Genomic DNA, 55,685 nt, shown 5'->3' with positions numbered 1-55,685 from the left:
CAGGAGTGCAAGGAGTTAAATGTAAACCTCAGCAAAGCAAAAGTTAATACAAAAAAAAATTAGTATTGGTTTGAGTGTTTCCATCTTTTCCCCATTGTCTTCATCATGTCATGCTTCCCCCAGCCTCAACCATGAGCTTTTTGGGTTCCCCTCCCTATGATACAAACGTTTATATCATGGCAGCTCCTTCTGCCTTTCAGCACAGTCCCTCCTGCCCTGGGGCCCCTCCCACAGAGGATCTGCCCTTCCACAACTCACATCAACTTTAGGGAGGCTCCTAAAACTGCCAAAAGTCACGCTGTGAGTCCCTGGCCTGGCCGGTGTCACCAATGAGAGGCTCGTTACACCAGCAAAGGCAAAAGACAGAGTACCCTGACTTTAAACTGCCACCTCCTTTCTTTTTTTCCTACTTAAAATACCTAGAGAGCTAAAACACAATAACAAAACCTTATTTGATTGCCCTTGGGCTAAATACAATCCATTTGTGAACCAGGAATGTCAACTGCCCTGTTCAGAATAGAACAGCCCTTTTCCTTTCTTAAAGCAAAGCGAAGAGCTGTTAGGTTACGAGCAGTCTTATTGCAGATAATCATTTTTCGGGCCTGTCACCATAACACTTCTTGTGAACAAGCTGCTTTTTTTCAGCTGCCTGGCTACTTACCCTTTGTAAAACCTGTTCCTAGCGTCCATGGCTCTGTCCCCCACCCTCACTGGGTGCTGCTGGGTCCTTTTTCCGGGGCTCCAGGTGCTTCGCTCATACGCTCCGCAGCAGAGCAAAAACCCCGTACCAAATGGAGGAAAAAGAAGGAAGAAGGAAAAAATGGAGGGGGGGAAGCGCCCTCTGTGGTTTGTGAAGCAGCCTGGCAAATTCTTACTTAGCACTTGTTGACTAACAGAAACTCATTTTTCACGCTCTATGCCCAAATGCATGGCCACGAGAGGCTCAGAGCGGCCAGTCCCGGCCTGCAGCAAACAGCTGCCTCGGCCACAGCCAGCAGCAGCCTGGGCCAAGCTGCTGCTCCCACTTGTGCCCAGTTTTGAAGCCTATTAGATGAGTCAAAGAAAAATAAATAAATACATGGAAAGTGGAAAAATATCAGAAAAACACAGAAGTGCTTCAACTGGCTCCTACTTTTCCAAAACACAGTTAATTCTGAGTAGGGCAAAGCCTGGGCAACACCTACCAAAGAACCCAAAACACAGACAGGGAAAACCAGTACTTGCCAGAGCAGGTAGAGCCACTGGCCATCCACCCATCTTGCAGATGTAAATAAATAGAACATTGTGTACATATACACACCCACATACCTGTGCATATAGTAAAAGAACAATCAGCCAGATTGAGGCCATGTCTGCTCTGAAATGGACATATTCATTTAATTCATTACATTTTTATTCTTAATTTGTTTCCCCTCCTCCCCTGAAATTGCCACCAAACCCCTTGTACCACTCACTTCCAGAGTCAACTAAAAGAAAAGCCACACACCCAAAACCCCACCCCTAAAAAACCCCTATGATGGTTTCAAGAGTTTTTTTAATAAACTGCTACTGCTCTACTTAAAGAGCACGTGCCCCCAGCACAACGTGAGGAGCACCAGGGTTGGTTCCAGCCAAGACGATCGTGCAGAAAGTGTTTCAATAGGATCAGGAAAGGTCAGAAGAGGATGAGTTGGAAACCCCAGAGCTCTTGCTGGCACAGGTAAATCACACCCATGGCTGGGGGAAAGAGAGGCCTCTCATGGACAAAGCGATGTGTCTCGCACAGAACACACGAGGGTGGAAGAGCTACGCAGCAGTGGTGTATATGAACACAGCGGGGTGTATATGAACCCTGGTGATGTATATGAACACAGCGGTGATGTATATGGACACAGCACAACCCTAACAAGCCTTTACGTGGAGAGGCAGCCACAATATTAGACCCAAGAAATGATACCAAGCCAAAGGGACTCACCCATCCAGCGCTGTCCCGCCAGACTCAGATGCTCACGCACGTCACAGCAGCTACAGTGACACCTGACAATATGCTGGATGCTCACCAGCTCACAGATGTCCTGCTTCTGAAGTCCACGTCGAGTTTCTTACCGGTGTCTCTGGGACGGCCATGCTCAAACAGTGCTTCAAACAGCCCCGACGTGCCGCCTGTACAGCCAGACCTGAGGAGGAAGCAAGAGGGGTTCTCAGAGAGGAATGACCCAGGCTGTGTGTTGTGGCCCATGACAGACCTGCTCTCCATACTCACCATGTCGCATGGACACCTGCTCCGGCTTGGACAGCAGAAGGAACACAGCTGGCAGCTGCAGGACAGGCACATCTATATGGCTGGTGAGCCCATGGCAGGGTGACAAACCCTTGAGCTGGCCTGAAAACCCCTTGAGCTGGCCCTTCCCAGGCAGGGCAGCTCCCACCCAATGAAGAATACGCACAGCTGCTCATCTTGCACCAGGTTCTATGTATTATCAGACCGGCTGACAGGTAATAACATGTTTTCTTTAGCAGAAAGCACAACATTGTTCAGTAATTCTTAAAAACAAACAAAAATTTAAAAAAAAACAAACCCAAACCCAACCCAGCCACACTATTCCCAGCTGCAGAGCTCTGCCAGCAGGGGAGTCTCCAGATGGCGATTCCGGGAGGGCATCCTCCCGCTGCCGTGGCAGCCCACCAGCTGAGCTCCGTGCCAGCTAAGCCCAAGCAGTGTAGTCCCTGATCACCTGGCCTCTGAGAAACATTAAAAAAAAAATTAAAAATAAACACCATACTCTGCTGACATGTTAGCCAACAGCAAGTACATCAGAACTCATCCCAAAAAAAAAAATATCCCAAAACCCAAGTTTGCTCCTCACATGAAAAAACATCAAGACAAGTTGCCTTTCCGTCCTGCAACGTGCAATTCTATCAAGGCTGTCAAGAACAGTACAGTTGACAACTCTACCATTTCTGTAGGTTGTTTTGTTTTTATAAAGATAGTACAAGCAGTTCATAATCAAACTTCTAAAATGTAAAGTTCCTAGAAGTCCTACACTTGGTTTTATGGCCTAATTAAACAGGCCTGCAAACAGGTTGCCAGGCTTTGCTTCCCTGAAGGAATAACTTGAGGCAGGGGGTGAAGCAAGAGACGAGACAGATGACCTCCGCCTGTGCTGCCTTCAGGCAGAGGAGAGACACATCAAACCAGCATCCCCCACTTTCTCTGCTAGCTTCCGAGATTTTAGACATGCCGAGACATTAGTTCTGGCTTGAGAGGCCTGTCTGGACGGGATCTAGCAAGTTTTGAAATTTGCGGAGGGAAAACCAGCAATAGTTTTCTACGGAAGTGTGATGCGGGAGAAGACAGCACAGAGGAGCGCTGCTCCAGTGCACTCAACGTTCTTGGAAACCACCTTGATTCTGACAGGGATCCCTTTGAAAAACAAAACCAAATAACTCAAGCGCTCGCCTGCAGCTTCTCTCAGTGAAGAGGGTTATAAAAGCCTACCAAGAGTAACAGTTACACAGCAGCCCAGTTACAGCTATCCAGAAAGGTATTAACACTTGTACACCTCTATATATTAATCTTTATAAATACAGTATTCTACACAAGGAACTGTAGAAAGACGTCATTCAAGGTTGGTTTTTTACAAAAGCTCGGGAGGGCTTTTGTTCAGATCTCTGCCTTTTCTCTGCCAGTCTGGAACACTTGTTCTTTTTCCTCCTCCATCTCCCACCCAGTTCTAAGCGGCTCGTTTAGTTGTCAGGTCCAACCACCGTGCTTTGCCATTGAAGCAGTGGGAAGGAGACCACATGAAGAGCTGCTCTACAACTTTCAAGGGTAAAAAGCCAAAGTGTGAGGCAGGTTCAGCTGTCAACAGAGTCGCAGGGGGAGCGGGCAGTCATAGCTCGTCCCTGGAGGACGGCGCGTTGAGAGATGACTGGGAAGGCAGGGCATCCTTGTTCTGGGCGTCGCTGTGGATCTTGCCCTGCTGTCGGGATTTCCAGGAGTGCGTTCTGTCCCAGTCCGTTGACACGGTCTCGTTGTCCCAGATTGTGGAGGTCTCTGTGTCGCTGAGGTAGCCTGGCTGCCCTGTGTAGTGGGTGGGGTAAACAAGCAGGGGTTCTGCTGAAAAGGCTTTCAAGTCTCTGGACTCGTAGTACTCCATGTACTTCGCTCTAAAGAGGAGAGAAAACACATCAGTAACAGACTGAACATTCATCAGTGCCACTGCTTGTAACTGTGAGATACGAGCCAATCCACTGAGCAAAGAGGTCCCACGGAGCAGAGGTAGTTGCTGGGGTGGAGTCTGACTCTCCAGAGGCAGAACCACGTGCCTTACAACCACACACAACCTGTACAACCAAAGCCTCCGTTACCAGAGACGGCCAAGGGTCTCAGAACCAGCCCTGCACCAGGTGGGGACAATAACCCCTCTGCAGCACGTCCGTCACCTCCTTTGACCAGTGCCAGGAGCTCTGCTACAGACAACCAAAAAGCACGAGGAGTAGCCCTGTCCCCCACCAATTGGGCTATAGAAGTGAGGAGACACACCAACGTCACGTGGCTTAAGATCTTTCAGCGAGACCCAGCTCATGTCAACCCAAGCAGCGAAGGCATCCTACTTACACAGGGTGCTTGTTGTACATGACTGGCAGAAATTCGTCTACAGGCAGCATCTTGCTGAAAGGCTCAGCTCCGATGAGTTTTCGAGCCCCTTGCAAAGAGATTGCATACCCCAGGGTCCAGTAGGAGTAATCGGCTTCCACCAGGTTCATGACATTGGGAACTGCTTTCTCAGGCTCCTGCACCTGCATCCTTTTCCGGCCAATGTAGCTTAAAGGGTGAAAAGACCATAAAAGTCAGAACCAAAGTGAATCTGCAGCAATTAGGGCCACAAGACTGTTCATGTCAACCAGGGAAGGGCAAAGGGTCAATCCAAGAAATAATCCCTGACCAGGCTCACAGTTTCTTTCCTGCACCACTCCCCAACATCCATGTCTTAACCCAGTGGGTGGTACGGATGTGAAAGACTTCATAAGGGAGCTAAGATGACATGATCCAAGCCTCAGGACTGAGCTGTGCCAGTTCCTCAGTCACAGCAGCATCTCCAGACACCGTTGAGATCAACCAACACTGCCCACAAAGGGCAGTAATGGTACCCAGTGGGCATTCCAGCATCAGCCTGCCCCAGAGGTCAGATCTGTCCTGATGGGAAGAGCCACCAAGAAGTCTATGCCACCTTCCCCTGCACGCCAGCATTAATGGGCACCTCTATCATGACACAGCAGGAGCTGCTGACCTCCTCTGTGTTCCCAGGAGTTCCCAGATGGCTGAGGGCCAGTTACTTACATAAGCTCCCAGTCTAGCTGGGCTTGTTCAACGTCATCCATCAGCTTCATGAGCTTCCTTTTAAACTGGTGTTCAAAGCGCACATCATCCTCAATAACAAGCGTCTTCTCCAGTTCTCTGTTCAGCACCTGAAACAAGAGGGTTCAGAAGTGATCACAGCGGCACACATGGGCCACACTCTGCACCCTGAAATTGCTGGGGTCATGCTGACCTGGCACTGCCTTCTAGGCCATGCTGGTAGGGGGGCTGGAGAACCACTCCCAGATTCACAGCTCAGCTGGGAGAGACTGCAAGAGCCAGTGAGACGATCTAGCTTAAGAACATTCAGCAAGACCCAGCTCATGTCAATCCAAGCAACGACAGCGTCCTACTTACACGGGGTGCTTGTACGTGACTGGCAGAAATTGCCGAGCATCTGCAACCTAGAAAAACCCTCCATCTGATGCTGCAAGAACCCACAAGTTACCATCTAGCACGACCACAGCAACCACCTCCTCAGAGGAACGTGCAGCAGCCTTTGATGCCAAAGCTGCTGTTCAGAAAAACCTCTTTGTTGGAAGAAAGTGTTCCTGAAGTCTGGGAGGGATGATCTAGCGTATCCAAAGTCTGGCACTGACGATTTAAAGAACACGCATGCAAAGGCATCCTGCATGTAGGTTCCCATGTCACCATCTGACTGTTGGTGCCATTGCCCAGTCTTCTTTTAGTACCAAGTCTTTCTCCCTGCCTGCACCACACCTTACTTGAAATAATCCCTCCTGTTGACGTTGGGCTGTGTAACTCCAGCATCTCTGACCAGCACAGCCCAGATCCTCTCAAGAGTCACTCTCCCGGTGACCAGGGACAGGTGGAAGCTACAGCTTTTACCACCCAAACAAGATCTCTTAGCTCAGGTAGCAGAGGTCCCTACTGTTAAGAATATTTACGATACGCCAACTGAAAAAAAAAGCCAATCAGCAGAGTCACTTGAACTTGCTTCAGTCCAGATGCAGAACAAGGGGAAAAAACATGAGGTTTTTTTAACACCATTTGTTCTTCTAAACCTTCTTGCCTTTCTCTTAAGCAAACTTGCTCCAAGCGGGCTATTGGATGCTTTGCAGAAACAGTCATGAAAATATTCTGATAAAAATCACCCAGAGCTGCTGGCAAAGGGAAAACAGAGACAAAAAAGCTGAACACAGCATTCAAGAAAACCCCTGTGCACGATCCCTTCCAAACCAAGGCAAACAGTTCCATCCTGCACTTCCAGAAACCTGCGCTGTATTTGCTGCTCTGCCCTACGACTGGCTGTGTGCCTTCCCATTGTGCCTGCCCGCGGCACCTTCCTGCAGGAACCTGGTGGCACCCACCACCTCCTTACCTCCTTCCAGATGTAGTAATGACTAAGGAAGCAGCCGATCTCTCCCCTGGTTAGTGGCCTGGAGGAATATGGGTCCCGGTAACCCGGGAGCATATCGATGCTGAGAGCTTTGAGCTGACTCGTGTTCAGTGCTCTGAGAAAGAGATAAAAATCTATCACCATTTAAAAAAAAAAAAAAAAAGTAAATTCAAGTCAGACACAGACACGACATGGGAAATGCTGCTGATGTTCAGAGAAAAGCTGTGTCTCGAGAAATTCTGCACTTGTTTTCGCTCAAAAACCCAGAGAAAAACTAACTACTTGATTTACATTTCAAAATCAAGCTGACAAACTCTGTCAGTGACTTCTTGTGGGACCATCAACTTGTCAGGTGCTTGGCTTAGATTATTTTTCTAAGAGGTCTTGATGGGTACCCAGGTCTCAAAGACCACTAGATGGCCTCTCCCTCAGGCCTTTTTGCAACTCCCAGACTAAACTTTCTGCCGTGATTTCTCATTATAGAAACATCTTAACACACCTTAGAGTAAGCTTGGGGAGGGCTGCGTCAGGGTTAACACAAGCACAACAGCTTTTGTAGCACTAGGATGGACAGCCTTCCCAGGAGGTAATTGCTTTCAAACACTCACTGCCGACCTTTTAGCTGCGTGCAAGTGTTACAGTTCACAGAATCAGTATGATTTTAACCTAATTTTCATCTTAGTCTGAACCACACTGTCCTGGTTCTCTCCTGGAGACTGATAAATTGCAAAAGAAGAAAAACAGAGCAAAGCTGCCCCAAACAGACTGCTGGGTAAGTAGAAATGATACTGACGTCTCCCCCCAGCATCCCCTTCCCCACCAGAAGGGAGGTCAGGGCGTCCAAGGAGATGGTGTTACGTGCAACCCCCTCTGTGCAAACCTCAGCAACCCCAGCCGACACTCACTTTCCATCCACAGCCTCCACGATCTTGACTGCAATCTCCTGCTCATAGAGAGTCCGCAGCATCCGATCCCGCCTGTCTTTCCGACGCTTCAGGTTGATCATGAAAATCTGGGCAGAAGAGAAAGACATCAGCCTCCCGGCGTGGGAGTGAGGAGTAAAAGGGAGTCCTGATCCACCCTTCTCCAGCAGCCCCATTGGGAAAGCAAATCTTATGAAAATACAGGGTGTGTTTTCATTCCAGGTGGCTTAGAATTTGTCAAAAAGTTGGAGTCGGTTTTGAGTTGAAAGCTGAGGCTTGTTCTCGAACAACTGCTTGTTATGGATGTTCACAGGGGAAACTTGATCTTTGAGGTTGAATGAAGGTGACAGGAGACCAGTTACAGCTAAGTCTATAATTTCCAAAGATACAGGATGTTTTGATTTATACTAAACACAGAGCAACACAGCCATCTCCAGCCTCAGTCCTGGGGGAACACTGACCCACCTGCTTCTGCGCAATGCTGCCACTGCCTATATTTAGGACGATCAGTCGGGCCACCACCCAAGTAGAAGGACACAGCAAAGAGACGATTTTTGTAATTACTTCAGGCACTGAAAATCCACCGCTTCCCCTGCCAGAGCAGAGGAAGGCCAGAACCAAGACCGGTAGCAGAGATGTCTGGGCAGGGCTCCGTCCAAGCCTTGAGGAGACAGGCTCTGGTGGAGGGTGGAGGACTGAAGCCCTCACTTTGCAGGTAAACTGCAGAGGCTTAGGGAGATTTTTCAGTCCCAGGTAGACAAGTACAAGTGCAGCCTTGTAGCCTGTGGAGCAAAACCTCATCCCAGTAAGAAGCGGATCAAATTCCAAGTCAGTACAAATGCAAAAATAATAAATTGGATAAATAAAGCACAGCCACAAAGAACAACATGGAAAAAACCTTCACCAGCTGTGTCCCAAACACAGAGGCTCAAACACACATAGCCAAATCGGGTTCAGGCTTTAGAAGTCACATAAACAGATGTAGCAGAATACACCGATAAAACAAAGGCTCCCCTGATCACCACGACTCCCTTGGTCACGGTGCCACTGCCACCCTGGCAGCCGCATACGCAGGGGCTGCTGGCTGTGAATAACACAGATACGGGTTAGTTAAAGCACAGCGGATCCATCTCCAGCCTCCTCCCCTCCATGCCGGCTCTCTCCTCCACGTAAGGCAGAGTCAGGAGAGGAATTTCTGCAGGGTCCTGGGGCCACTACCAGTGTCAGCAACCCCCTTTAGGTCACTTTAACTTAAGGCCACAGTAGAAAAACGCGGTGGCCAAGCAGGGCAGGGGTAGAGCTGGCACGGTAAGGAGCCAGCATGAATAGTTTTCATCACTCCTGGACGCACCCAGCTTGGGCTAGAACCCAGCTGCAAGTCTGGCTCTCCCAGCTGCTCCAGCGTCCCTCTCAGGTGGGAGAAACTGTTCCCTTCTGTCACCGGAAAGCGAGAGAGGTTTTCCAAAGATGAGCTTTTGCCACAGAATGGAAGGGCTGCCAAGCTGCTCTGCAGAGTCAGATGTAGAGGAAACAGCACAAAAACTGGGGACTTAACCCATTTCTCAGCCTCACTGCTGCCATGCCCTCCCGGCTGGATTAAAACGTCCATTCCATCAAGACAGAAAGCCCAAAGATTTGCTGGGCATTGCCCTTGCACACAAACCTGCACTTCTCATCGGGGGTCTTGCAGCAGGTACTAAGTGCCTGCAGACCTGACTGGCCTCGCTTCTTCACAGCAAATGCCAGAGGGAAAGGCTGCTCCCCGAGGCCTTTCCCTTCTGCTTCCCTGAGCTCAGCAGAAGTTCTCCCCAGATAACAATGGCTATTTTCTCCTTGCAAAAAGTTTAAGTCCAAAAGATGAGTGGTTGGGAAAGACCTAACTATGCGAAAAGATAACTCCAAGGGAAACCTCTGGAAGCTATGCTACAGGGAGAACCCAGGTCCTCTAAGTGATAAATAGGAAGACAAGACAAGACAATGGCAGCAAAATAGGTTCCTTACTTCATCAAATCCCATCTTGTCAGGGTTCTTCGGAGGAAGAGACACGTACTGAGAGGGTTCAATGGGAGGGCGATCGACTGAAAGAGAGGAGAGATCCCAAGCATCACCCTCATGTACAAGCTACATTGATATAACGTATCCGCATGCATTTCCATCACTGGGCCTAGCAATCCCCAGGGAGCAGGGAGATGAAGGCAGTGCAGGAGTGGGTGCAGCAGAAAGTGTCCATGTTGCCAAGCAAAAGCCAGCAGCCACGTGCCAGATGGACCTCATGACAAAAACGAGGTTCTGCAGCATCCTTTCTGCATTAAAGATGCATTTTTGCATTTAATATGGGGAAGTTAAGGGACTTTGTGAATGGGGTTGACCTGACTGCAAAGTGATTATATCCCTAGGTAGAAAAGCAGTGGAAAACAGAAAACTGTAGATCAAACCAGTGTGAGAGCAGTCAGATCAGGATGCAGACTCCCAGGGGGAAGAGAGATGGGCTGCTGGAAGCAGAGCTCTACAAACATTAACTTGGGGGTGTCCACCATGACACAGGGCACAGCAACTTACTCATAGCCTCGATCAGTGTGTGCACAAAGTTCTCGGTTTCTTCTTGCAGCGTCTGGTGCGATTTCAGGGGCATGGGAAGGAAACCATAGTGTTCACGGTTGCAGACAAACATCTGTATTCCTGGGGACCACAGACAAACAGAAATTAGAGTCAGGTCATTTATCAGCAGATTTTGCTGCTGTGTTGCTATGGAGCCACAATCAAACTTATGCCAGGACCTCAGTCCCATGAAGTTCTACTTCATAAGCAAAAAATTCAAACACATCACAGTGCCATTTTCTGTTTTATTTGGCTGGCAGCAAGTGGCCTCTCCTATGAAACCAATTCCTACTTGCTCCCTAGCAGCACGTATTTTTAACTGCAATCAGTTTTCTCCTAGGAGAGACGGAGAACCTCCCTCAGCCCAGAGAAAGGGTCTTTTTTGGCCCTTGCCTTCACGCTATGAAAACAATCTTACGGCAGAGGGCAGAACTGGCCTTTAGCAAAAGCAGTGCCTGACACAGATGGCAGGAGGACTGCAGATAATCCTAGAGAGAGACACCAGCAAGCAGAAAAGATGCTTTCAAAAAGAGGTGAGAACATAACATCCTTCTCCCCAAAAGTTTTTGCAGCTGCTTGTTCAAGGACCTGACTCTGAAGGTGTGACACGAAGAGAGGATGCAAATCTGCTCGGAGCAGATGCCTTTGGAAGGGAGAGACCCACCCACTGCCGAGCTTCTTAGAATCATAGAACTGTCCAGGTTGGAAGGGACCTTTCGGATCATTGAGTCCAACCATCAACCTAAATCTGACAAAAACCATCACCAAACCATGTCCCTCAGCACTACGTCTGCCCGTCTTTTAAATACCTCCAGGGATGGTGCCTCAACCACTTCCCTGGGCAGGGAATGTCCTGGGAATTCACTGGGAATGTCCCAGCAACATGGGATCAGCAAAACACTGCTCCCTCCGGACTGACCAAGAGTTTGCTCACAATCGGCTACAAGTGCAGCAGCACCGGGCCTGTGTCACATCAGGCACCACACTCAAAAGCTACATCCAGAGAAGGCAAGGGAAAATATTTCTGTTGTTTTTCATTGAGTTCTGGTAAGATCCTTTATTAATTAACCACAATCTGAAAGCTGCTAGAACCCACACAACTCTGCCAAGCAGATTTAAAGAAAATGCAAACCTACAAGATTTTCCGCCCCCCCGCCCCTTTTTTTAAATTTTTTTTTAAATGAAACGAGCACAACTACCTCCCTCCCTCTAGGAAATAAACAAAAAGCAGACACTACCTGGTGTGTTGATGCTTTCATGTATTAGTCCTCCTAATCCCTGGTATTTTTAGCAGAGCAGAATTGTCTGCATTAATGACTCCAGTGTTTCTACCATTTTAAGTTCTGCAAGTAAATTGCTAGCTACGCTACTTGCCAAAACACATTCAGCTGTCAGCTGCAATTTACTTAAATGGCAGAGTAAAAAATACTACCTGCTGACATTAATGGATTTGGCACTGATCTAATCAACTAATCTTATCTGGCTCACTGATCTCTGTTCTTATCTTCCGCCGGCTTAAACACAGTTAATCTGCACGGATTCACGCCAGTATTTCTGTTCCGTCTGGGATAAAAGCTAGTTTAAAATGGTAAAGCTACCTTAAAATGGGGAGGGGAACTCTTGCTCTCCAGCTCTGCTTTTATAATAAAACAAACAATTGCTACAAAGGACAGAAAAGCCATAGACACTTGTATTATTATTAGCCTTTGTAAGGCAGTGACCAGGATTCCCAGCCGTGCCCTGAACTCACAGCCACGTAGTTAGGCAACCTAAGTTTCCCTCACATCCCTGCGCCCAGACTGTCCTGCTGCCTGGCTCTAGGTCTTCAGAGCCTGAAAGGAAGGAATCCCAGGAGATCTGGCTGGCGAAACGCTATCTTGCAAGTGCAAGGGGCTCTACTGAGTCCACCTTTTTCACCAAAACACCTGCAGGAGCTTTGTTCTGGGTCGCTACGGGAGACGTCCTCCCAGCAGAAGTGGGTCAGTCTCTTTGGAGCATCACAAAACAGTTGCTTCGAGCAGTACATTTAACTGTTGAAAACTGATGGTTTGATCCGAGGCGTTAAGTGCAGTACTTGGCCTGGACAAAAGCCAACATAATTTATGACTTCAGGGAAGTCAGTGAAATTACTCCGAAGAGAAGTATACCTCGAAGTCCATACATTTTTCCCATTTCCGAACTTGGATGTCATCCTTTTATCCTGGGTGACAAAACTCAGCCCAGGACACAAGCCAACCATCTGAGCGGATCAGTGGGCCAGACTGCTGAAGCGAAGCCTTTCATGTCATGGGTCAGTCCTGGAAAAAGGACTGAGTGTGTTCTAGGATGGAAGGAAAAACTGATGGCTTTGAATCCCTGATATATTTCTTAAGCAGCTGGAGCTAATGCAATGCAGTTAGCAGACTAATTGGATGCTGCATTTCTGGGAGAGCTGTCAGAGGGAACGAGTGGTGTGGCTAGATTTGCCTGCTTTGCCATCCAGACTTAAACCTCCTTTCTCCTTTGGAGCCAATATACTGATGTCCTGTCTCTGAAAGTCAGGGCCCCAAAGGTGCCCTGCAAGTTCACATCTCGCCTCCTTTATCTTCCTCTGCTGCCCAAGGGCTCTAAATCCAGCTCTTGCTGCCTCTCCTCCACAATTCCTTTTTCTCAATTGATGCCGTGCATCCCCTTGTAGCTGAGTTTTAAAAAGCCCGGCTTAGTATGCCAAGACAACACTGCCTTTTGCAGTGCTGCCAAGAGCTTCAGACCAGAAAGATCACTAAAAGGAAAGCTGCAAACAGCTGGCGGCTGCCATGCTGGTCTGGAAACAGGGGGAAGGCAGCGTTCTCAGCCTGTCTCTTCTCCAGAAGAGACTGTCGACAGCGAGCTATGCTTCTTCACTTTCTCTCTGCTTGTCTGTCCTCCAAGAACAGCCCTTCCTGCTCACCTTAACTTTGTCTCTTCTGCAAACAGAGCACGGATAACTCCAGTGGACCCACAAACAACTTTTCCCTACTGATTTACCTCAGTAATCCAGCAAAACAGCCATGAAGCTCTGAACAGAAGTGCATTTCGTTGGTGCCGCTGAGGTTTCATCGTCCCTTTTTCCTTTATAAGGCCCCAAACTTTCCCCTTTTCAACACAGCAGGGCAGAGAACAATACTGATGGCCATTAAAAACATATTTTTCCCAGGAGCTCATTTCAGCTCTGACACTGCTAAATACAGGTCTGCTAGACAGGACTTCGCTGGAGACAGAATCCATTCCAGACCACATCCATTCTCCAATAAACACCCTCACCCCAAGTACAAGCAGCAGTAGCAGCAGTATCATGCACTTAAGAAACAGTGATTTCTCCGAGACGCACGGAACTCTCTGCAAACACTGAGAGCCACTCCAGACAAAGGAAGAGGACACTGAGGTTGTGACCTTCCCTGGAAGGACTCCTGAATTTCAGGCCTAACTGCAATCCTCCCACTGTCTGGTAGAAACTGATCCCAGTATCAGCTGGAGTGGTACACAGTTTGTCTCTGAAACACTGTCCCTGTTCCAAGAACAGCTCCCGTGTCCTTTGAAGCTAGCTGTGGTTCAAAACTTCATTGTCAGTCACTTGCTGCTGGTTATCCCTGACCGGATCCGAAAGAGGAAAGGGAACAGGGTCTTAGCTCACCACTGAAGCAACACATGTCTTTTGGCCTGTGAACTCAAAGTAGAGATCTGCATGTCTCTGCTAGTGACTCCTCCTCAGCAAAGGCTCCGGACGTACCTGCTTGGCGACTGGAGAAGGCAAAGACCATGATATCATCAAAGCTCCAGGTGTAGTCCTGGTGGGGTGGGTAGAACATCAGCTTGGTGGAGGCCTCTTTCCTCAAGTCAATGAGGAACGTGGAATGAATCATTGGAACAGCAAAACAGCCTGTCCTCTTCCACTCCCGAATCAGGGGGTAATCCAGCGTCCTTTTGTAATAGCCCTGCAAACACAAGGAGAGGTCTGCTTGTTACCAGAGATTTCTGTTTCATAGCTGCTCCCTAGCAGAAGCTCTCACCCTTAGCCTTCCCCAGCAGAGATGGATCAGTGCCCATTTCTCAGATTTCGAAGTGTCCCCTCTTTGGAAAGGGATCAGTCAAATATTTAGATACAATCTCCATCCCAAAAGCTAAAGCTTGACTTTCTCCTTTTTAGCAGCTAGTGGAAATCCAAGCCTTTCCGCTGCAAAACTCCCTTGCAATAGAGCTTCAAACCTTGGACTTTTTTTCCCCTGGCTCTCCAGAAACCTCTTGTTAGCACATAGACTCTCAGGTCTGACCCTGGAAGCTGCCGAGCATCCGTGGCACAACAGGCACAAAGGACATCCAGTGTCTCACAGAACGGGACCTGCAAATTATTTCTGACCATGACTTTAAAAAATATCGTTTGCTCCACTGCAGTGAAGGCAATGCGGTGTCTCAGCCTCCCTCAGGCTGTGTAAAGATCTCTGCTGCTCCATCCCAGGGCAAGCAGGGTCAATACCCACTCCCGAGCTCTCCCTGCAGAGTCTGTCAGGGGGAGGCACTTCAGTCAGCCCATTCTCTATAGCTACAAGCTTTGCTATCCTTCCAGCGCCGTGGGTGCAACACCCACGTTGTACAGCTCACAGCTGGTTTTGCAGGTGCAATGTGTCCAAAGCTATCAGATTTTGAAATATATACACTGAATTCCCCAGAAAGAAAGTCTTCATGCACCAATTAGACATCTGAACACAGCTGATGGTTGAATCCGAAGCAGATTCTGGTCTTTACAGAAACAATGAGTCACTAAAATAAGTTAAAAGTTACTCTTACGTTATATTTTCCACAACTATCCTAGCAACAGCTGAGCAAATCACTGCAGAACCATTTTACTCTGGTTTTGTCTGTTTATGCATCTGTCAATCATCCCCTCTGGCCTTCAGATACCTTCTGACCATACTGTGAGCACGAGATATCCGAGACAGACGTTTTCATGAAAAAGAGTGAGCAGGCAGAGACCTTACTAGCATTCCCACAGAAGGAAGGGTTAAGACATTCAACCTTTAACAGACATCCGAGAATGCCCACAGGTGAAAGATGCTGGAAACTAATCTTTCCTCCTCCAGTCACTCACTGTGGGGTTTGGGGGCTTTTCCCTGCTCGTAAATCATGCGTACTCCAGAAAGACTCCAACCTGTCGGCACTGTTGCCATGCTCTCCTAAGGTTAGCTTCGTGACAGCTAAATGCCGAGCTGTCTGGAGCCGGGTTTGACTCCCTCTGCACAGTGCCAGAGGCTGCGTCAGGGCGTGCTCCAGCTGCTGCTGCCTGCCCGAGTCCCCAGGGAGAGCAAGGCTGGGAGCATCAAGCTGCGGGACCGCGCGCGCAGAAACCAGCAGCAGCAGCTAAGAGAGAAGAAAAGAAAAATAAAGCGGGGACTTTCTTGTTCATTTGAGCAGATTTTTTTCACCAATTTCTGCAAGATGCATTTGCTGCTAGTTTTTTCCCCTCTCCGTTTCTCAGCTAACGTTGGTAATGATGGAAATTTACTACTGGAGAGGTAACACTAGGGGCCACGGCCGAGGCTGGTGCAGACAGGCAGACATCCACGTCAGGCTGCGGAGCGATGCTGATTTACATCAGTGGAAAACCTGGCTGTGTCCGGACTTAACCTTAAAAACTTAAGGGACAGTGCCTTCCCTATGAATTTTGTATCTCCATTTTAAAACAAAAACTGAACCAAGTAAACACGCCTACCCCTCCCCCTTTTCTTATCTATATATTTACTTCCCAAGAATCTGCAAAGGTTGGGACTTTTTCCTGCTATTTTTGCTCAATTAGTTAGTTTGAACTGTGGAACTCCTTGCCATAAGATGGTGTGGGTGCCAAGGGAAAAGGATGCAGATAGTGATTTCTGTAAAAGAAAAAATTACTCAAAGCTTTAAAGACAAAGACCTTCCTCAAGAAATCCTAGAGACGGAGATCACCAAAGGATAGAAAAATATTTTAGGGAAGTATAATTCACTTACTAGTTTGCCATGTTCCCTAGGCATCTGCTACAAACCACTCCTACCAGACAGACCTTTGGTCCGACCCAGCACAGTTGTTATGTTTTCACTCTGCCTGTGGTCCCTACTTGAGTCCTTGGTAACACTGGGAAGGAAGAATGACACCAGAAGAAGAGGGGGCACGGAGTTTGCCCTTTGTTACAGTCCAGCAATAATGACAATAATTAGGATCTTGTCAGCTCTGGAATAAAGCAAGAGGGTAGGGATTGGGAGGACCATGAAGCCTCTCTAGAGTACTCATACTCATTTGCCCCAGCGAAACTCAAAGATATACGTGCAGCTTGGGCTTAAACATTTACCTATGCAGCAGGGAAAGCTTGTCTTTATGAAGAAGGAAAGGCAAGACCCAGGGATGGAAGGAAAATGGAAATCCTGAAGCTTTCCAGGGCAAAGGTGGGCAAAAAGTGAAAATTTTCAAGTGAACAAAACCCCTCTTTCTATTCTAGGAGACGTGCAGCTTAGGATCCTGCCTTCCCAAAGGACAACACAACACACGCCAGCAGCAGACTGGAGAACAGGTCTAAAAGCTGATCTCATTATTGAGGCTTTCCTGGGAGAAAAAAGCATTAACTACATTCCTCATTTCATCTTGAATGTCGTGGAAAGCCCATCTAGAGCTTAGTCAATGGAAAAGAGTGCAAAAAGCACTTGGTTTTTTGGGGATTTTCTCCCCCCTCCGCCCCCCCCCCCCCCACTTATTAAACTGTCTGTATCTCAACCCAGGAGGGTTGCTTTTGGGTTTGGGTTTTTTTTCTACTTTTGCCCTTCCAATTTGCTCCCCCATCTCACTGGGTGGGAGCAAGCAAGTGACTGGGTAGGGGCTTACCTACCAGCCAGGGCCACACACCACAGTCATGTAGAGCAACTTGTGAAGTGGTAGCTCCACCTCATTCTGGCTCTAAAAATAATGCAATCTCTACTAGACAACATCTTTGTATCTGGTACTTTCTGCCGTATATGTACTTTGAGAAAGTAACGTGAAACTCTAATTCCTAGGCTCAGTGCTCCTGTCCTTTACACACATACTTCAGCACACACACTCCCTACAGGGCAAATCACTACATAAACTTTGTTCGTATGTGAGAAAAACAACCTATACACAATGGAGAGCTGTAGAAAGAAAAGCAAATTCCTCTCAGGTTAGCGTCACCATACAGGAAAGCTAGTCTAAAATTATGTACCAAGAGTTTTAAGGCCATTACACAAACAAAAGGAACCACCTCAAATAAATTCTGGTGCGTATATCCGTATCTTTTATGTAGTCATTTTTATGTAGTATCTTTTATGCAGTCAGTCAGTATCACTTCCCAGGACGTTTGGCTAAGCAAGCTCAGCTTCCTCCAGATTCAACTTTTCCAAGTGAGGAATCAGGGAAGCAGGTTTCAGTTATGTGCCTGCATACCCAATGCTGAACATCTATTGCCATGCTCATACCTACAGCTTGGTTAGAAAACAAAGCCTGAAAATCATTTACAGGCTGCAATGTCCTCTTGACCCTCATTCCCAGATTCCCTATAAACGTGCGGACCTTTCCTGAAGATACCCACCCAAGATTTGGGATGCCGCCACGGAGAGAGAGGCAAGCTGAGATGACTGCATGCCACCACTACCCTCACTACATGCTAACATCACCCCTGCGTGCCTCATGGCTACAGCAGCTTCTGTTCAGAAGAAGGACCCTACAAAAGCAGAGGGGAAAGCTCAGAGAACAGAAACAACACCCACCACTTCACAGACACACGGCAGGAGGCCTCTCAACAGACAGCTCGCGCAAGCACCCAGCACCACTCCCAGTCACTTGCCTGGGGGGTGATGCCGCACCAGAAGTTAGAGTAGAGGGAGCGAGACTCCAGCATCGGTGCCACCAGCGTCTTGTTTTCCGCTATCATCAGGTTCAGGGTTTGTGGGTTGGTCAGTAAATTATCTGCATCGATAAACTAGAGAGGGGAGAGGGAAAGAGAAAGAAATTTGTTATCAGATGAAACAATCGCTTCTCCTGACACTTTCTCAGGAACAAGGCAGCCAGAGGCATGAGGTATTGGCAAAAACCACAGAGCCGGTGGTTTTGATACCACAGGACACATGGCTGCTATGGGGGAATGCTGGGGGGGCCACCCCTGCACCGCAGCTACAGGATGGGAAAAGAAGCGGAGCTTCCCTCTGACTCCACAGAACGTTACTCCAACACGGGGGCAAGGGAGCTGCGAGGGAAAATAACATTGCTGAAAATTCAGGGCAGGTTTATTCTTTGGAGAAGATCAAGGAGAACTCTTAAAAACTGGCCTCACACCCTCGCCTCGTTCAGAGGCTGGGAATGCCACCATTAACTACTGCTAGTGACCAAAGGCATGCACCTTTCCACAATTGTTCTGCAGAACTATTTCTCTTACATTTCATGAATAACAGGTGGGGTTTCCACCTGGGGGACCCTTCCAGGTACCTATCCACCACCAGGACCATAGTCAATCCTGACCCCTGTGGAGAAAGCCTTGGGCTTCCCAGGGACTTATTTCCCTCGCTGCAGAGTCACTTGCTCATCAGACCAAGAAACCCAGCACCTCACTGCAGAGAGCTTTGTCTTTAGATGGAGAAGAAACACTTTGGCAGCCCCAAGTATCAGAGTGACTGTCTGAAAAGCTTTTGCCTGAGGACAGTTAATAAATCAAACCTTGTATTTACCAGGATGTAGTCCGACCACTTCTCCCGTGCAGCGCGCAGGGCGGCCTGTCGGAGTTTCATCACATGAGTGAATCGGGAGCTTGGCCAATGTTTTGGCCCAATTTCTTCTGGGTAAGACCTAGCAAAGAAAAAAAAGTGACTGCAATCCATGTCTGGGCCCTATTACACTGGTCAAAGGAAAAAAAAAAAAAAAGTCAGAGTTCCCTTGCCGCCTTCTTTCCCAAAGAAAAACAGTGTTAGAGTCACCTCAGGCAACCCAGGAGAGGTTTTGAGGGAGAACGATGCCAAGTTTCGTGCTGGCATGTGTACACAGGGCACTGGAGAACAAGCAGCGCTGCAGCATTTCCTGCCGGCCAAGCAGCCACAAGCACAACAGCTCTACCAAACCCAGGAGCTCCTTCTGCAGCAGCAGGCCCTCGCCTGACGCAAGCAGAGGTTACCCCACCAAAACGAACCGAAGCTGATTTACCTCTGGTAGAAAGTCATCTGTCCGCTACTGGGCTTTACGTTTAAGACTGTAAACGCAGCTTCCTTAAGCCCAGTAGAATCAACAAAACTGAGGATGTGAAGATGAAGGCAGTTTGGATTCCCTCAGGGTCTAGCCATCATTAGTAACTGTTAACACATCCGATAGCAGCTCTTAAATCTACAGACACCCAACACTCAACCCCAGGAGCCCAATCATGTGAGCAAAGTTATGCACACGTCTCTGTTTTCAGGATCGGGTCCAAAAGCAAGCGCTTTGTAACAAAGATGGAAGGAAACGTAGGGACAGATCCCTTTGTGGAATAAAAATTCAGGACTTCGAAACAGTGCCAGCAAAAGCCAGTGAAGGAGCTAAGAATTTCAAAAACTTTTTACAAAAGTTAAAGACGACAAGTTTGACAGGATTAAGAAAACTCAATTCCAATGAAAGGATTAAAAAAAAAAAAAAAAAAAAATCAATAAAATGAGCATTCCCTGTGGGTTTGTACCACGAATGCCCCACCACTGCACTGGGGACCTTGAAAGTAAAAGCCAGCCTAAAGAAAGGGGAAACTGATGTATCTTTCCCTGATGGATGAAATAAAAAACACAACAAAACAAGGAACAACTAATCTTAAAAAAAAATAAATATAAAATAAAGCAATAAAACACCAATGTTTCCTAACATCATATTTCAAAACAATGATCCTGCAAGTCATGCAAAGGCATAATATACTGAATTAAATCTAGTTCTCTGGATCAGAACTTACTGAATACTTGATGTCTCGGGCAGAACTTTCATAGACACGATAGGAATGGGCTATGATTTCTCTGCTTCCTTGCAAATAAAGAATGACAGTTTTTATTCCCTGTAGCTTTTGATGTGATTTGTTTACCATGGAAAGAGCAGCTGCAGATGCTAAATAACTGAATGGGAAAACGCTCTCTTCTCCAAAGTTCTGCATGAGTTGCTTCACTGAAGTCAGAGACCTTTTTATGGGCTCCATGAGAACGCAATTTTAATGGGACAGACCCCACCAAAAAAGAAAAAAAATCCACATTTTAATGCTTGGACATTTAGTACATGTCCTGGTTTGAAAACAGATCCCCTAGAAAATTTGACATATGCACCAAAGAGCTTTGGTCAGCCCCTCACAGCAGTACTCACTGGGGGTCTTCCATCGGCCTCCACTCCACATCGTGGTAAAGGTTCTGCACGTTCTTCAGCCACTCCCTAAGGATCGCTGTGGTGTTATCAACATTGTGGTCAGTGGCCGCCCTGGGAAAACAAGAGCACAAAGGAAGCCTGTTAACACACAAGATTTAGGTCCTTTGCCCTTCTCCAGCTGGTAAATTTAAATTAGTCAAATGGAAGCAGAACCTATTTCTTACAGAATCATAGAACTGCCTGGGTCGGAAGGGACCTTTCAGGTCATCGAGTCCAACCATCAACGTAACTCTGACAAAAACCACCACTAACCCATGTCCCTCAGCACCACGTCTGCCCGGCTTTTAAATACCTCCAGGGATGGTGATTCCACCACTGCCCTGGGCAGCCTGTTCCAATCTTTGCTAACTCTTTTGGTGAAGAATATTTTCCTAATATCCATCCTAAACCTCCTCTGGCGCAACTTGAGGCTGTTTCCTCTTGTCCCATTGCCTGTTCCTTGGGAGAAAAACCCGACCCCCCCTGGCTACCCCCTCCTTTCAGGGAGTTGTAGAGAGCGAGAAGGTCTCCCCTCAGCCTCCTTTTCTCCAGGCTGAACACCCCCAGATCCCTCAGCCGCTCTTCACAAGACTTGTGCTCCAGACCCTGCTCCAGGGGCTCCAGGTCAGGAGTGCAACTGGGGGCAGCTCTGCAGATGTTCAAGTCCTTCCTAAGGCAAGCAGCAGAGCCCCACTTCCCCACAAAGACAGAGCATCCCCGTAGCGCAGGCAGGCTCGCACACTCTCCTCTGGCCCCACAGGAATCACAGCAGCTTTTCCATCAAGCAGATCCAGGACTGAACTCTCTGTTCAGTTCATCCACTGGAAAAGACAAGACAGGCCATCTCGAGATGAATGGCCCAAGGTAAGCTGACTGCAAAGGTCCTATCTCTAGAAGCACCAGGATTTTGCTCTGCTGGCTGTATCGTCCTGCAAGCCCACCGTTTAAGCTGGACATCCCGGCTGGGAGCCCATGCACACCGCTGCCTCACCCTATGGCCCAGGGATGGCTCGTGCCAGGACCGGGGGCTCTGCTAAGACACCAAGAGGAACCCCCGTGAACAGTCTGCTAGCAGAGGGAAGTAACTTGCTGCTCTACAGCCCCGATAATTACAGCCAAGGCCTAGAAAGCCACTTGTCTGCAATGTGTAACCTGCAATTAGCAGAGCCCCCACAACTGCCCTGTGTATGGCCACGCTGAGCAGGGAGGTGGCAGGGGAAGGCAGGGATGCTCGACACACACCAGGATGAGCATCAGACCTTCTTCCCCCCACCCTGCTATAGCCGACGAGCAGCAAGGCTGAGGCTGCGAGAGGCTGCTTACTTTCACACTGCTTCCTGACACAGGGCTTACAAGTTTGTGAAAACACACGGAGAAGCTTTGTGCAGAATGTCCCGTTCTGTGAAAACACCACAATGGCCGTCAGTCTCAAACAATGGGATGGGAGAAACCCGCCTGCTTCCTCTATGGCCTCACTCATCCTCCCTGAAAGCAGCATCTGAAGCATGTTTTTTTCCTCGGGGTTGGGCAGTATAGCTGCACAAACTGGAACAGGAGGCACGGATCCATGTCTCTGACAGCAATCACGTGGAAACACTCCCAAAGGAGCTGCAAGCACATCTCTGCCTGGGATCCTCAAGCCTTCGGGTCAGGGGGTGAGTGAGCCAAGTCACATCCCCGCTGCTCCTCTCCAGCACACATTTCCCTGGGACCAGGGCGTTCCAACACCTGGCCGCTCACGTGGTCACGGCAGTTCCCACAGCAAATTCCCTCAAGTCAAAGGGCCGCTTCGTTTTTCCCGGTCAGAAGGCAGGGAAGCACAGCCCCAAGGTAGGACACGGCTTCCGCACCCACAGCTCCACGAGCTCCACTGAGAGTTTACAACCCCTTTATATTCCACTGGGAGTATAAATATTCCCCTAAAGTCCCATGGAGAGACAGTAAAGATGGTGTGAAACACTGTTGAGAGATATTAGATGTTTAGCTTAAATAAGTAAATTTTAATTAGAATAAGTTACTGGGGTTTATAGTACAGTATGATTTATGCTGTTTGCCTAGCTTCACTTAGCATGAGTGGTTAGATTTGCTGAAGCCTTTGGGCCACAATATAGTTAATTTTCTTAGTAATTTTCCTAGCAGCTGGCTTAGCCTTTTAGTATGAGGAAAACATCGATAACACACTGATGTTTTGGTATTTTTTTTCCCTAGGTCTGGGACTTTTCAGTTCCCCGTGTTCTGCCAGCGAGTGCAGGTGCACAAGCAGTGGAAATCAGAAGATAAAAAGACAGCAACCATGAGCAGAGAGTGCAAAGCAACAAGATAAGAGCAGTTAACGACAGGCCTGTCTGGACACAGCAGAAGAATCCAAGAATGTGTTAGATGACCCCAGACCAAAAACCACCCTTGGACTGAGCGATGCGTGAAGAGCACGTGAGGGGCAGGTGTACAGATTGCAAGGGTACAATTGCCCAGGGATTTCTTTGTTCAAAGTCCCTCTCTGGAGGCACCCAGCTAGCTGACCCTGGTGCTCTGCCTTTCAATTAAATTATTTAATTTTTTATAAAATCCGACACCTGAGACTCTGCTGCAGGAAACCTAGGGTTGAGGCTGAAGGAGGAGGGAGCGCGCCTGAGGGTGAGATTGCGTGTGTGAGGAATCAAAAAGGACACCCCTGGGCTCACTGGAGTCTCCCTCTGGGAAGGGACCCCCGTCTGAGCAGTTACAGACTCTGGTGGTGGGGGTGCTTGGGCAATGGCTTCTCCTTAACAACATGTCCCTAAAGGGAGGGTGCTGCAAGGCCATGCTAAGCCCCAACCAACTGCTACGAACTGCCTATTTTGTCCTCCAACTCCAGAGACCCAAAGGCACTTCCCACAGCATCCTCCACCCTACTTGAAGCCAGAGATGCCTGTAGTTAGGGGAGGGCACAGAGGAGGGAGAAAGGGGGCACATGCCAAAGCCCAGAGAGCTACTCCAAGCTATTTCAGGAAAATACCCCCACCCCAAGTCATCTTATGGTCCTCCAGATGAGAACCAGGGCATGAACCCTTTCCAGTTTATGCAATGCAACTGGAAGTTATCATTCCCAGGGGGTTTAGCCTGCTTTAAATTAAAAAGGAATCAAGAATTCACATTTTAAGTTTATTCATAATCAGAGGAACACAATCACTAAAGGTCAGGATGCTTATTTGTTGAAGTCCTGTTTATTAAAACAATACGTAATGAAAGCTCAGCAAGTGAATAGAGGCTGGTTTCTTTGCTATTAACTGTCTCCTATGACAGAGCAAGGCTGGGGTTAGTCATAGCTTCAGGGCTTGCTTTTGACCAAGACCCTGGGTCAGACTGCACTGTCGGTCTAGTTTGCAAGAGTGTTTGACTGGACTAAAACAGTCGTAATGCTGACTTAGTAGAACAGACTAAGTCAAGCTTGTTCCATGTATTTTATGGATTGCAGCTCATCCACTCAAGCCCCTGTTTCAGCACACTTGCTTGGGCCTCCCACAGCCACTGCGCATTTCAGTAGTCTTGTCCTGCTTTCCTCCCCTACTCCAGCTGCACAGTCTGTGAACAACAGCTCCAAAATTCCTAACGTACCAGAGAACTGTGAAAATGGCTTTCTGTTCTTCGTCATCACTGTAGTTGCAGTGTCCCCAAGAAGCTCCTGCTATACAGCGGGACCACACTGCTACTAGCCATCACACAAACCAAGAGAAGATAAATGGTGGCCATCCTGAAGAACGGAGTCCATCTTACACCATACTCTTTGCCAGGACCAGGCTAGCCTTAAGGATCCTGCAAACGCTTAAAGTAAGCACACAACTCCCCCAGAGTCAGGTCTGTGTGCCTGTTTCCCTCAGCAAGCCTCATCCCAATCCTTCTAACCTCCCACAAGATCAGTGGGGTCATGTGGAGGGGTTGGCTATGGTCTGAGGAAGGAAAGGGGAAGCTTCAGCTGTGGGCATGTCAAGCTAGTCATGGTGTTATGCTGGCTGTTCCCTTGGTTCAGCTGGGAGATTTTTCTTTATTCAACTTTGCACCCCCACAAGCCCACAAGTGTATTAGTGGGGAAACTGCAGGGATGTGCAACAAAAACCAAAGTTCACAAATTAAATACAATTTCCTTGACAAAAAACTAAAAAAGTAGAGTCATTCAACCTCAGAGAAAGTTATTAACGTGACAGAAGGCTGTTTCCTCAATTGCTCAGAGCTGCTTCATGAAGCCCAAAACTTTGACTAGCAGAAGCAGCCTTACAGTTGAAAGACAGTGGTTGACAGTTTCTGCAGCTCTGCCCTCAAAAGCTGCCCTTCTTTGCTTCCCCAGGCAAGACAAGGGGGCTGAGGGATGCTCTTCCTGTCACATCTTTGTCTCCAGTTCCTTTAAGATCAGACAGCACAAGTTTTACTGCATGGACACACCATCATCCTGAGAAAAGGGCAGAGCACACTAAAGACTTCTACTACCTGATCTTGCCCTGCACTAAGGGCTGCCTAGGGAAAGAGTTTCCTAACAGTCAAGCGGAGCCCCTCACATCTGGGGTTCTGCACCCTGCTCCTGGTAGGACAGCATGCCCTTGACAAAATTCACCCTGGAAGACCTCAGCAGCTAACATCCCTCCAGACAGAAGTGAGACACATGAATGGGAGCCTGGAGGAATCTCTAGATCCACCCACGAGGAAACTGCTAGAAGAAAATGGCATTTTACTGCCCAGGCTGTAATGGCATTATGTAGAAGGTAAATTCACATCCCAGCAGACCTTTACGAAGACATGGATGAGACAAAGCTCTGGCACAAAGAAAGGACTACCCACCCAGCAGCATTTCTAAGCCCAGAAGTTCTCAAAGGCAATAAAGTTTGTCACGCCCTGGATGAAACATGCCCTATGACTAGTAATTTGGCAAACCTTTGTTTTTCCAGCTTTGAGCCTCAAAAAAAAAAACCCACAAAACAAGCGCAACCAAAAAAAAACAAACAAGCCCAAACAACCCAAGCCATTCCCAAAAGCAATTACCACTATTAGTTTCAGAACAATTCATATTTAATATCAAACAAAAATCAGCACTTGCTGCTATTGTAGCATTTGAACCAGTCCACCTATCCCCTCAGAAAACAAAAAAAAACCAGCAGCTATGGTGTTTGCAATACCACTCTCTGGAAAAACAGGCACAAGACTTTTCCTTTTTGATTCTCTCCCTATTTTTTTAAATGACAACCCCTGCACAAGAAAAACAGGCAAATAAAAGTGTGAGCAGGACTTCCCACTGGCAGCAAGAGCTCCTCAAGCCATAAGAGGCACATCAGTATATTCCCCATTATAAGCACTTCTGTATCAGACGGAAGTTTTTGGAGTTTGTAGGACTCCAAGAAGCCGCATGCGCAGTTAAAACTTCAGTGCTCTAACTCAGATGGGATGGGCCAGTTGGATCCTGTTCATTCTTAATCCATTTTCAAGATGCCGAAGATCTCACCACCATCACTGGTGGTCTATTGCCCATGGTGTACACCTGCACATCTCCCCAGTTCTGGAGAACTGGCTGTCCTTTCCATGGGCAGTGACAGTCAGGAAGGGCTGAGGCACACGGACAGAGCAGCCAACACTTGTGCCGTGTCTATTCCAGTGGGACAAGGCCATGGGATGAGACTGTCCATGTGATAGATGAGGGTAAGGGGGCATCACATGGAAGACACTGTACAGGCAGTGTCCTGTGCTGGCTTCTCTTGGAAGAGGCCTACAGAAGGAGAGGTAAAGCAATACCTCCAATACCTGCAGAAACGCAATTTCAGTCCGCCTAAACTTCTCCTACAACAGTGCTAGTGGAGAGGGGCAGCACAGGCCAATGTGTCCTCTCCGCATGTCCTGCAAGTAAGTTTGATGGTGAGAGCACACCAGGTAAGAGCTGTTGTCAACTCTCCTCACTTGCCTGTCCTGGAAAAGTGGTTTTACTACAATCTCTGATCCTTACTGGTCCATGGTACGCACTTGACAGGGTGAGGAGAGTGGATCACCTCAACCCAGCTCCACTTAGCTCACCGAGAACACAGCTTAGCAGCCCACATGGCCCTTAGACCAAAGCAGTGCCTAGATATTTTTTTGTGTGTATTTTTTGGAAGCAGGTTGGTGAACACAGTACTATTATTTGAGTTTGAGTCTATCAGCATTATTCTTGGCCTGGAGTTGGGTTCAAATCATGTTTTTTGAGTGAATCAGTTTGAAACACTTGTGCAGTGAAGAGTAAGCAGGACCTACAAGAAGATGCGCTAAGTGCAAGGCCACAGAAGAGGAGAGGTGAGCTGTCTGGCTCCTCATTCTCCAGTGTCTCATCATCTTCACAGTTCTCTGCTGGACTTGCTCACACTTTTAACATCTTTCTTCACCAAGAGGGCTCAAAACCAGACGTGGTATTCCAGATGCGATCAAACAAGTGCCTATCAAGAGGGGAATAACACCTGCCCTTGATCTCCTGGGTTAATTCTGTTCATGCTGCCTCACGTTCAGGTTGCTGAGATCCCCAGGTCCATAGGACCCCCGAGGCCTTTTCAGCAGAGCTGTTCCCCAGCCTGCATCACCGCAAAGGGTTCTTCCATGCCAGGTGCAGGATCTGATGAAGTTCAAGAGATTCCCTGCAGGCAGGTCTCAACTCAAAGCCAACACGCTCTGCCTGCAACTAGCAATTGGGGGAGAAGACTTAAACAGCAGGTTTTACAACCTAAAGCCTGTGCGACACAACCAGGAAAGACTGGTGGAGTGACAAGGAAAAAAATAATTTAAATTCCTGCCACTCTTTTCAGAAAAGAAAGTTTAATTTATTAAACTGGAATAGACCTCCAGATGGACACTCCTATTCCAGTAACATGGCAGCTTTTTCCACTCAGATTTAAACCCGTTTCCAATAAATAGAAGTTAAATTTTAGAAAAGTTCGAGTGAGAATGTTCATATAGGGGCTTATGTCGGCATAACTATAACCACTTCAATATTTACTTTGGCTTTAACCAGTAGTCTTACCATGGACACAAGTCCTCATTGTCCATACTCAGCAAAGTACCCCCTCCCAAAAAAACTCAACTACCATGAATAGTGGAAAAGTAAGCGCAACATTAAGCGCCTACTGTTTTAATTAAGTAACACGTGAGTAGCAGCACACAAGGAAAACTGTTCCTTTTACAGACTGCTCATATTTTTAGCCTGATAACGTCTCCTCAAATGATGTTTGCAAGAGGGAGTTAATTTAGGATTTGATGGTTATCCTCCTCTTCTCTCCTCCAAAAAAAGAAAAAAATAAATGAAAATCACCCTTTTTCACTTCACATCCCAGCCTGCTCTCCTAAGCTATTTACAGTTTATTTACCTCAGGCACTGGGTCAGAGGAGATAATTTTCACCTTCACCATCTGTATAGGAAAAGTACTGCAGGACAAAACCAACACTGTGTGCCTCTGGCTCGTCAGAGTACGGGGCACGTTGTAACACTAGTTGTGGGAAACACTATGGCCAGGGCCCTGCAGTAATTTTCCTACTGAATTTAACATTTACCAACTCTTCCCTTTGGCAAACAGGGAGGGAGGGCTTCAAACAGGGGTAAGTACTTCATGTTCAAGAAATGTGTACTGCAAAGCAGAGTCAGAACTGGAGGCCATAAGACTTCCAAAAACGAAAGCCATAAGGAGGATCCTTTCCCTTTCTATCAGTGTTTTGAAGAATGTAGGGCTTGAGGGGGGTGTTGGGTTCTCCCTTTATTGCTAAGAGAGCCAAACTCAGACACCCAGGTTCAACTGGGCCCTTCCAAGCACATACCACGGATGACAATGGTTCAGGATGCTGCTGATGGCTGGGGTTGCACTGAGAATGGCTCACACGAAGGGGACATCCACGGCTTTCCAGGGCTCCTGCTGCTTCTACACACTGCAGGACTGAGTTTGAGCGTGTAACCAACCCCCAGGAAAACACAGAGATATCCATTTTAGCTGCCTCCCTTGGCTCCTCTCTGCCTGCAGCCAGGGATTCGATTCACCCACGAGGCTTGCTATGGGATGTAGTCCAATATCGAGTTCCCCTGAAACAAGAGCCACAGGTTGGCCACATGCCCTAAACCCGCAGGGTCTCATTCAAATCAAAGCCCCAAAGTCAATAGAAAGCCTGTTAGCAGATCACTCCTAACAACTGTAGCACAGAAACTGGTGACAAAAGCACAAGTAACTCACCTTGGCCATCTTCCACAGAACAGAGCCACAATAAAGCGTCCAGAGAGAGGTTACATCTCAAAACAGTGATGGAGGAAGAATATTTCTGTATGCTGTGTTCTACAGCTGTGCTAGCAGAGAGGCCCGAGTACCCAGGTTGGACCCTGAGCCCCTCCTGGCCCTTACACATTTGAGGTAGTGAGATAGAATGAGAAGGAATTCACCTGTGGAGCCCGATCTTTCCTGTTTTATTAGGGATAATACATGGGGAATATAGCAGTTTGGGTCTGGCTCTCTTACTGTTTGTTAAAGTTTGGCAAGGCCACTTAGCCTGCCACCTTCCAGCTTATTAAGAAATGCTGAATTCTACAGTTATTCCTAAGGAAGTTACCTCCCACAAGCATAAACCCTTACAGGAATCTGGATAGTCTGGACTCTCCGGAGAAACCTTGGGGACAGAGAAGCGCTGTCACCAAATGGCTTGGTCTTTGAGCAAGCAGAGCGCCCACTCTTGCTCTGAGGGCTACAGCCAAAGCTGGCCCCACCAGACGCTTCAAGGGGAAAGCTCAGCCCTCGGAGCAGGACTCAGCATGCTCGTGACAACCTTCTTCCCCGAGCTAGCAGCACCAGGGAACACCAGGGATTTCAAACCCCAGAGCACCAGAAAAGCCGTGCTACTCCATCCAGCAATAGCCATTACCAACAAGCTGCTACAATGGTCCAATGCTTTTTACCACAGCACTAACGACATGATGAACAGCACGGCATGTGAATTTTAACAGCTTAAGCTGAACTAAAGAGACAGCAGAACTAGGGAAGACAGCAAGGTACTTATAGCTCTGTAAAGGCTCATTAGGCACCTCTGAACTGTTTGGATCCTGCAGCAAAAGCCTTCCACTTTCAGTCACTTTGGGCCACTCAAAGAGCTCCCTGGTCCGAGTGGTGACCTGAGCTCAGTGTCACGCAGGCGACCCTGACTGATGGCTGTGCTTATTCCGGGTGTGAATTCAGCCCTGCCAAAAATAACTGAAAAACTAAAACCCAGCAATGGAGTCCTAATATGAGTCTAACACAAATTTGGATTTAGATTTCCCAAAACAAGTGGTAAATGAAGTAACAGACGACTCATTTCTCCCTGCCTTTTTGTTTGAATACTGCCAGACTTAGAAAACCAATTCAAAAATACAAAAACCTCCAAACTGTCAGTTTCCACCGTGAACCAGTGATGAATTACCTTGACTAGGAAATAGTACAGCTGTGACAGACTGGCAGAGAAGGTACGGATCCTAAAGGGGAGGAAAAAAATTCAAAACAAGACAGAGGCAAAATGCTTCTGAAGCCCAGGGAGAGGGAGTCTGCCAAGGCAGTGGAGAGCTACCAGAAAGCAGCTGTGGTGTTCCGACAGCCTCATAACTATGGCTCTACCACCTTCGCCCTGAGGGCCACAAACCCTACTGACCTCAAAGCAGCAGGCTTTTGCTGCCTCTTGCATGGCTTGATGCACAAGTGAAGAGCTGTTTGGCACCCAATTGTCCACTATACCCCAATTTCTCAAAGTCTAGTGTTTCATTTCAGCTGTGAAAACATCCTTTTTTATCACAGAGGAGCAAGTGGAGCTGTTACTATCAACTACTTCATGTTCTCCTGCTCAGGACCTTCTCGCTCCCCCACCAACAGGCAAGTATGGCTTTTGTTCACGCAGCACCAAGGAGGCTCTGTTAATAAACAATTTCCTTTTAATTAGAAACACTCTGTTGCTTTTGCTTTGTGCTGCTAGCTCTACCTTGCACCTATTAATCCCAGACTTGATACCTCGAATCTCACAGATATCAATGGGATCCCAGGATAACGCATTATGAGATGCCACCGAGCTAGCTCACAACAATGCAGTTCAGAGACCGTTAACAGATTTAAACCTTCCTTGCCCCCACTTATTTTAGCACAATTATGCTCACACACTTCATTAATAAGGCCCGAACATTCAGGCCCAAGTTCAAAGAACTATTTAAGCATTTAAACAAGTTGCTAAAATCTTAATGTATGTGTAAGACTTTTGGGTTTCGCAGGGACCTGGCATTCATTCTAAGGTTTTCCTTAATTAAGGACAGACTTTAATTAAGGACAGACTTTTGGAAGTACCTTCTTTTGGTTTTTTCAATTATTTTAACGTGGTCCCCAAGACGTGAGCTCCCAGAGAGGGGGTCTGAGCCCAGATGAGTGGCAGGGAGCTGTGTGGGAGCGTAGAGCCAGCGACAAGAGCAGCGATAGTCTCCAGGCTGGGCAGCCATACAAGAACAGGACCTCACACTAGAGGAATGCAACAAATCTCTCTCTTCTCTAACTTTCTCCCCATGCCCTTCAGCAGCTTGTGGATAATGGATTTTGCTGGCAGCAGCAGCGATTTTAAAACCTTCAATGATCTTCCAAGCCCAAGTGAGAGAATGATTCACAGATGTATATAAGAGCATACATACTTTCGTATGCACCAGGATCTCTCTTTACGCACTACCTCAACAAATATCTCACTTTCTTGTCTCTCACACCCCAAGATCAGGTTGTCTCTGATAGTACAGAGCCATGACAGGTATGTGCTTCAGCCCAGCGGGCACAGACACAACAGGGGAATCAACTGCTCCCGAAAAGAGACATCAGACTAGGGCTGCTTGTGGCTGCCTCATGCTAATAGTCAAAAATCCACGTTTAACAGCTTCTCTGGCATCCGTGTAAGGGGAATTCTCTTGCAGTGCAAAGAAGGTTCCTGCCACTTCAATCCCAAGTCCTTCTTTGTCTTGCTTTAGGTCTCCCCACGGTCTCCCCGCTGCAGACATAGCCTCAAAAGAGACAAAAAAAAAAAAAATCTCCATCTGGCCTTGTGAATATTTCCAAGCAGACTTGGCTTCAAGGGAAAAATTCCCATAAGGAAAGCCCAGGAAATCTCATACGCACAGGATCAGGGCTGTGACTAGCCTCTGAAATCAATTTGCTCAAATGAGGAATTAATTGCAGCAGTTCTGTAATTTCTGGAGGGATAGCTTGTTCCCACCAATGCTAATTGGGACACCAGCTAATGCAGCTAGTCAAGATGAATGGAAGTGTGTAAGCCACTGGGAAGGAACGCTGGTATTTAGAAATATTTTTTAGCTCTGGTAACAAGAAACAGATAGGTTTTAAAGGGCGGAATCTCCTCAAATTTAGGTCTTCAGTACCACTGATTTTTCAACGGGCACACTGAGTATGGGTCCACACCGCATTACTAAGGGTCCCCTCAAAACAGAAACATCTGAGAAGCTCTCAGCCTCTGTACCAAGCCTGCAGAAGAACAAGTGCAAGGCTCCCACAGGCTGCCTTGCCTCCAGTGAGAAGACTCAGAACATGGACCACTAGATGCCCAGTTATCAAAGGGAAAGGCAGACCCAAGTCATTCCACTCAGTGGCTTACTTTTGTAATTTAGGTTTGTTGGGTTTTTTCTTTTTCCTTTTCCCCCCAAAATTACAGCTGTGCCCTACGAGTATCAGTAAGCACACAGTGCCTGCACCTCAGCCCCACATCACCCAGTGAGAGCTCTCATCCAGAGGTGTGTCTTATACTCTTTACAGTTGCACATATACAATATTGAAATTTTCAGAATGTAAAAGTAGATTTTACAACGTGCCAGGAAAGAAAACCTAGTACCTCTCTACATTTTCTTTTACCTTCCCCTGAACCTCACCTCCTTTCCAAGCTTACAATAAAGGTCCAAAGCTTGTCGTTATTACTGCAAACTAAGAACTCTCTTTTGCCAAGGACAAAGCCATTGTCCATACTGTCATACTGGTATGGATGGACAGAATTCCTTTCCTTTGAAGCAGGCAAAGAATAATGGAATACTTATCTCAGGGTTATGCCAACATGAAGAGAACAGGATTAGATGAACATAACCAAGTTATGTGGCTGAGACAAGTACACTCCATTCTTCCGAAGTGTTTAAGAATGTACCTTACCAGACAAGATGTTTTTAGGAACTCTTGACTTAAAATATGAAATACAACTTATTTTCCACTATGAATGGATTTTCATTCTAATCATATCCTACAAGACTTAATCAACGTCATTTTAACACACATAGAAAAACTTTGTATTGTAATCCAAATACTGTACAATTAAACGCCTACAAATAACAGTGATTTTTCATCACTTGTTCCGTGGAGGCTGACAGAAACAATGTAAGAATAGGAAATGGAACATTTTTAATCATGTCACTAATTAAGAGGAGTTCGAGGAGCAATAAGAAACACACCAAGCTAATTCTGGAGCAGTGGAAAATTCTTTTCTTTTTCACCAGTTGAGAATCTACTCTGATCTGGAAACTGGAAGGATGTTTTGTGTGATGCTAGAGTGAGTTTTACACAATAATTGACCCTTTCATGTGAAAACTTTGCTGATACGCAACAATAAAGACATTCTTCCCAGGTTTTCAGCCAGCTTTTCTTTGAGGCCATAGGAAACATAAAAATTCAAACCAGAATAAGACAGAGGAAGAACTCAATGAGTGCTAGTAACAGTGTTCTCTGAGATGAAACCCAAATTTAGCATCTGGAGAAGAGATTTGCTTCAGAATAGGGAAGAACCACAAGTGAAATATAAGAACAGGCCAGAAGCTATTCTTCCTACAAGCAAAGTGGCAAAGGATACTTGGCTACCCAGAAAGATTTTGCCTCTGGAAAGAGAAAATAGATATGTTTACAAGGGCAGGAGATGCTCAAAGTCAAGTTGGTACGTTAAGAAAGTTAAGCTCAAAGTTAAGTAAGGTATTTTTAGAAGGGCAGGAGATGCTCAAAGTTAAGTAGTCACTGAAAAGCAACACTATTTCTTATTTTTGCATCAGTTGGAGATTCTCTGGAACTTCAATCTCTGTACACAGCTTGATGCAAACATCGCTGAAATACACAAGGGATGTCTTTCACCTCCAGTGAGCTTCTGATTACAGCTCACCAGGTTTCTGATATTTGGGGAAATCCATTCACTCTATTCAGTAGTTTACAATTTTAATTTATCTTTCCAAAAATGTAAGCTTTCTTTTCAAGCAGCTATGCAGGTGGAGCATAAGTAACAAAGACACATCACCATCACGCATCAGTAAGTCCCTGGTATGCATTAATTTTAAAATCCAACTTTTTTCTATTGAAAGCACAGGTATAAAGTCAATGTAACCCAACTGCGGGGACTCCCGTTAGCCCATGGAACAGGACCAGCAGGTTGCACAAACGAGCTGTGCTGCGCTAAGTGCTCTCAGCATCCAGCAGATTTTGCGCGAGCAAGGCGTAGGCTTCCAAACCGATAGTAAGAGGGCAAGGAACGCGGAATGAACGGGCCATCAGGCAAACACGATGATGAGAGTCCCCAGTGCCCCTGAACAGGAAGGACACACCTCCCCTGATGCTTGGTCAGCCTCTAGCCTGGGTTAAACAAACTAGGGCTGCTCTACAGCAAAGTCACTACTTTTTGTTATCATCTTTCAACAAAACCCCTGTGGAGGAAGACCAGGCAAATAGGACTGACACCTCACCGTGTTTATTTGAAGCCAGTTCTGCACTTAGGGCAGATTTCCATCCAGACCCTGTGCCTCTCCAGTGGACCAGGAATTCCTTTGCTGTTGCTGCAGGCTGAATGGAACTGTCAACAGGACAACAGCACCAAGCCCTCCAGACCTAGTCTCCAACAAGTTGCTACCTGCCTACATACTCAGGTGTGCAGAGACATCACAAAGAAAACCTCAACAGTAAAACATTTCACACGCATGGGGCAATTTCTGAAAAATGTGGCACAAATGCTAGGAGATATCTTCCAGATCAGCAAGTCCTGAAGACTTTGAGGATTCAGGTACACACTCACTGAGCAGTAACTTGCAAAATTCTATCTCTGTAGGCTTTTGGACAAAGTCATATTACAGTGCTCTGTACTGAACTTGCATGACTTAATTGACGACCCTGTACTTTTCTGCAACCCGAGTGCCCACCTCCTGAGAAGGCTCTCTTGATCAACACCCAAAGTTAGAAAAAGCTGAGGCACACATGTGCCCCGCGGGTATTCATCCATTCCAACAGAAGCAACAACATGGCTTTGCCCACAAAGGCTTGGAAAAGGGGAGTCACAGGCAGGAAGAAAGTCTGGGTTCAGTCACCATCCCAAGTTCAGAATTGCTTGAGTACAGCAGCACGGCCAAAGAGATACTCTTTATGAGGGAGTAGAGTGATAGGATGAGGGGGAACAGTTTTAAACTGAAAGAGGGGAGATTTAGATGAGATATAAGGAAGAAATTCTTTGCTGTGAGGGCGGTGAGCCCCTGGCCCAAGTTGCCCAGAGAAGCTGTGGCTGCCCCATCCCTGGAGGTGTTCAAGGCCACGTTGGACGGGGCTTGGAGCATCCTGGGCTGGTAGGAGGTGTCCCTGCCCAGGGCAGGGGGGTGGCACTGGGTGGGCTTTAAGGTCCCTTCCAACACAAACCATTCTATGATTCTATTATCCCAGTGGCAATACCAGCAACCATGAGAAGTATCCCATCAGTTTCCAGAGGGCTAGGATTCTTCTTAGCACTCCTGGAGCATGCAGGCCAATGGGCCCAGCGCAAAGCATTATATTTCCGTTGCACCATCCTACAGAAGTGTCTAATCATGAAAGACACCGAGACAAAACGGAGGACACTCAGCATTTGGCTGAAGAACTCCTGGCCCTCCGCATAACCTGCCCTCCAACAGACGGGGGCCAGCCCTCAGCTCCTCCGTCTGCTGGCAACGTACACGCTGGTATTCGCTTACACCTTCCCTGCTCCAGCTCTCTGCGGCTCACTTGCAGCGTAGCTGTTGAGAGAAATTAGCTTGGCCAAGCCTACACTACAAATAAATCCCCTGGCCAATTTGCACTCAGAAATATGACTCTGCACTTCTCCTTCATGAAAGAACTCACTGTCTGGGCATGGAGAGGGCTGCGGTAGGAGCATGTACCAGATGAATAGATCATTACAGACACATGGAGAAATCCCAGCACTGCTGTCCAAGCACAGAGCATTGTTGTCAAACGCAAAGCTCTCTCTGCCATGCTCTCACACAGGGAATTTTGCCAAGTTTAAAGGTTTAGACCCCAAGATAGCGCTCCAGGCTTGCCTTGCACAGGCAAAAGCACTTACAACAATTTAATAAGTTTTTCCTCATTGCTTATGCATGTGAATCTCTTTCCACTCTGATAGCCTGCAATGCTACCACGAGGGGTGGATGGTACAGAATACAAATCCAAGCCCAGCCAGGAAGAGTCCTTCCCAAATACCAGAGCAGATCAACCTCAGGTACATGGGTGAGTTGTACCAGGCAGCAGAGTTACAGAAACAAAGTTAGCAAGACTTTTTCAAAGGAATTCAACTTCAGGATGGCTTGAGAACAGTGGTTTTCAAACTGTGATCAGCAGACATCTGTGGGTTATTTCTAGTTTGTTTGTGAAAAGTAACTTTAAAAAAAAATGCCTAGCATACATAAGTCCAAGTTTGCTATGCAGGCACCTGCATTCCCACAGGAAAGAAGTATTGAGTTTACGCTCAGCCGACAGAACACCTTTCCCCTTTCACTTGTCCTAGAAGGCTCCATACCAACGCCCTCATCAGAATCAATTCCTCCATCTCAAACTTTACCATGTGATCCCCAGCACAATCTTGGCAGGCAGCACCATGAGCCCTCTGTGCACCTAGAAACTCGTATAACTTTTGACAATAACTATAACTTGAGTTTATTCTTACAGTGCAAGATAACAGGATCAAGGCTGGCACAGGCACATAATAAACACTCCTGCTTCCCTGGGAGGGCTGCGAATTACTGGGTGCCTACAGGCAAACCGGGCAAGCGTGAGGGCAATAAAACCCCAGGTGCTTACAACATTTAGTACAGACACAGAGGAGTAGAAAGAGAAGTAAATTTCTTGGCTGCTTCTTCTCCAGCCCCCGTACCGGCAAGTGAGCATCCTCTGGGATGGAAAGTGTTAGCAGAGAACCTGCTTTTAAAATAAGGCCAGGAGGCACAGCGAGTCAAAGCCAACCAGGGACCTGTAACAAATTCCTCACAAGGAGGGCTGCCATGTTTTTTGTCTTGTACTTCACAGAGGATCCAGGCACTGGCCTAGGAAGCCCGTCTTTCTGTGTGGAGTCCTGACTATGTAAAGCCTATGTAAGGCTACGTAAAGACTATGTAAAGCTTTCCATATAAAGTCCGACTATGCAGAGTCCTCACCACAGACCATCAAAGGCAAACCTGCACGCAAGTTTGCCTTCCTCCTGCTGCCAGACCACCTGTCCTAAGGGGCAACCAACTCCAATGTTTCTGGAAGCACGACCTTTAAGAAGGACTGGTCTTGAGTCTGCAGGCAAGGGAAACGTTATCCTCGCTTTTACAGTCAGAAGACATGCCAATTAAAGGCTTTGTCTGGAGCACAGCATGAGGTGAGGCAAGGATAAAGGGCCATGATCATGTCTTCATCAACAGGCTGTGCCTGGCAGGTGGCCAGCCTGCCTCCTCACAACGCGTCCCAGCACTGCTGGGCACCCCCAGGCTGGCCTGTACACCAAGCGCACAAACCAGAACACACGGCTGGAAACCAGGAGAAAAATGTGGCCTCATAGCTCCAGATGGATACTGGAGACAGCACAGCTAGGACAGGAGCTTCGGATGCAATCTCATGGGCAAGTCACATCACAGCCGACACAGGATTTGCACTATATACCCCATATAGAAGCACGTGACATCGCCATGTACTGAGGTGCCTTCTTAGCCACTCAGGTGGGAAATGTCACAGCTCTTCAAGTCACAGGTCTAACACTTCTCTCCACGAAGGAAAAAGTCTCTCTGCTTTTTACAACAGGTCTGAATCTGACTTGTAGTATCAAAAACAAGCAGAGAAACTTAAAAACACAGTAGCAAAGATTAGATGTGTACTAGACGCTCCTCAGAAGACTGAGGCAAGAAATCCACCCAACACCATCTCCAGGTTCTTCCAAAGATATCCAAGGTGCTTGCAACAGCTGCTGCTGATGGGAGCCACACGAAGGAGGCTGAACACCTCTGTGATCCTGTGAACACAGCACTACAAATGATCATGAAATATACATCCCAAGATGTTGCTGCCTGCCATATGGTAAGGAAATGAAAGGACGTGATGGGTGTAGGCCAGGACAATCTGTCTTCAAGGCAAGTCACATGCACTGGCTTTACAGTTTGCATTAACATTATGAAGAACCATACAGAAAAGGTAATGCAGAAAAATTAAAAATAAATCAAATGTTCGACATGGCTCTAACTGGTTAGTTACTGTCTCCGAACGACAAAAAGGTAAACGGCTACAGAGCTTTCATCTCTGCAGCAGAGGTCTACCACGTCAGCAGGGTAAACACAGGACAGGAAGGTTTGGGAGTGAGGTCATCTCTGACGTCACCAAGTGGCATAGCCAAAGGCTAAAGCATCCTATATAGTCACAAGGTCAGGAATAAAAGATTTTTGCCTTTTCAGGGATTATCAGGGCTTCAGAGACAGCCCTCAAAAAGGAACACAGACAGAAACACGTAAGCCATTTACCTTCCTGTATTCTGGGATTGAGGAATCAGCAATGAAAAAAGCAGAACCAAAGTGTTACGCCAGAGATACAATCAGCCCTTCCCTCCTAGAATAAACAACCCCCCCAAAGAGTTTAATACCCCAACCAATGCATAATTTCTGTAAACCTACAAGATTGTTAATTACATGCAACATCTAATGACATCAGACTGTACGCCTCTCGATCTATTTCCAATTTGCAGCAAACAAACACAGTGGGTTTCGCTGTCATAGAATCATTTAGGTTGGAAAAGACTCTTGAGATCATCATCCTCTCACTGGCACAGGTTTCATTTGGTATAGAGCAGTCAATGCCAAATTTTGCATTCAGCAACATTAAGCTAAACCCTACAGTCATCCGTAAGTTATTTTAGAGCTACTTTATTGAAGCCAGCATGGAACTTGAGACTGCATAATTTTGGCCTAACCTTTCCCAAGTAGCCGGTTATACTGGAAAATGGAGCTTCTCTGAATTGCATGGAATGGTACAGTGCTTCAAAATAAATGGATTATGTCATATTTGCTGGCAAATGGCTGAAAATGTTTTATATGCAATTAAGTAAGAGATCAGAAAAACAACCACTGCAGCCAAGCAGGAAAGAAAAAAACCCAAAACAGAAAAAACATAAATTTACACATAAATTAGAGAGTTTTCCTGGATGTCATTTGTAATTTTGTCCGCCACATTTAAGCTTAAGAAAGGTGACAACACCGCATATGCTGAGAGGGTTCTGAATAGGAAGGGGAGCACGGACATGGGACACAACCCACACTTTGCAAGCATGAAATAGTCAACTTATAAATTACAATTTTTTTTAATTTCTCACAGAGAGGACTTGCCCCAAAGCCCCTGAAATCCATGGCAAAGGCCTCAACCACCCTGAGCACGGCACTGAGGCAGCGTTATAGCTTCATTTTACAGACAGGGAAACAAAACCACAGAGATTAAGGGATTTTCTCAAGTCACAAAAAATGAGTGGGTGTCAGGGCTGGGAATGATGAAACAAACCTACACTCCTTCCAAAATATACACTGAAATAAACTACTGATATCCAGCTTTGGTAGAGCAGTTTACTTAACGCATTCACAAAGTATTTGTCAGACTAGTGGTAAATTTGCGGCCATGGCGATCTTGAGAACAACTTTTCCTCCACGTTGCTTTTAAGAAACTCTCACAAGCTCAAAGGCAAAGTCTCTCTTCCTGTCCAAGTATTTTTGCCTTCACCACTGAAAAAAAACCCATGGGTTTTTGGACACATGGTTCTAGATTTATTTTTTTAAAGCAGTGAAGCACTCGTACTAAGAGAAAAAAAGAAAATAAAAAACCACAACACACGACCTAAATATCTTACGGATTAGAAATATTTTGCACACACGTGTAAGAAACAAGTGGATGAACTCTACCCAGGAGCTGAGGCCCACTCCAGCCTCCACAGTGCTAAACGTGACTTAATACTGTTGTCGAGCCTAAAATCAGGCCCATATCTGTTGAGTTCCTTGCCCAACAGCCAGCTTCCTTTGCTGGCCTGGTGATCTCCCAGCTCCCACACCACAGGCAGAGGGGCATGGATAACAGAGGGCTGTGGTTCTGAGTCGGTTTATTAACTGCCTTTTATTTTTTGTACTTTGAAGGGCATGCTTCTAAGCAAGCAGTCAAACCAGGCAGCTAAACTTCTGTTTTTCCTACTTAGCTCAGCACCCAGGTGGAGAAAAAACATTTTTTGCCGTCTCATACAGACAACAGCACAGAATAACACTGTCCTCTGAACTAACACTACACCAGCAACAACCTCATCACCTCACAGAGCTATGCATAAGCAAAACATTTCTACTTTTAAATTCCAAATACTTCAGGCTAGCCAGAATTTCAGAGTCTCAATCTCTTTCATTTGTGATCTCGTGTTTCACTCACAGATACAGGAATCCAAATGGCTTCTCTCACAGAGGGAGTCACGGGCACACATGTGCAGGACACATGGCTACTGTTGGGTGAGGGTGAACACACATGACATACTACGGATGCCAGAGTCAGAACACATTTTCTCTTGGAAAAGACCAATTCTGGACTCAAACTGATGGAAGAGTGGTGCTATGCTGATGGCTGACTTAACTGTAAAGAGAAGAGAAAGAAGAACAGTGATTTCTCCACATTTCTCTAATCTTCTAAGCTAACAGCTCTGCAGCCTTCTCTAAGTAATGCTGCATATTTCTTATTCCCAGCTGAGGGAATGGGATCATGGAAACAAAGGGACATCTACACAAAGCATGGGGTTGCTTCTGTTACAGTGTGCAGCATTGCAGCTCTTGCTTCTGCTGGTCTGTCCTCTCTGTGTGGATTTCAGGAGCGTCACCTGGAGGGGGGCAAGTTTCAGGGAGTGCCAGGCACTGAAGGCGGCATCAGCTCCTGTGGTAACTGCATGTGGAGAAGAATGCAAATGCACGGTTTATTTCAACTACTTAAGGTTTAATCCTGACCACAAATGCAGTTTGAGGGTAGCTAATTTCTTCCTCTTCGTTGCCTGGATGTAAATAAAGGGAGAGAGGAAATGGGCACTTGCTTAATCTCAGTAGCCACTTCCCAGTAAATTGACTGTGCAGCTGGAAGCCCCATGAAATACACGTATGCCTTTATTTTGCAGAGTGTGGTTGCTAACTTTGCCATTTCCAAAGGGAAAGATTCACAGCTCAGATACGTCCATTGCCTGTGGATGACGCGCAGAAGACAAGTGCTTCCAAACCTCAGTGGAGAGGCTCCCGCACACATCTGCGGCACTGCACTTGACCGTCCCAGCAGGGATGGAACAGCCTTTGCAAGCATCCCAACACTTGTCCAGCAGCGTTCCCATGCCTGGACATTTGAGGTCCCCAGGGCCTTGAGGCAATTTCAAAGGGCGGAAAACTGGATTTTTGGAATAGCAGACAAACCCATCACAAGGATGAAAGAGCAAAGAAGAAAGTGACAGTCCAGCTTCAGTGAGCCCACAGTCCCTCAGCCGAGCCTGCAAGAGACTGATCCCAAGCTCTCCCTTTGTCAGCAGTACACAGTCCTAACCACCAGCCCAGCACTGCAATGGGGCACGGCAGATGACATGTGACAGCTCTTTCACATATTACAAAATATGTGCCTGCTTCATATTAAATAACGTAGGCTGTCTTTGAAGATTTTGACTTTTACATATATAAAGAGACAAACAGAAAGTGAAACCTAATTCCTTATTTCAACTTCTTTGATGAAGCTACCAAGTTTCTTAGAAGTTACCTTCAAAGGTGTCCAACAGGTCATTTAACCTGATGTACTACATACCACAGACAAAGCATCACTTAACGTCCCATAAGTAATTCACAGATTTTTAGCATCACCTGCTTGCCACACACTTTTGGTTTTATTTTAGTTTTCATCCAAAACTGACTCAGGCCCTTTTTCTGAAGACTTTCAAATAACCCAGCAAGAGTTTCACTTGAAATCCACACAACAGCAGCAACTGACATGCAACATCAGCTGCAACCAACCAGCCAACATGTCATACAAGTGACTGGCCACTAGAGGGATTTCTTAAATAAATGAAATATTGGTAATCGGTTAATTTCCTTATGGAAAAACAGGGAGACTAGTTCTGTCTTATTTGAGAAATCATTCTTCTCTCTCAAACATCTGCCAGTTTCTCAGCCACTGCCTCAGAGAGCCGACAGGGCAGATAACAGGGGTTCTGAGCTGGCCCCACCGCCAAGGATGTTCTCGGTTAGCAGCCCTTTTTCCTCAGGCTCAGCCCTACCCGCCAGAGACAGGCGCAGACGCCTTACAAGGCCATTTCAGCAGAAACTATTTCTGCCCTGTAACAATTGGGCAGGACTTTTCTTTTAATGTGTTTCATTGACCTATTCAGATCGTGAAACCTGATACAAGATCTAACAAGCTGAAATCTCCGTTTCTTGGGCTCCTTAGCTGGTTTCTTCCAAGTATTTCTTAACGTCTGTGCCAGAGTTAGCACAGCTTTATAGCTCTTTATAGCTCCATCTGCGCTGTCAGTTCAAAAGACCTGGAAAAAAAATATGCCTTTGTTGGTTGAGTAGGTCTGGATACATCCTCCAGAGCAGCAAAGGCTGGTGTTTCAGTCCAGCTACGTGCCCAAACTGTTACAACCACGTTTTTCTTTATCTGTGGGCTGTTCCAAAAGCATATGCGTAGTAACCAACTTGGCCACACATTTCTGCAGCAGCAACAGGAGCTGGTCAGATTTGTCAGGCAGGCGATTGCTGCTGTTCGATGTAATACGCAATTGCTTTGCCTTAGGGACCTCACTCCACTAGAGAGGGAAAAAATAATTGAGAGACTTGAACTGTGTTTCTCCTCGGCAAGTCTCCTGTGGTACACTGAATTTATGCTTGTTATCATCTGTGATTTAGATCCACCGACTCTGCAGTGGTTGGACAGTCTGCATTCAAATAAGGATGCAGCCTGTAAGCAGAGTTCAGCAGATGATACAGCAAACCTGAAGGTGTCTGAAGCTCCCCGCAGGATCAACACACACCACTGCGCTGGCTTTGCAATTTGTTAAGCGTAGAAAATAAATCACTGCTTTCCTTAGCCCCAGTCTCGCTCTGGACACATATCCCTCCTTCCTTAAATTTGCATCACGTATATAAAGCCAAGCTGGTCCAAAAAGACAGATGTGATGTTCCGCTGGGAACACCACTGATAGCAGTTTGATTCTTGTTGTGTAAAACAGAGCTTCCTTCAAGGCTCAGGTATTAGGCAAAAAAATCCTGGCAACAGCCTTAGTTTGCATGAAGTCAGAGCAGAGTTCTGCCAGCAGACAGCTATGAGCTCACTGGTCTGAAATAACAACTCATTGACAAGACTTTGTGGAAGCAACAACTAACTTGTTTGTGTGAGAAATAAAGGGGATGGGGAACTGCGTGTGTGCTAGGAGCGATAAAACATGTATCACAAGCCCACTCCATGAGGTAACAATGATAATTTGCATTTAAATCCTGCTTTAAGTGAAAAAAAATAAAAAATCATAAATTAAGAGAAGGTATTTAGCAGCAGTGACATTTTCATATTCCAGTCACACACACTGAACTTATTTCAGATTTGTGTTTTGAAAAATGAGCGTAACCAAAGTCTCTGACAGCCAGATCTGCAGGAAAAAAATATTTGAAGAGGCAAAAGACCCAAAAGGAATTATTATTCTCTGTTAACCTATTTAGAAGCATCTGGGTAGGCTCCTCCAGAACCCAGGAGCCAGCCATCTCAGAGACAACTCAATGGAAACTCCATCCAGAACCTCCTCCTGCAGAAGCATGTATCATTTGGAGCAAACAGCAGCAGCATCCAGAAACTGATTTATGAGAGTGAGTCAAATCTAACAGCCTAAGACTGGGAAAAACGCGCATAGTGCTGCTCTGTTGTTCCTTGCTTGGTTACCAGAACTGGTTTGCTGGTGCCTCTTCCCAACAGTTACTAGGACTGTTTCACTTAAGGCCCAAGGAAACGTCAAGCCTTTTACTTTGTGAGGAGAATGTCAGGCCTAAACCTGTACCAACCCCTGGCCTCATTTTGCCAGCTCTACGGAACACTTTGGGGGCTGGAACCTTTGCACTCTACATCCTTGTCCCTAAACCAGGTACAAACAGGGTACCTACGCACCACCAGCACAGAAGAGCATGCAGCACTTGGCTCCAACCAGGTCTCTTCCCAAACTTCTGGGACCCAAATAACTTGCCAATATCTCAGTCTGCAGCAGCTTGAAGCTCCCAAAACTTAACCCTGACACAGCCCATGCAGTAAAAAAGAACTGAACGAATTCACCTCTTCCAACATCCCACCTTCACCTGAAGGCACTGAAGACAACAGAACCAAGCCAAACCATAGAAGCTATAGAAATCCAGACATTAACTCTAGTAAAATTATTACCAGAAATCCCACACATACACTAACAGAGAATAAAATGCAATGCACCCAAGTCAACACCAATCTTCCCCCGCCACCCCCCAACTCTGCCAGCCACGCAGAATCACAGAATGGTAGAGAACCAATGTATTCGTCTTGCGTTACAAGCAACAGCCTCTCTCACCTATCCTGAAGCCACCCAAAACTGCCTCCTTGAGCTTTTTTTCCTCCCAAATACATATGGTAATCTCAACTCTGATCCCTTCTGATCACTGTGGTTGAGCTAGACTAGCGTAACAAGCATGTCCCTTCAAGTCACCTTTCCCCAGCCCGTAACCTAAACAAGGGGACAAACCCAACACTAAAACAGACCATACAGCACTGACTCTTTCCTAATCCTGCAGGCCCTACAGAGTCTGAAAACAAAATGGGTTACTTAAAACCCCAAACTTTATCCTTTATTTTATCCAAGGTAACTGTAACCGTGATTTTAGCCAAGGTCACAGAATCACATAGGTTGCAAGGAGGGAACGGAGGTGTGTGTGTGAGGGGAGAATATAAATAAAAACAGATCTCCTCTCACAGGAAGGACTGAGGAAAACATCACTTTGGCCCGAGTGCAGTATGTCTGTTACATTCCGGACTCAGGGACACCTTGGCAGTGTCACTGGTGACCACGTGGATGAGCAGCATAGCCAGAAAGCTGGACAAAGGCATCAAATCAGGTTGGCAGATGGGTGTCCCCATCCTCCACAGGAGATGGCTTCTGATAACCATCACCCTCTTGTTCCTTCACACAGACTCTTGGTTGAGCTTCATCAGTCTCTGATGGGACATGTTCCTCCTCATATGTCTTCCAAGTCCTATACCCATTCTGCAATTGCAGAACCACAGACAAGGAGCCTTTATTGCGTTTCCAGAATGCCAAGTTTTCAGCCTCTCCCTTCTTGTGAGCCTTCATCCCCTGCTCCTCCAAGGGAGTCCTTAGCTATTCCCTCCTTCCTTGAAATATGGGACTCAGGATCTTCATCCTGGAAGGTCTCTGTGAAGACCCTGTTTTCCTCCCATTCATCCTCCCCTATGGCACACAGCTGGCTCACCTCCACCCACCACTCATCTACCCAGCACCTGAAGAGCAGCACACCTTCCCCCGTGCAAGGCCAACACCAATGTGATACTATATAAATCAAATAGCAATACTAAACAAAATCTTGGTGAATCCAGTAACAAATCAGGCACTTCAATCCCCCTTTCCCAATCCTTACCAGTAATTCCAGACAATTCTAGACGAGAATTAAGGAGAAATAAAATGCAGGCCATCAGTTCCTGAAGACACCAGAACTGTTTTTAACCCCTCAGTTTGCGGAAGTGAGAAATAGCATGGCTTCTCTTGTTTTCCAAAATAAAAACACAAGCCTTTGCCGTAGTCATACAGTTCCCGCCCTGACTTTTCATCTTTCAAGATGTTTTATTTGTTAGGATTATTGCTATTCTAGCACAGTGACTTGTACATGCAGCTGCTATACTTCTCACTTGCTTTAAATCTTTTTTGTCACTGCCTTTATGGGTTATGGTGTCAATTACAAATTCTGGTTAGACTATGAGAACGGACACTATTCATTTAAGAAGAATTTTCAAGAGCAAAAATACCTCCCTTAATAAACCTCGAGGGGAGTTAATAACATTAATATGCACCCCAGCATTGAAATTCCACAGAGCAGCAAATCTGCAGCTAAATCTCAGGATTCTGGGGTTTCCCACCTAAGACAGCACTGAAAATAGGCACGCTGGGACATTACAAACCCAGTACACCAGCCTGCCACGTTCCTCTTCGCCTCCTAGACATAAACTATAGGAACAGAAAAAGCTTCCCATAGCTTTTTCTGGTTGTTTAAAGCTCATGCATCCTAATTAACCTCTTTCTAGTACTTGCCACAAGATGGCTTTTGACTGTCTAATGACACAGCACGTACATTAGTCTCACATGGGGAACTTGCCCAAGTTCACTTGGCTGAAGTCTGGTGGGGAGTAATTCATGGACTCAAACCGATAAACACGGGGAAAAAATATCAAAGCATTTGCATTTGGCAGTTTAACTTCCATGTCACAATTAGTAGTTCAAAGTATGAATGCTGGAAAACAGCCTTTTCCTCTAATTTTCCTAAGTACCTTGTAAGGGCAAGAATGACTGCAAATACTGAGGGAAGAACTCAACCTACAGCCCTAAGTTCCTATTCTGCCCCCAAAGGTACAACGGGGTTTTAAGGGCAGCTGTTGAGCAAGGAGCAAAAGCAAGATTCTGATCTGCTAACTAAAGAGATAAACACCTGCTATCAGTTTCAGGATATAAACTAACGCCGCACAGTTAATGCAACCAAGTTTTTGCCATGGGGCAAGATTCAAACCAGACGGCAGCCACGCATAACCTTTCCTCTGCAGAGAGATAAGCAAACAATCCTTTTAGAATCAAGGGAAGCCTGTACCCTGTCTGAAAAAAAAATAAATAAAGAAGCATAAATAAAAAAAAAATCATATTTTCCACTTCTTACAGGAAAAAGATCTTTAAAAACAAAATCAAAAAAATAATCAATCCCTATTGGAACTGAAGCCTTCCAATGCAAATGTAAAATAGCTTTATGAGCCCTCCTGTGGCACTGTAGTTTACAGGGACTCCCACTATCTTCTGCTTCAGTATAAATTCAGATCCTCACAAACCCAAGGGCTCAGCCTCAAATTTAATGCATTTTTTGGTCCAGATCAAGATCTGCTTATGTTTAGAAGAGGTTTACAGACAGAATGAAAGGGAAACAGTTAGAAATCTGTTCACTTCCATGTATCACAACCTCATGGGCATGAGGGAAAACACCAAGGCTGGCATTTTCACCAGTGCCAGTGTTTTAAGAGTCCCTGGAAAAGAAGCAAGGACAGACTTTGGCAAACATGTATTCCCATCCCAAAACAACATGATAATTTTTCATGCTGTTTTACCTAACGGTATAGTTATATATTAGTAAATGGGGAAGACACATTGACTACGTAGATAATTGGTTAGAATGAAAGCAGAAAAAAAATACCCGCCTTCACTCCTGAATAAGGAGGTCTCATTTCCCAGCACGTCTTATGGCTATCACAAATAAGTGATCACCTCTCCCAATGAAATGTAAGAAATACTACATGAACATAATTATGGTTCTCTGCAGTGAAACTCCTTATTCAGTCTCTGGTACAGAATTAAGCCATCTATTTAGCAGTGCCACATCTGTCAAGAAGAGGATCAACATGTTACATTACAAAACATTACCACAACCAAAGTGGTTCTCAGAAAACTTTGGTGACTAAATTCCATTTGAAAGCATATACCAGTTCCACAGTCAGCTGGAAAAAAGTTTAAAATCACCACATATTTATTAGGACGCCTGTTAATTTCCCAGGAAGAAAACTGGAGTCATTCTACAGTAACAAAAGTTGTCTGGTCCAAGGACACAGATATAGATAGATACACACAACTGAAACCAATCATTCCAGTGTTCAAAAACTGGATTCAGGCACTGAATTAAGCAGATTGTGCAGTTCCATTAAAAAGAAAAGTCCTTTTTTCTTTACTGATAAGCCTATCATCATGTGCCTGTCTGAAGGAGCTGGGTATTTTGGCAGAAGATGAGGAAAAATCCACCTTGGAACACTAACAATTTTTTTTCCTATCTTTCTTTAGCCTGAAATTTTGATGCATGTGGGCCCCATTTAGCTGTAATCCACCCTTGGCGATGAGCATCATCAACGTACACTATGCTTCACTAAAACAAAGGAAATGAGATGCACATAAATATATTGAAATAATATTAGGTCTGAGACATCGCCCCACAGGAAGGAAATTCCAGGTTCAGACAGAGAGCACCCTGCATCATCTGGGTCCTCTCTCTACCCTGTAGCCCATAAGGTCTTCCAGGGAGTCCCCCGGGACCAAAGGACAGCCGTGAGCGCTGGCGATGGGCAGCTCCCAACGTTCTGCACACCATGTGTATCACTGGCCTATCTTTAGAGAAGCCTGACCCAGAATGTAAAGACTCTCATTCCAGGGGACTCAGATAAATTATTGCAGGTGTTGTGATACTTTAAATAAAAGATGAAAAATGCCCTTCAATCTATGGTTCAGCGTATGTCCTGCAGACAACAGGGCCAGCTGTCCTGTTGTCCTCCCTCTGGTCCTTGTTTTCCTCTCCTAAGTCAGGCCCATGCCATACCTCCCAGGAACCAACCATGCTCCAGCCACGCTCAGACACCTGGGGTCTCTTCTGCAGGGATCAGGGAGCTTTCTGAAAAGAAGGCATGCTTAATTTAGCAAAAAGAACATGCAAAATAGAAAGGGGGGGGTAGGGAGTGCAATTGCAACAGTAGTCTTCATCCCAAAAGCCTGCAACCGTGCTAGACTCACTCTCTGCTGCCACGAATTTCCAAGACATTCCTTGCCAGTGATACCTCACTGGAATAGGTTGCCCAGAGATTGTGGAGTCTCCATCCCTGGAGATATTAAAGACTTGAACTGAAATGGTACTGAGCAGCCTGCTCCACCTGAGCCTGCTTTGAGCAGGGGCTGGGACTAGACAATCTTCAGAGGTACCTTCCAACCTTACCTGACCGAGGATATCCATGCATTAGCCTTGGGACACTCTGGCTGGAGGAGTGCGGCAGAAGGGAAAAGGTTTTTGTCCTTGTAATAAGAGAATGACAGCAGGAACTGGACAGGCTTCACCTAGATCAGACCTAGTTCCAGACTCACCAGAAGTTAAGAAGCTGAAGTAGCTGGTTTGCCACGAATGTACAAGTGAAATTGCCCTTTTTTTTTTTTTTAAGGGACAAATTAACTCCAGCAATTTACAGCCAACATTGGTTGCAGCTGGTCCTTTGACACACTCCCACAGCTGCGTCACACTTCCCCCACACTCAAACAGGCTTCAGAAAACAACCTTGACAGTCTGCAGCCTTGACTGGATGAGGAGTCCCAACTCCAGGCGACAGACAAGGCTGGGATGAAGTGGGATCCTGCCCTTGAGGACTTTTTCAACCCCTACTTTGTACATATTAAAAAAAATAAATATAGTTATCTTCAAAACTAGTTCTCCCTGACCTTTGAAAGCATCCAAAGGCTTATAGTAGACAACAGCCTCTGATATCAAACTCCATGCAGCTGTTTCCTTGTGACATGTTATTTTATTGGCATCTAGCCTCTAACACACCTGCGCTACAAGGCACCAGGTAATCAATTACACAAGAGACAGACAGATAACAGGCTACACCTATCTCAAAACATGGGTGTGAAGAGAGAGCAGCAAAATAAATGGCTGCATTTTCAGAGATACATAGCAAGCAGGATTCAGGAAAAAAGAAAAAAAATCAAACATATACAATGTATTGTATTCCCTAGTCTTACAGAATTCCTACACATTTCAAGATGTTATTTTTACAGTATAATCCCCTCACCTCTGGAGAGCTCCTTGCTCAATTTACAAAAGATCCCAGTATCTATTCATGCCTAGTAGGCCCTAATATGAAGCGTGGGGCAAGATGCCCTTTAACAACATCAACACAGCATCAGAATCTGGCAATTCACGAGCGCAGTAGGAAAAATAAAGAAACTACTGCTACCCGGCAAACGTTTGACATCACACAGCTGATGCTTAATGTTTCTCTGCACAATTGCAAAGTTCTTAGCTGAAGAGCAGTTTAAGTCTTGCCATGCAGACCTCAAGTGAGGCACAGCGGTAATTTTCGGCTTCCATTCAAATGTTTCTACTGAACAATTTCATGATGTCATTTGCTTAAGTTTGCCAAGACTTAGATGAGGGAGACAGACCCAAAGGACAAAAAAAACCCCAAAGTTATTGTGGATATTGGGATGGGATCGTTTCTTTCGCCTTCTCTGATTTTCCACTTCTTATGTAAATTCACCCCACTTCAGTGTAAAAGTGATTTCAGTAAAAAAGAATCAAGAGATGTCAGTTATGAATATTATCTCTGGTCTTAATAAATTCAAGAATCTTGTGTAAATTACTTAACCTTTCTTCCCCGATTTCCCTGGCTAGAAAACAGAAGTATTTTACTGCCATTCTTCCTTTTGATGTAGTCATCTGAATGCAAGTTCTTTGGAAGAAAGGCTCTTTTGCAACCTCTTGCACAACAGGATCATCACCTTAACCGTAACTCCAAGGCTGTGCAAGTCCCGTCTCACTCTCAGCCCCACTTAGTCTATGGCTATGTTATTAAAACTATATAATAGACAAATTTAAAATATCTACAAAATATGAATGGGAAATTAAATCCCACGAGTTTAAACGACAAGCCAATTGAAAAGGCAATTCCATTTCTAAAACTTAAATTTGAATATCGTCATGTGGAAGTCGCAGACCAGGTGAGCAAATTTTAAATAGATGCAGAACAGCAGTGGACAGAAGCAACAGAGAGAGAGGCAGCGGGCTGGAACCTCAGCATTCCTGAGTGATTAATTTTGACCATGAAGATTAAAGCAACCTTGTTGCACAAACGGAAATGACAGAAAACATAGCACATTTGAAAGCCAACACTTCCAGTGAGTAATAACACCCATTAAAGCTTCAAATGATCCCTGCATCTTACTGGAAATTGTCCTCTATGTAGAAATTTTCACATTTAAAAGTAAACTGTTGAAGAATTAAGAAAATGCTCAGAGTACCATCAGCTAGTTGAAGACTAACAATATATAATTATGAAAGTTATAATTATTATACTGATCTCACCAGCTTCTATTTTCAGCTACAACTAGTTCTTTTAAGTTTAAGCCATTCACTCACTGGAGCCAGTGTTACAGTATATCCACTGATCTCTCATCTGGGATTTATTCCAGCTCTCCACCAATCTCACCTATGGTTCACGTTATCATTTCTGAAATATAAGCATACTCTAATCTGCAAAGCAGGCACACAAAAGAACCTAATTATTGCTTCCAAGCAGCAACTCATGGATGCAGGCACTTAATCCCTAGGTTAGTAAAAGATGAGAGAGCAGGTGGCCCGCAACTATGAACTAGCAGGTATTTAAAGATGAATTTACAGGCAACTTTCTTTGCTATACCATCACTTAATCCGAGGCTAAGGAAAGTGTAAGCCATTGTGATAAACTGCTGAATTCACACGCTTTTATTTTGCCCACTACAGCCAAGATGAACCTGTCTGACAAACTAATGCGCCTTACCTATAATTGAATGGATCTCAAATAAACAGAGTCAGCATTGCTGATGTTCAAAACAAGAAAAACAACCCCAAACCACCCAAAGGGGGTTGGGGCAGGTTGACTATGTAACTTCTTGGTCATTTTCATCCAAGATAAAGAAAAACATTTTTCCCCTCCCTCTGCAGTTCTCTCACACCGATGCAAACAATGCGGGAAGTTTTCCTGACATGCCCGAGTTTCTAAACATGGCTAGGCTTGGTCCAGCACAGCCCCGAGAGCAGCTCAGCCCTCCCCAGTAAACACAGCAAGCACAGCCACACAAGGAGAGCATTAGAAGAACACTCCCTAGCTAAAAAATAGATTGACTTGGGTCCAATAACCTTGTTTTCTTACAGCGCTCCGCTGTTGCTGGGCTCCAGCCTGTTTCCCACAACGTCACATATTTTTGAGCCAAACGCTGCCTAGGCGTTCTACAGGCACCTGAGGGCAGAGCTGTGACCCCTTCCTCCTCCGCAAGAGGAGACAGTTGTCATCTCCAGCATTACTCTTCCACAGCTACAGAAGCACCAGGTTGCAGAGCGGGGGGGGGCAGCTGGGTTCTGCTGCTGAGGTGGGGACTCTATGCTGTTCCCCCCTCGGTGGCCAGCACGAAAGGCTATCAGACAGGCTGCCTGCTGCCAAGTCTACCCCAGCAAGCTAAGCAGGGCCAGCACACAGACTTGAGCGCCATTTCACAGAAATTCCCACCATTAAGTCATCAGTACACCCTGGGATGACCTGGCCTGTCCCACCAGTACTCTGAGAGACAAGGGTGGCTGGGGTTAATACAGGCCAGGGACCATCCCCCAGAGGCTGTTTGGATGCAGCTTCCTCAATCTTGGAGGGGGAAGAAAGAGAGGAAGGAAGCGTTTAACTGAAAGGACGTGGGTCACAACGTGCTAGTTGGCCTCAGACCAAATGGCCTGCTTGAGTCATTAGTAGCCAGCAAGTCCTTCCAAGGTCGCTCATAACCACAGCAACCAAGTCAGAATTAAGACCAAAGGGAACAAAAGTGTCCAGTGTACATCTTTTGCTCAGTATCAGGCTAACAAAGGTTGAGATGAATTGATACAGGCTACGAAAAGATAATTTAGCATCTGCTTACCACTCATTTATTGCCTCTTAACCCATCCTTACTGTCACTCATAAAACTTCCACCCTAGAAATCTGTCTGAGGAATTCACTGTTGAATTTAAGCCCTCGAGCAACGCAGAGAGCATATGGAACTTTAAGAGATGATATATGTTTTTAATTTTCATTTGCAAGATCTACGTTTGGACATTTTAAGTGCTGACTTACTCAAAATTGTGAAGTAGTTTGAAGGAGAATGTAAGTGTCAATGAAGTAGTTTGAAGGAGAATGTAAGTGTCAATGAAGGAATGCAACTCCTTGATAACCACCACTCTGCTGCCCTTCGCACCAAGCTGTCCCAGTAACCCAGCGGCACAGGGACACAGGTAAATCCTGGAACTGATCTGTTGAAAGGACTCTGTCACCCACAAAGTCTGAAATCAGCAACGCTCCCAGAAATGGATTGCATTGTTTCATTTGATCTCAAGAGACTTGGTATATACCGTCGGTGAGCTTCCTCTTGGTGCGTACTTTGTGGCCTGAACAACCCCAGCTCTGAAAAAGCTCAAGTCTTACCAGGGACCCAAAGCAAACAGGACTAAACCTCTCCAAAGAATTGCTGCCACCCTACAGTACTGCTCTCTGTCAACTCAGAGCGTCTATGGAACTTCTTTTTCAGTTGCCACAACATTTTAGTCATTCTCATTTTACAAAGCTTGACATTTTCAACAGCAGATTTTCCAGTTTAACCATACCTTGTGTCTCTGCACAATCCTCTTAAAAATGGAATTATATTCTTATAAGAATCTTAGCATATTTTAAATTATCTGACACTCTTATTTCATGACCAATCCCCACAAATACTTTCACACAATACTGCAGAGACCTTAAGTAAGGTAAGGATAATGCAAGCAATATACTAAAGAAGTTGTAGAGCAACTAATGCTCTGCAGGACTTCACAAAAACCCCAAACCTATTCTGCACTTCTACAGGGAGAGGCATTTCGGGATCCACCCTGCTTTGGTGATCAGGTCTGCACTTACAACTCCCACTATGTTTTACAAACACCAAGCTTATCGCAGTCCATATGTAGGGTCTGGTAATATATCTACTCTTATACACATCTGCTAAGATGAAATCCAAAGCAGCAAAATTCACACTGATATAAATAAAAGCAGAGTCATGGACTTAGACACAGCTGAGTCTGGCATTGACCCACTGCCATACACTAGCCTGTAATTCCACAGCCACATCTGTGTGGCACACCACATTCCGGCTGATATCATGATCTGCTTTGTGCATCATAAATTCAAAAGGGAAAAAAATAAATAATAAAAAAAAAAGCAAAGCCACACACTGATTATACGAGCCACTGATTATCTGCAAAGACCTATAGAGCACTTGAAGACAAATAACAATGACATTCCTGAAGCACACACAGAAACATCTAATGCTGTCTGCTTAATGACACTTGAGTATCAGCGATGTGACTGGGGAAGGTGTTCTCCCCACATCCCTTTATACAAAGTAAAATTTTACTTCATTGACTTTTTAAGTTAACAGGAGTCTCCCCACTGACTTAGTAAACTTTGGATCAGGCCCTATACCTCCACTTCTTACGCGATCACCACACTTAAAGTATGTTTTGTATCCTTCCAAACAATTCCTGTTCCTCCCAACTTTTATGTCACGTTGAGAAAGAGTATTTTTTTTTCCCCACCCTTATAAATAAAGGCAGATTGACCAGTACCCAAATTGGACTAATTCCTCCATCCGGACACACATTTGATTGCCGCAGCTGCCCCCATGCTGCGATTTCTGAATACATCTTTGAATCCATCTTTCAGCCTTGCAACAATGCTCCTTTTCAATGCCCCCCAGCACCCACCCCGCCCGCCCGCTCTGGCGGACCCCGGCCCCCTCCGCGCAAAGCCCGGTATTTACCGGCCAGGGAGGGCGCCGCCACCCTCCTACCCACCAGTTCCCCGCGCCTGTGGGTCGGGACAAACGCTAAGGCGGTGAATGTTCCCAGCCTCCGGGCCAGCTTCGCCCCAAAAAGCCACCTCTCGGCCACCCGCCGGTGCCGCGGGAGCCCCTTTTCCCCCGAACACGGGGGTCGTGGGGGCGCCCTCGGGGGGACCCCGCGTCCCTCGCCCCGCGGCCGGTTGGGCGAGCCCTTTCCCGGCGTGACAACCGCCGGCTCCCCGGCCGCAGCGGGTGGGAGCCGCGCCCCCGCTTTGCCGCCGCTCCCCCCCCGGCTCGGCGGGGCAGAGGTGCCCGAGCCCCGGCTACCTGCGCCCCCCGACAGAGAGCGGGAAGGGGCGGCGGGAGGCGCCGAGACAGCCCCTTCCCAGGCAAGGCCACGCTGTCAGCTCCCCCCCAAAACCCCCCTCTCCCCGCCGGGAGCCCCCCCCCCCCCAGGCACGACCAGGGTGAAAGCCAAGGGCTGGGGCAGACGGGGGTCTGCCGGCACCCTGGGGGCTGGAGAGGCCCCCGCCGGCCAGGCCACAACGCCCTCCCCGGGGGTCGTGGTGCCCCTCCTCCCCTTACCAGAGAGCGATCCTGCTCTTGGGGTACTGCAGCCTCTCGAGGCAGCCGAGGAAATGGGGCAGCGTGTGCGCCGCGTTGCGGGCGATGATGGCCAGGAGCACGGTGGGCTTCTGCAGAGCCGACTCGGGCAGGGGCTGGGGCTCGGGGCTCGGCGGGGGCGGCGGCTCGGGGGGCAGGCTGGCCCCGCAGCCGCCCAGCAGTAGTGGGAGGAGGAGGAGGAGGTGATGCGGGGCGCGGGGCCCGGCGCTCGCAGCCATGATGGGCTGCGCGGGGAGCCGCGCCGGCTGTGCGGGGCGGCCGCTGCAGCGCGCCCGGCGCCGCGAGGAGGAGGTAGAGGAGGAGGAGGAGCAGCGCCGGCCCGGCGCCCCCAAACCCGGCCTTTGTGGGCGGCACGGCCCTCCCCCGGCTGGCTGCCGGGCGAGGAGGCGACCCCGCACGGCCCGCCGCCGGCTCCCGGAGCGCCGGGGGTGGCGAGCGCGGCGGCGGGGGGGCTGGCCCAAGTGGGGAACTCCCATCACCTGGGTGGCTGCAGTTAGC

The 55,685-nt window shown here is 46.7% G+C and overlaps 1 protein-coding gene across 1 annotated transcript; it reads right to left on the bottom strand.

The window, feature by feature from the left end:
* Nucleotides 1-2,434: 2,434 nt before the first annotated feature.
* Nucleotides 2,435-55,455, bottom strand: COLGALT2 (collagen beta(1-O)galactosyltransferase 2). Its single transcript, XM_054212968.1, has 12 exons — nt 55,149-55,455; nt 20,571-20,681; nt 18,938-19,055; nt 18,061-18,195; nt 13,971-14,175; nt 10,184-10,303; nt 9,626-9,702; nt 7,607-7,713; nt 6,684-6,816; nt 5,324-5,451; nt 4,601-4,807; nt 2,435-4,149 (listed from the first exon to the last, which is right to left on the bottom strand). The coding sequence occupies exons 1-12, from the start codon at nt 55,403-55,405 to the stop codon at nt 3,873-3,875; spliced, it is 1,875 nt and encodes a 624-aa protein (XP_054068943.1). The 5' UTR covers nt 55,406-55,455; the 3' UTR covers nt 2,435-3,872.
* Between the last annotated feature and the right edge of the window lie 230 nt (nt 55,456-55,685).

Source organism: Rissa tridactyla, chromosome 8 (genome assembly GCF_028500815.1).
Source record: "Rissa tridactyla isolate bRisTri1 chromosome 8, bRisTri1.patW.cur.20221130, whole genome shotgun sequence".
NCBI classification, from domain to species: Eukaryota; Metazoa; Chordata; class Aves; order Charadriiformes; family Laridae; genus Rissa; species Rissa tridactyla.
Note: the sequence above shows the minus strand (reverse complement) of the source record. Positions and strands in the feature narration are given on the sequence as shown.

What these genes read in the sequence shown, in the direction of transcription:
- COLGALT2 (XM_054212968.1), bottom strand. Translation starts at nt 55,405, where the DNA reads ATGGCTGCGAGCGCCGGGCCCCGCGCCCCGCATCACCTCCTCCTCCTC. An exon ending in CTTCTCCAGTCGCCAAGCAG is followed by an intron (nt 10,304 to 13,970) that starts GTACGTCCGGAG and finishes TGTGGTCCCCAG; the next exon opens with GAATACAGATGTTTGTCTGC. An exon ending in CACACTGATCGAGGCTATGA is followed by an intron (nt 9,703 to 10,183) that starts GTAAGTTGCTGT and finishes CCTCTCTTTCAG; the next exon opens with TCGATCGCCCTCCCATTGAA.